The sequence below is a fragment of the Elgaria multicarinata genome, chromosome 9 (genome assembly GCF_023053635.1).
Source record: "Elgaria multicarinata webbii isolate HBS135686 ecotype San Diego chromosome 9, rElgMul1.1.pri, whole genome shotgun sequence".
Lineage (NCBI taxonomy): Eukaryota > Metazoa > Chordata > Lepidosauria > Squamata > Anguidae > Elgaria > Elgaria multicarinata.
Window position 1 is genome coordinate 12,892,453 of NC_086179.1, and position 72,089 is coordinate 12,964,541.

At 41.0% G+C, this 72,089-nt stretch overlaps 1 protein-coding gene across 2 annotated transcripts; it reads left to right on the plus strand.

Annotated features, from left to right (window-relative positions):
* Window positions 1–1,199: 1,199 nt before the first annotated feature.
* On the plus strand, window positions 1,200–35,268 carry ETNK1 (ethanolamine kinase 1). 2 transcript variants are annotated; one of them, XR_010025850.1, is made up of 9 exons: window positions 1,200–1,524; window positions 16,292–16,551; window positions 17,552–17,692; window positions 17,989–18,131; window positions 26,086–26,169; window positions 27,430–27,590; window positions 30,968–31,041; window positions 32,218–32,834; window positions 32,937–35,268. XR_010025850.1 is itself a non-coding variant. In XM_063134725.1 (8 exons), exons 1-8 carry the CDS (start codon window positions 1,345–1,347, stop codon window positions 32,288–32,290), a joined length of 1,116 nt encoding a protein of 371 aa, XP_062990795.1. In that variant the 5' UTR covers window positions 1,200–1,344; the 3' UTR covers window positions 32,291–35,268. The 2 variants fall into 2 exon arrangements, 1 of the variants encoding a protein (XP_062990795.1); XM_063134725.1 differs by having other exon boundaries at window positions 32,218–35,268.
* Window positions 35,269–72,089: the final 36,821 nt, after the last annotated feature.

Sequence of the window (72,089 nt, forward strand, 5' to 3'; positions counted from 1 at the left end):
AAGCAATGATAGGGCCCGGCAAATCCCCAATCACAGCTCATTCTAGAGGTGTGGGGCCACTGTAGAAAAGGCCATTTCTCATATACTTGCCCACTTGATCAACATTTGAAGAATACTCCTCCCCCCTCCCCATCTCATGGTAATAAATTTATTTATTTATTTATTACATTTCTATACTGCCCAATAGCCAGAGCTCTCTGGGCAGTTCACAAAAATTAAAAACATTCAAAGTATAAAACAGTATAAAACCATAATATAAAATACAATATAAAAGCTCAACCAGATAAAAAACAGCAGCAATGCAAAATTACAAATTTAAAACCAGAGGATTGGGATAAATCAAACTGTGATGAGGCAACTCTTATTTTGGATGTTTAAGCCACAGTGGGGCCTTTTCTATTGGCCTTCCTAGTGCAACCCCACCTGCCCGCTTCCCTCTCCGACTCTGGTGGCAGCCTGCCACTCCACAGGAGGGTGGAGAGCAATGACCTTCCATTATCCTGGTTTGACCCATTTCTATTTGATATTTCTTTTCTTTCTTTTTTCAAATCACCTTAATTTTTCTTTTGAAAAAGAAAAGAGACATGCAAATAAATAAATTTACATTTCTAATCAACTTTTCCCAATTGGCTGAATAACATCTGTTCTCTTGAAATTGTGTTACTCCTCCACCAAATTTGTTTTGGCCCAATGAATACAGCTAGATGCCTACAGGTAATGAGTTGGCTCTTTGTTTATTTTTCCCCTTTTCAGATCAATATGTGAACTTAAGCCTTTTTCACTGATGTAATTCCAGGTCATGTGTGTTTCTTCTTTCTGCCCATTCTCTCCCAGTTTTCCTTCATCTCTCCAAACTGTTGCCCCTGGGAAGGGAAGGGAAGGGAAGGGAAGGCGGGGCCGAACGAGTGAGCGTTCCATTAGCCCCTCCCCTGCGCTCCCAACCAGACAGCCCCGCCCTCTCATTCTCCCAGGCTGCCGTGCGCGAGAGAGGTTTAAAAAAAAAAAAAAAGTGCCTTGTGGGAAAAAGGACGGTGTGGGTGTGGCTTGTTTTTTTTTAAAGGTTAGTGGGCGGAGCTTCCTTCCATCCGAGGAAAGGAAGGGGAAAAAAAACCCACCACACCACACACACACGCCTCCCTCCCTCCCTCAGCCCTGGCGCCTCCCTCCTCCCAGTTGGTCTCGCGCCTTTCAGTTGCCGGCTGCGTTGCTCGCGTGACGACGCCGTTGCTGCTCCTGCCGCCGCCGCCTCCTGCTCTCCGGCTTCTCTTCCTCTCGCGCCTGCTGAGATTCCGCGCCCGCTCGCCGACGCCTCCTCCTTTTCCTTCTCCTCTTCTCGCCGCCTTCATGGCCAACTACATCCACGTGCCGCCGGGCTCGCCTGAGGTGCCCAAGCTGGACATCGTCGTCAGCGAGCGGGACCCTTCGGGCGGCGGCGACGGCGGAGGGTCGGGCTACCACCGGGGAGCCCTGCAGCTGCTCAGCCGGCTGCGGCCTGACTGGAAGGCCGACGAGGTGACGCTCAAGGTAACGAAGGCAGGCAGGCAGGCCCGGCGGCTGAGGGGAAGGGAAGCGGAGCTGCGGCTGAGGAGGGAGGCGGCGGCGGCGGCGGCGGCTGTGAGAGGCCGGTGATGAGGGTGGAGAGGGAGAGTTTGGTGGGGAGGGGGAGACATGACGAGCAGCCATTGTGGCGAGGCGAGCGAAGGGAGGAGCTGCGGCGTTTCTCCTTTCTCTCCGCTCTTCCCCTCAGCCTGAGGGGAGAAACGGCTCGGGGGAGCCTGGAGCTCGCGATGTTGGGCAGCAAGAGGGCCGCGAGCGGGGTGTCTGTTTGTGTGGTGTGTGTGTGTGTGTGTGTGTGCGTAGTACAGAAGCAGCGGCGTGTCTGAGGGAGGATGAATAAGCTGGAGGGAACGGCCCATCTCTCTCCCTCTCCCTACCCCCCCTTCGCCTCCCTACCCTCTCCGCCTTTCCCAGAAAGCACCTCTTCTCAACCCCCCCCCCTCCCTGGCCGCGCACACCCACCCGCCCCTCCGCAGGGAAAAGGGATGCAACGTCGTGCCTTCTTCACCTTAACGTGATGGCTTGCAAAGTTGCATGGGAGGCGGCTTGCACCTTCGGGCTTCTTTTCCTTACCCCCGAGAAAAGGGCACGTCCGTCCGTCTGTCTGTCTGTCCGTCTGCCTCCCTCCCACTCACCCTTTCTCTTCCCTCCTCCATTTTATAGGATCGTGATGTTTGAAAGTTGGGACCCGCTCCCCGCCTGTTCTCCAGAAATACGTCCAGTGCAATGGTTGGCAGGAAGGGGAAGTTGGTGTGTGTGTGTGTGAGAGAGAGACAGAGAGAGACAGAGAGAGAGGAGAGTTTCTCTGTGGAGAGTGTTTGGGGAGATGAGGTATGTATGTCTGGTGGAGAGGAATGGGCTATATGATACAGCCCATCCCCCCCTCCACAATACACACACACACACATTGTAAGCTTTGGGGGCCCGGCGGGAGAGGCACTGTAGGCCAGTATACACACACTGTAGGCTGTGAAGGGGGGAAGAAACACACACACACCCCAGTTACAGACAGTCTTCCCTTTAACACACACACACACACACACACACACACACACAAAACCCCAAACTTTTAAACATTTCTTTGTCTTGTCCAAAGAAAAGTGAGTATTGAGTGCTGGGAGGGAGAATACCAGCTGTACCCTTTCCCCAAGTTACTTTTCTTTCTAGAGCTATCTCAGCATTATAGTAATGAAGTCATAGGAAGTTGGATGATGGGAGCAGCTCTCTTTTTCTCCTGAAAAAACTGTTAGCCCTTTCAGCTGCAGCTCACCCCACCCTACACAAACACAAGAATTGAGCACTTGGATGGATTTAGGTCATTACCTAAATGGTATTTGAGAAGGAACTCCTAAACAGATATGACCCATAGGGGGTAAGGCTGAATCTTAGGCTGTCACAGTCTGAATGGGAGTATACATAGAGACATAACCTCCTTTTCTCTCTTCCTCAGTCCTCTTTTCAGGCAACCTCCTACTTCTCATGCTTCAAAATGGGTGTTTACCAAGTCTTGGATTCAAAGAGAAGGTTGTAGAGTGTAGTTAAAAAACTTGACATGACATGTCGGTTTTTGTTCTGCAGGTGTTTGATGGACTGAAAGATGTGATTGCCAGTTAAATAGTAATATTTTAGGTTCTAAGTGTACGATTGCATTACTTTAAATAATTGGGAAAAGGTTCTGTATGTAATACAGCTAATGTAAAACAACATATAAAATGTAACTTCTCCACATTGGCCACAGAACTTTTCGAGATGCTTTGTTGCTAAGCTGTTTTGATGAAACTCATTTACAGTCTTCTTTTTTAACTATTTTGCATTTATTATCTCCCTGAGCCTCCAGGATAAGGTAGGCCATACCTTTATTTGTAGAGTTGCTGAGCTCATTGTGCTTCTTGGATGGGGATTGATATTTATTTAATTTAGGAGAGTTATAAACTGCCTCATACAAGAAGTAATAAAATAAAAACCCAAAACATTAAAAAATAGAAGTAGCAAGGACAATAATAAATAAAAAGAGCAGCACAGAAGAAATAAAATTGTTTCAATTTAGTCAGCCATTATACCATAAAATTTAAAAACAGTAACAGGAACAACATAATAAAATCATAAACTTACACTCATAATTAAAAGTAGTCAATAACAAAAACATGTTCACGGTCTGCCTAAAAGAAAATGAGAGCGCTAACTAAACATACCTCCCAAACAACTGAAGATCTCCAGTTATGCCTGTAGAAATTTGTGTTTCTTTTTACACCGCAAGCATATCCTAGGAGCTTCCTGAATTTCTGTTTTACTGTGTTTTGGTTTGTTATTTCATCATAATTTTAGATGCATCCAAAATAACATTCCAGTATTAATGAAAAGTTTTCAGATCAGAAATCACAGAACCTCTTTGAGGTTAATAGTTAACATGAAATACTCTTGTTAATATAACACTGATCTCTAACAATTTTTCTAGAATTCTGTCTGGTGAGTTTTTTTTTTTTTTTAATAATCTGAAGGTCTTATTAAAAACAGTAACTTGGTTAAACTCTGTTTGGGCTTTGAAACTATTAGCACAGATATTTTATGACTTGTGATCCAACTATAACTTTCCAGAACAAGTATGCTCATCTTGTTCTAGGTAACACACTTAACAGATTTAATGGAGCACACATAAAGCTACTGTTGAATAATGTTACAATCTTATTTAGTAAGCACATAATTTAAGACCATTCCAAAGATTGATTTAGAGTAGGGTTAGGCAACATGTAGCCCATGGGCAGCATTTGCCCTTCTGTCCTCTAGTATACCCTCCTCCCATTTAGCGGCATGGTGGCAGCGCTGGCATAAAAACAACACACAGTGGCAAAGCACAACTGAGGTTTAAAAGGGACAAATTTGGCTTGAAACCAAGCTAAAGTTGTCGCTTTTCAGCCTCCAATATGGTTTTCTGCTAGTACAGTGGTGGCAGCAGAATGCAGCCTTTGGAGAGGTTGGTGTGCGTGCGTGTGTGTGTGTGTGTGTGTGTGTGTGTGTGAAAAGTTGTATCCAAGCCCCCAAAGTTGCTCACACCTAATTTAGAAGGTAACGGAGTTGTGGGCCGAAGACAGCTTCCTGTGCAATGTACTCAGGGCAGAATTGATGAAAATTTGTGTTTTTAAAAAATAAATAATAATTTAAAAAATCAGATTTGTTTTATTTAGATCAATTTAGAAATTTTCTTAAAACAACTAGTAAAAAGCATAGGTCAAAGATAGCATTGTGTATGCTAATTATACAACTTCTAATTATCTTTTGTGGATCTGTTAACAGCAGTTTATGGAGATGAGAGATCCATGTGCCTGTTTTGTTAATTTTGATTGTTGAAGAAGAAAACTAACCAAAAGAATAAATGATGTTATTAATACAATTTAAAAACCTGCATGATAGTAGTGATTCTGGCACATCATGACAAGATTAGCAAAGACTCTTCGTTGTGCCTATAATGCTGCATTGAGGATGGCAAAAATCTTATTAGGCCTCCTCAATTTTATCTTCAAAATGCCACCCAGCAGAACTCTTCTGAGTGGTGAAGAGCCTATTGGGAAGAAGCTCAGGCTCAGAGAAACCAGAATTGAACGCTCCGTCATCTGCTCTTATAAATTTGCTAGGCACTTCGAGGAGAAAGTTACTTGTATTAGCTCAGAACTTGATGCCACAGTTATCGCAGAGCATAGGGAGGTGTACAGTGCCCTGTCTGGTCATGTTTCCTGGGGTCAGTTCCAGTTGTTGCAGCCTGATGATGTGGACAAGACGCTTGAATCAGTCCATCCCACCACATGTAAGCGTGACCCTTGCCTATCTTGGCTAATTCGATCTAGCAGAGGTGGATTGATTGGGTGGGTCCAGGGGGTGGTAAATGCCTCCCTCTGTCAGGGAGTGGTGCCTGCTGCCTTGAAAGAGGCTGCAGTGCACCCTCTCATGTACATCGCCCTGAGATCCTAATGATATAGGGCGGGATACAAACGTTTAAATAAATAAACAAATAAATGACATCTTGACAAAAATATAATGATTAATTGAACAGTTGGACCTGGTTCATTTCCTGAATGACCTCACAAGTTCATTCTGTTTTGTTACTAAAATGACCGAATTATCACCTCATTTTTTTAATGAAAATTAATCTAAAAAATATTCAGAATAATTGCGAAGTGTGTATCTACCTTCTAATGAAACCTACATCTCTGAATATGCATCATGATTATATTAAACAATAATGTTTTCTGAACAGGGACATTCTCATCCGAACCATGGTTTGGAGGATCAGGAACATACTATGGTCCCATATGCTCTCTCATGAAGATTACATCTTCCTTTTGCATCATAAGTTGTTGCTATGACATCCAAATCAGGCAAAGACTGGGTTTGGACAACACGATGGGAGATTTTTTAATCCATGGTGATTTATTTGGCCAAAATAACCCACTCTGATAATCCGTGATCTCCAGAGTGGGTTATTTAGACCATCATGGGTTATTGTGTCTTGTGGTGGCCACAGTGGGTTATTTTGGCTGGCTACAGAGCTGTGCAGCAAAAGCAGTCAAAACAGGTGCTGCTTTGCTGTTTGCTGACTTACTGATTAGGACACATTAAAGGGACCAAACCAGCAGTGCAGAGGAGGCAGGCTTAGTCCCAATCCTGCAAACTTCCAAAATATTGCAGGCATCTTCTGGTTTTTGGTGCACTTTGGATTTTTGTTGCTTTCACAGTTAGCGCTAAGTTTTCATAGTGCATCTGGTGCCTCCTTAGTACAGGAAGCTGGCTATGAGGTTTGATCCTGCTCCTGCAGACCCTTGAGGTTTTCAAGGCATCTTCCCTTTTTGGGCAATTGGGATTTTTGCTCCCCTGGAGTAAATGTTCAGGGGCTTGATGGTGGATCAGGTTCCTCCCAGATAGGAGAGGCTGTGTGTGGATTTTGATTCCGAACCTGCAAACGCCAGAAGTTTTCTAGCTATTTCCCCTTTTTGAGGCACTTAGGATTTTTCTTCATTGGTGTGTTATTGGGGTTTGATGGTGGATCAGGTGCCTCCTGATTGGGGGAGGGCTGTGTATGAAGTTTTGTCCCAATCCTGCACATCTCCAGTGCTTCAGAGGTGGAACAGTGCCACTGCTCAGGTGGGAGGACTGCAGCAGGAAGGGGGTGGGGTTGAGTCAAATTACAGACAGTGGCTTAATAAAATACAGTAGCTTATTTGATCGTTTGGGGGATGATAGTAGCTTATTTTCAGAATAAGCTACTGTGAGTAGCTTATTAACCCATCATGGCTTAAAGTGAATGCAGTTAAAGTACATTAGCCAAAGTGCTAATCCTCAATCTGTGTTTTTAAGAGGGTTTTCATACTATTGTTGGAGCGGTAAAGCAGCAGTTTTTGCAGCCATAACTCTACCCACGGCCTGAGTTCGATCCCAGCGGAAGCTGGTTTCAGGCAGCTGGCTCAGGTCGACTCAGCCTTCCATCCTCCCGAGGTCGGTAAAATGAGTACCCAGTTAGCTGGGGGAAAGGTAATAATGGCCGGGGAAGGCAATGGCAAACCACCCCGCTATAAGGCCTGCCAAGAAAATGTCAGCGAAAGCTGGCATCCCTCCAAGAGTTAGTAATGACTCAGTGCTTGCACGAGAGGTTCCTTTCCTTTTCCCCAATTCAGATGTTACTGCAAGCTATGATTATAGAGAACCTTGAAATGAAGGCAGAAATCAGTGTTTGGGGGTAAGGGAAGCAAAGTTTAGGAGCAAGTGCATGAGTCCATGATGGCCTCAGGTCTCAAAATCAGGATTATCTGAATTTAAGGCATAGTGAAATAAATATCATTATCCACTTTTCATGTTGCAGGAAGTATTGAGGTTCTTATGCACTGAAAAAAACAGTATTAAAATGAAAGTAAAACATGATTCTTAATAGGCCACAGCTTTTATGTAAATTGTTAATAGGCCACCACTTTTATGTAAATGTGGGTGGTGGCTTTCTATCTTCTGCACCACTGGTCCAGACAGGAACACTTCATGTCTGTTTACTGAAACTTCTACACAGCATGAGCTGTGTGATTCAGTAGGTTGTAAATTCATACAGCGATTGATTCTCCAGAATACTAAAGAAAATCATGCCAATTTTTAAAATTTCAAATACTTAGTCCTAAAATAGATTTCTTTCCATCTGGTGCTGGTAAACAATATAAAATCATTATTAAACAGGTGGTTCTTATTCACACTTCCAGTCCATTTCTAAATATGTAAGCTTGGATATGTAATCTGAAATGGCTGCATTTGCACTTTTACAAATAGAAGTAGTGAGCTCTGCCACTAATGAACTGCTCGAAGTTGGAAGTTAATTGATTATTCCTTTTTGACTGCCTTCCCATTGATCAGTTCTTATGAAACACACATCATTAGAAAGCTCTTGACATGCAGATTCCACAAATAACAGTTTTCACTGTAATTCAAAGTTGGGAGTTTATTTATGTCCATAAAGCCTTTTAAAAAAGAATTAAGCTGTCTTCTATAACAATATACTATGAAGTTTTATTTTTAATATCAAAAAGTCAAGTATAATTAAACATAATTAATTGAAAATTGCAGCAAACTGAAATATGAACACAAAATTTCTGTACACCTTCATTAACAGGTGCTGGAGAAGTACGATATGCCAGTAATTTACAGCCTGTAAACAAATCATGGAGAGATTAAGAGACACCTACAGCTAAAAGTAACCCAATCAAAGTTTAGTTTATACCAAGAACACTTAGAAAGTTTCAGTAAATAGTTAGATCATTTAAACCTTTCATTAGGTTTGGTTTTTTTTTCTGTGAACAGTGTTCATAGGGAACCAACTGCTTGTTCGTTTATGTTTGGTTCACTTTGCTTTTTAAGAGAGGATTGCTCCTGGTCTTCATTGCAGATGTTGAGAAGAGGATACTAAGTAGTGATTATCTCATATTCCTCTGTATTTCATACGGGATAATTGCTGTTGTCTTTGAGAAGGATACTTTTGTTGAAGAAGGTAGAAATAGTTTCTCTGAACTCTAGAACCATCTACCCTTTCTCTTGTTTCGCCTAGGAGTTTGAAACTACTGCTGGACAAGCATAAATGCTGTCATGGTAGGGTAGCTGCTGTTTTGTTTTTATCTGGTTGAGCTTTTATATTGTATTTTATATTATGGTTTTATACTGTTGTTTTATATTTTGAATGGTTTTAATTTTTGTGAACCGCCCAGAGAGCTCCGGCTATTGGGCGGTATAGAAATGTAATAAATAAATAAATAAATAGTGGTTCTAGCTGTGACCTGCTGGAAAAACACGTCGTGTTCATAGGTGATTTGGTTGGCGCAATCAACAAAACAAAAAATGGAGTTGGATAATCTGGGTAATGCACTATAGTAAGCTTTAGTGGGCCAGGATTGTAGTTCTAAGTAATAATATTGATCTGTTTGTAGTAGGTTAAATGCTTATATAGCTGATTAAAATGATGCTACTATATAATAGCTGAACTTGATATACTGACAGATTGCCCAGTGCTGGGGGAAATTCCACAAAGTCTAAACTAATAGACACTTTTTAAGCTCGTTTCACATAAAGATGTTAGCATAGGCCAGGATTCCCCAACTTTTTCTGGCATATTTGAAATGTTGAGAGAGATGTCATGGGCATCTCTATCACAAATAGCTGCCGTAGGGTGTGGCTAATCACAACTTAATTCCTGCAACAAATTACACAGAAGGCAAACGGTTGAGGTTAAAATAAAAGTATCTTGCAGGAACCTGAATACCAGGCATAGGTGAGGCCCAAGTTCACAGTTTTCTACTCCCACAAAATATCCACTTTCCAATCTTTCTCTTCTTCTCTTTCTCCCCTGATCAACCAGTTGTACCAGTTTTACCTTTATCTTCCTGGATCACCTACAAAACTCTCTCTCTGGATCACCTCAACTCTTTTTCTCATGTATGAATTCCACACACCCCATCTGTCCATCCATTTTCTTTCTTTCACACACATGTTCTTTGCTGCCCAGTCGCTCAATTCATACTTCTTTCTGACCCTCCCCCCTTCCTTCCTCCTTCCAACCACTGACAGGTTTGGTACTTCTCAGCCACTGTCACCTGTGCCTCCTATGCCTCTCTTCAGAGCAAATCAAAGGCCTTCTGTCATCCAATCAGAATGGAGGGGGCATGAACACAGAGAGGAGCAACAAAGGGAGAATGTTAAAAACAACAACCCTATACCAATTTGATCTGGCACAGGCACAGATAACCTGGTGCATTGCATGCACTGTGAAAAAGGACTTTTATCTGTCCTGAATCTCTTGCCAATCAATTTCATGGGATGACCCTGGGTTTTAGTATTATGAGAGAGGGAGAAAATTATCTCTGTATCCACTCTTCTCCCCGTCATGCAGAATTTTGTACCACCATTGTAGTGGTTTTTATCAACTATAGTGAGCCATGACTTTTTTGGGAAGAATTTCAGGATATGGGAATTGTTATGACAGGCTGCAGCAGTTTAGGATATTACCTCCGTTGCAGAAAGAACCTTTTTGTATTTGACAGCAAGTACTTATAGAATAGCTTCAAATTTGATTTAGTCAGTGTACCTATCTCAGGTTGGGATTTATGTTAAGCTTTGGTAATACTTTCAACTGTTGTCATTTTTTAAAATGTCTTTCCATTATTGGATTATTGGATTACTAGTAATTATAGCCTTTACTACTTATTCAGAATTATGGTTGATCTTTTTTACACACCAGTTTTTCTAAGGCTGCAATTCTATACACATTTATGTATAGAACTTACAGCACAATCCTATACATCTTTACTTAGAAGTAAGCGTTCATTCTCTAGTACTACTGCTGAAACTCAACAAATGCTATAAATGTAATTAAAATTAAAGCTCTTCCACCATTGATACTACATATTCTGATACCAGTATTTATTTTTGAAGATTCCAATTCTACTTAACCTGCATTGTGTACAGTTTGAAGCCAGGGAAGATTAGTAGGCTGAGAAACAGTTAATATGGCTTCTCCCTCCCCTCTACTATGGGGCAGCTCCCCATTCAGGGTAATGGAGTGGACAGTTCCCTCTCTCAGGGAGCTATAGAGGTGCATCATGGCAAGGGCTGTGTCTAGGGATGCCAACAGGATGGCTTCACTCAGACAGGTTGAGCACAGGGAGTTCAGTTCTGACAGCTTAACTTTGCTGGAAGGTTTTGCTGTAATCTAGATTAGAATCTTCTGGTCATGTGCCATATTGATGTGGAGCAGCTACGTTATAAGCAACACATGAGGCAACTAAAGCATGTGCTTTGCTACCTTTATTAAGCAAAAGGCTATGTCAGTGTATGTGGTTTGTGTGTATCCAAGGACTAGTGATAGTAATTTTACTCTAGTTTTTGCTGTTTATAACAGTGGATCATAACAGCTTCTGTTTCTAAAATTGCTCAACTTGAGGAAGAAAGATCATCAGGCACTTGTTGACAGGTGTTGAGGAGTAACTAATAGTTTTGGAGGGGTGAATGGCCTTTAACTCAGCAATAAAATATTTGGGTACGAATGAATTAGAATATAGCTAATCCTGTTTTCAAGTATTGTTGGTGGATGCCTTTAAGAGAACTAAAAATACTAATAAGCTAAAGTCCATTGATTATTAAAATGTTTATGGTGAGCTAGCTATTGTGTTTTCCTGATCTGACTTGATGCTGTTGTTTCAAAAACTAATATAGTAAGAGATTGCCAACATTTGTTTGGGCCACAGTGACAAAGAAGCGGATTTCTACATGATATGCAAATTTTGCTCAACACTGACAACATCGATCAGTTATCATGGAGCAAGTGGAAAAATAGAATTGCAAATTTAGGGCATAATCTTATACATGTTTAGATGGAAATAAGTCCTACAACTCACAGCATCTTTCAGACAGCCATGGAATGTTGGGAGTTGTAGGATTTATTTTTGTCTAAACATGCAAAGGATTGTGCCCTTAGTTCTTTAGCTTTTGATGGTTAATGTATATATTGATTGGTGGAACCATCATGGCATTGGGAAGGCATGAGTTACCTTCCTCGTACGCAGAAATTATGATTTCTTCATGTACAGTTACCAGCTTCACTTTCACCTCAGACTGGGATTGTGAAGAGCTCCAAGTAATGTGCACAAGTAATGGCTATTTGTTTTGCCAAAGGCAAAGAGGTTTGGATTCAGAAGCAATAACCACACAAGTTAATAGAAGCTTAAAGATTTTATTAACTAGCAGGCAAAATATTACAACTAATGTGATATTATCAAATGAAGCTGAGCAAGATAGCTTACATCCCCATTCTGTTGTTGGGAGCCCCAGGAAGACGACAGTGGAGAGACTCCATTTGGCCAATCGTACAGCACCTCCGTTGCCCAGGTCTGCACTGAAGTTCAGCCCAAGTAGCACATTGGAGGGACTTTTATACTTGAGTTCTTCTGTGACTAAGTGCTGTTGTTCACACCTGTTGTGATGGTCAAAATCTCAGTCTCATGATGAGTATGCATTCTTTATCTCACTCAAAAGATAAGCTAAAGCGAGTGGACAGCAGCCAACCTAATGAATCAAGAGACCCTCCCGCGCTCTGAAGTCATGCCATCCTGGGTTGAAAGCTAACCTTGAAAAACAGAAGATCAAGCCAAGAAGCTTGAAGGCCCTTAACCCTTAGAGAGACCTTGTTACAAAGGTCCAGACATGAAAGAAGCAGTTGTAGCATGTCACATCTACCTCTTCCATGTATAATAGTGTTCCGGTAAATTTCCTCTACACTATTGTACTTGACTTACTTAGACCAGTGTTTAATTCCTTGATATAATATTCATTGGACGACCATGGGTCAGTCTCTCATAGTTTAATGAACCTCACAGGGCTGTTGTAAAGGTGGGGAGGAGGGTAGATTGGAAGAGACCGGAGTTCCTTGTAGAGGAAGGGTTATAACATGAGTTATAATATAAAATTTTATTTAGATGCACCAGCAGTTACCATGAACTGTTACTTGGGCAGAAGTTATAAGTAGTTCAAGCTTGGCTGTGATTATATGGCATGGAATAGAGTGGCACATCTCAGCTTTGATCAGAAATCCTACCCCCAAACCTGAGAACATGTAGAGTATTTTGTGGAGGGGAAGGGCAACAAAAAATAGAACACTTTTCCCCTCCCTATTTTGAAAACAAAGTAGTTTCTGTACTCATTCTATCCATTATAGCTACCAATAAAGCAGCTGGGAAATAACACTTGTTGCATAGTAATTACTGTAATTATTTTATGAACTGACTTGGATCTGAAATTGCCTGGATTGCTTTATTGGGCAGGCTTGTCAAATGCAGAATGTAGATGGCTCTGTAACCAGATTTGAGGTGATGAGACTTGATGGTTCAGTGAATTACTACTTTTGCTTCCCTCCCCCTTTATCTCTCTTTCTGTCCCTTTATCTCCCAGACATTAGTATTTTGGAAGGCCTTTGTTACCTCCTGGCAACCGCTTCTTGAAGTCCTAGTACTGTATATAATGGAATCAATAGAAGATTCTAGTGAATAAGTAAAGTACGAGAGCAGCCTCTGCTGTCTAATATATGTAAGTTCAGGGAAGCAAACACTGAATTACACAAAGATAAACTGTGCTGGTCTATGAGGAAAACTATGCACAATTGCTCCAACCAGAATGCCACAAGCTTCCAGATTCTTCAGAACTCTCAGGATAGGTGTTAAAAACAGCAAAGGATGGGTGAGGAAGCAGAAAAGCCCAAAGGTTAGGCTTGTTGTGCCCATGAAGTCTGAAGTTTAGACTTGGTTTCAAGATGGAGATTGTAGACTGAATGAATTAGTTATTTGTAGGTGCTGCAGGTGTCAGATTACACCTAGTATTCTGGAACTAAAAAGCAATGTCTGATCTGTAAGTCTCAAAACATAAAGGCCAGCTGTAACAGATGTTTTTCTTGCCTTGGGCGAAACACGCTGATTCCTATTTAGGTGGAGAGCAGAAGTAACGAGAAACATGACAGTATTTATCTTAGAAAAGGCAGATAAAACTTTAGCTGGTGCACTAGGTTAAAGGGGGGGGGGGAATGTTAATAGATTCCACATTGTGTAACATTAAATAGTGGCTGGAGAGAATGGAATGCTGAAACATGCACAGTCCCTCTTTAGGGTGCTAGAAGCTCTTTTTCCTCTGGTGGTAGATCTTGCTCTGAACAACTAAATACAGTATTCTCAAGGTTACTTAGTTATAATGTGCCTTCAAGTCAGGTTTGACTTATGGTGACCCTGTGAATCACAAGGCACATAAACATAGCTACGCTGCTGGTCCACGAGAACACCCCCTCCCTCAAATCTAGTAGTTGGGCAATATTTTCATGAGCACCAACCAAAATGAGGCTAAATCCAAACTGTAGGCCTCGTGGCCACAATACTTAGTCTAATTTTTGGACTTAACTGTTTTCTCTCCCATACCCTGTTTTTTGTACCATTCCACCTGATTAAGAGTTTCATTGAATTTGCACCGGGGGTGGGGGTGGTGTCTCATGGGCCAACATGGCTATCTTTTATTTATTTTTTAATATCTCTTATATACACTTTTAGTACACATGAAAGTAGATAACTCTGCCCCAATATCATAAATGCATTAAAAGCTTCACCTGATAACGGACTCAAGTACATTTCGGAGCCTATTTTATAGCAATGATTTTTTTTTAACTCTGTCATGTCAGTACAAAAGCATCCTGCATTGCTATTCAAAGTGGAGATCTTTGCCATTTGACCCCTCGATGGAACACTCTGACTTTTTGGAAGCAAGTTCACATAAATCACCTCTACTCTTGACTTGGATCTAGTGATATGTGTTTTCTGGAAAATTTTGAATTGGAAAACTATTTTTCCCCCCAGAAAAATATCCTTGAAAGTTAGGGTAATTTGCATAGGAATTTTTTTAGTTTGGACTGAAAAGTTTTCTGATGCCCTGGAGAATGATCTAATTTAGCATATTTATTTTTCTTGTATTTAGTAAACAACAAAGCTTAAGTACCTCATGTGTATTGAGATGAAAAAGTAACAAGTACTTGACCTGAAATATTTGAAATTAAAGCACACTTTGAACCTGTTCAGATGTCACACTAAGCCACAGTGGTTAAGCATTTTGAGCTAAACATGGCTTAGTGTGTCTGAACCATGACTTAGACACCAGGTGAAGACCTTTTTATTTTCCTCAGTATTTTAACAGTTTATCAACTTAATTTTTAACTTTGTTTTAAATTTTTATTTTAAATCTGTATTAATTTCTGCCTTGCTCCTCGGTTTTATCCTGGTTGTGTTTTTACTGTTTATTTTATATTTTGAATGGTTTTAATGGTTTTAATTTTTGTAAACCGCCCAGAGAGCTTCGGCTATTGGGCGGTATAGAAATGCAATAAATAAATAAAAGTGTGTTGTGTGAACCATTCCTAACCATGGTAGCTACACAACCACAGTTTAAACTCACTCAGTAATCATTTGCTGCAAAAGGGTTAGCGGCCTAACCATGGCTTAGCATGTCATCTGAACAGGCCCTTACACTAGGTTCAGATGTCACAATAATCCACAATGGGTTAACTAAGCTACAGTGGTTTAGTTAACGATTGTGGATTATCATGTTGTCTGTCGGTTTGTTTGTTTTTAAGATGGCTCTCATTGGGATATTGTAGAAGGGAAAAACAGGCTGCTGTGATATTTGTCAGTGGGTGAAACAGCACCACTGCTGGGCTGGGCAGATTGCAGCGGTACAGGGAGCTAGGGATGGCTCAGATTATGCACAATAGCTTATTTGTCTGATCATGTGAGGGATAAAAGTCGCTTATTTTCAAAATGTTACTGTGTGTAGCTTATTAACCCATCATGGCTTAAAGTGAGTCTGAGTGCAGCCTTAATGTGATCTAGATGTAGACATTTGTATTAGAATATTGCTACAAATTTAAAGACAATTGCATACACTTTGTTTTATTTTAAGAACAAAACAAAAGTACTGAAAACTGCTGATTCATTTAATAAATGTTAGCAACCCAAACATCTGTGCATGATATGCTGACAACTTTATCAATTGTTGCAGCCTGTGTAGGCTTACTTCAACCAGTATTCAATCCTTGTCCATCCTTACTACCTCTTGCCGGGGTGCAAATACCCAGTTGGGTCTAAAAGACAGTAAATGGTTCAAAGGAAGTGGTCTTGACCACCTTGAAACCTCCAGGATCTAGTAGAGTCGGTATCTATGGTCTGGCTGCAAATATTCCCGGGTTGGGCAAGGTATTTTGAGTGGGTTGTGCCATTTAAATTTGAGACATTCCGTGGTGAAGATTATTTAGATGCATTTTAGTCTCATTTCTGACTTTGTTTGTGGGGGCTGAAATTGCCTTGGTCTCCTGGTGGATGCAAAAGACATGGAATGCAGCTTCTGGACCTTTCCTTTCTTCAGTACCACCGAACATGATACCCTTCTAGACCAGCTGGCTGGGAAGGGATTGGGATCTCTTCCTCCATTGATTTTGTTCCTACCTTGATGTTGGAGTTCTGCAGGGTTCCATCTTGTCTGTGCTATTTTACACTTACATGAAGCTACTGGCAGAGATAATCTGGGGATGTGGAGTGACGTGCCCTTAGTATGCTTTTAGTACTCTTAAGTCAGAAGATGGGGTAGAAGCATTAATCATACAAATGTTTTAAAACAAATCTGTATTATTCTTCCTTTGCAGGTGTTTACAGATGGAATAACCAATAAGCTTATTGGCTGTTACATGGGGGAAGAGATGGATGATGTTGTCCTTGTTAGAATTTATGGCAATAAGACAGAGCTGTTAGTTGATCGAGAGGAAGAAGTGAAGAGCTTCCGTGTGTTGCAGGCCCATGGCTGTGCACCACAGCTTTACTGTACTTTCAGTAATGGCCTGTGCTATGAGTTCATGCAAGGAGAAGCACTGGATCCAGAACATGTTTGCAATCCAGAGATCTTTCGGTAAGCCCTTTGGTACAGTTGATTTTTTAAAAAAAATCGTTTGCAGCTTCCCTTTCCTCTGAGGAGTTCAAGTGTGATGATCTCAACATCACTACCTCTACCCCATAGTGTTCTGTGATAAATGATGCTTGATTCCAGAGAAAACAGAGCGTTTTGTGAATGAATAGACACTTAGAGAAAGGTTTATCCTTAAATATAGTCAGTAGTTTCAGTGCTATTCTTTTGTAGATAAACCATATTATTGCAACCCATCTGTAACCCTTGGATAAAACACTGACTCATGCTCTGGACATCTACCCTTTATAATACTGTATTATTTTAATTTCCTGTTCTCTTGCATTATTTTGTCACTTAGCTGTTCAAAACTCTTCTGCAAAAACCATTCGCTTCTCTTCAGACCATTGGATAATGCTCTTCAAGTTCTTCACAAGTTTTCCATTGCTTCTCTATCTTAGCTGTCTTTAGTCAGTCTTCCAGCATGTTCTTGCCAGTAACTTGTTCCTCTAACTTGGCCACATCACTGTAAACCCAAAGGTCTCCAAAAACTCTGTTAGCATACCTACCTACCTCCCATGTGCCTTGAACCCTCCCAGAATATCTGTGGAGCCACCACTCTTTCAAGTATGATTTTGTGGAACATTATATGCACCAATATGTGTATAGAGAACAATAACTTCCAATCTGTTTGTCTACTTTAAAGCCAGTCTGTCTTGCACACTCCCATGCAGTTAAGACAGTTTTATTTACAGTTAATAAATTCCCAAATTCAGCTTCATTCCACGATCCCAGGTTTTGCTATTAGATGAGGAGAAAGTTTTCTCTCCATCCACTTTCTCCATGCCTTGCATAATTTTATACACCTCTATTTTGTCCCCCTCACTTGCTTTTATAAAAAAACAAATGTTGTAAGATTTCCTCTTATGGAAATTAGGATAAAGACAATGTATTTACAATTATAGTGAACCTTTTTATATATATATAATAATTCATCTTCTTGCAGGCTCATAGCCAGACAACTTGCTAAAATACATGCTATTCATGCTCACAATGGATGGATCCCCAAGTCTAACCTGTGGCTGAAGATGGGAAAATACTTCTCTCTCATACCAACAGAATTTGTAGATGAGGAGTTACACAAAAGGTAAGGGTCTATTTCCATGACTGTATTATTCTAAAATTCATGAATCAGTATGGAGAAATATGCCCAGAGGTAGGGATAAACTTATTCATTATCCATCTTCAGCACAGAAATGTAAAATAGACCTGATGTTCCATGTAGCTTAGATGGATTTAATATATTGTGTAAAGCAGCTTAATAAATGACGAGGGGCAAATAAAAGAATGGAGAAAACCATGTTTCTGTATAAAGTATTGAGAATAATTTCCGTGTTTATGCTGTGCGTTTTGATTTTTTTTTTCTGTTTTCAAACTCAAAAGGTTTGTTACTGATGTCCCAAGTCCTCAAGTACTTCAGGAGGAGATGGCATGGATGAAGGAGAGACTATCCAACCTGGGCTCCCCAGTGGTACTTTGTCACAATGACCTGTTGTGTAAAAATATAATCTACAATGGAAAACAAGGTAGGTATTGAACACGGCTGTAAGTAACCTTTAAGGATTGTTTTGTATTGTCTGAGACACAGCAGTAGCTTGTGGGGGGTGGATAATTGCAATTGAACTTTGTTTTAAATAACTTCTAACTATTCATACCTAGTTATACCATTTGTTGCTTGATGTATTCAGCTGTTGTGTAGAAATACTGTTTTTATAGCTATAACTGATACTTTAATATGTAAGGGGTTGCAGAAAAGGATTAATACCTCCACAGTAACAATATTATTCTACTGTGTTGACAGCAGAAATTTCAGGGTGAATTGTTGTCTTAATTATCCTTGATTCAAACTTATTGTTTCCAACAGCCTTGGGAGCAAATGTCTCCAGGTTACTGTGTGTTATCTCTGTATTCTGATTTGTCAGATATATTGATGCCACCGAGGAATTCTACATGGTGAAGTATCTGGAAAGATACTTTCCAAGGCTCTGTTTATACCTGCTGATGAGGTACATAGGTTAAAGTTGAAGATTTGTTTGCAAATATATTTTGAGGTGAGGTATTCTGGAAAATGGCTAATTGGATTTATTTTCACTAGCAATGCCTCCTGTATTTGAACTTCTGAAAATAATGCTTATGTTCTAAGAATTGAATCACTTATAACTTATTTAAAAAATCTGAAATTTATTGCTGATTTTGGCAATACAATAAAGTTTAGTTATTAAATGATACTTTAATTAGGACAAGGTGAAAGCCAGCCTTGGGGAATGCATACTTCCTGTCCTCTCTTCCATTTGTTCTTCATGATTTTGCGTTGCACATGCATCAGTCTGGTTTGAACTTTGAAAACTATGTTTAGAAGAAAACATTGTTTGCATGTATCGCAAACCATGGTTAAGATTTGGAAGGGAGAGGAAAGTATTTTGGGGGTGAAAGGAGGGAATGTGGATTCCTAAGATTGGTTTCTGATTATTAAACCATGGCTTGCACGGAACCAGCAGTGCCTCTGCACCAAGCCTGTATCTGAGCTGAATCAAATTGGGATGTTCATATTGAAGAGAAAGTAACATTTAGGAACTGGATGGAAAAAAAATGTTTTCAAAGAATGTTGTGTCTTGAAACTGATGCTTGCTTTATCAGGAGGTAAAATACATATAAATTATTTGTAGGGAAACCACACATGCCCCTAAAGTTTTTTTCTTTTCTTTTGGTATGTTCTCTACAACAGTTGTCTTGTTTTACTGATTATATGTAGGTTGCTCTGGGAGCCCTTTTAACTGATGGGCAGGATAAAAATACTTTAAATAATAATAATGAACAGTTCCCAACTGCTGATGAAGCAAGCCACTCCTTAAACTGAACTAGACAAGCATTTTAAATTCCTAGGAGATTATGTGCCTTAGATTTTCTTAGCCCAAATAATATTACTTGGTTGTGGTAAATATTAGTTAATCTAAGCAGGTTGTGCAAAAACAAATACCTTGTATGCATGTCATACTATTCAATCTGTTTTACGCTGTTTAAAGCTCTCAGTTGTTTTGCAACTTTTCCATTTCAATCAACCAAATACCTCCCAAAGCTTTTTATTAAGGGGACACCAGTGGCATTATGGCTGTTCCTATGGAACCGTCTGTGAAGTTCCAACCACTGACCAGAGGTTAATACCCTGTAGTTCTTCTGCAGACTACTGCCCCAATGGTCCTCTGACCTACTGATGAGTCATGAGACCCTTTGGGAATCTGTCTAAAGAATCATATTCCTTAGATTTGACTTGGAAGTCCAAAAATATGATTGAAGAGGGAGATGTAAACTTGATTGATACAAATGCAAATTGTTTCATCAGATTTGAGGAAAGTGACTTCTCTGCAAAGACGTTTCTCTTGGTGGAACCTTTTTTTGCTGAGTGTCAAGACAAAAAGTTCAGAATTGAACATTGTCAGAATTTCTAGGCTTGACATTCCCACTTTTGAAACAAATCTGCTGTCATTTTCTTTTGTAAACAGAGTGGAGAATAAATCAGTGAGAGCAGTACATCATTTAAGAGCATTTCTACAAAAACCAGTGTGTGAGTGTTTAGCGTTTTGGAACAGGGAGGGGGAGAGGGAGAATTCTCAATATGGAAAATTGCTTGCGACTTTTTAAAGGTGGGGAAACTACTAAGCGTATGTAGTAGCTAGATGTATCCATTAAAGATGAAGTGTTTAAATATTGCACAACACATACACAGTAAGGCCGGATCTGAAGTTACTGTTTCCCATCTGATAGTTGCAGTTACCAAATGATAGGCATGCCTATCATTTGCTAACTGCCACTTAAGAGGTCTTGTGAATTACCTCTAGCGATGCTTAAGACTTCTGCAGTGCTGAAATGTTGAGCATTGTTTTATTCTTCGAGTAAGTAAGCCATGTATAAAATACTAAAGCTGTGTATTGTCTTGTACTGGGCAACAATGTTTATGAAACTGGTACATGATATTATTAAGAGGAAACATTTACTTTTGCAGTGGAAACTCAGCTTTAACTTTAACTTAAGCTGGTCATGCAGTAGAACAAAAATTCTTAAAGAATGCAGTTAAAATATCTGCGTGCTAAAAATGTTTTGCAAGTTACTTGAATAAAACAGATTCAAAGATGCAGTTTGCTCTTGGTTTTCCATCCTTTTTTTCCTATCTTTTTTTCCACTTAAGGCTTTTTATTCCAAAATTTTAATCTTTGGAAACATGACACCAATGTGCCATTTTAACTGCATCTCTATTGAAAGTTGGCTTCTGGCAACAAATGTCCATTATATAACTTTAACCACTAAAAGTGGTTCCCACATATATCATAATACCTGTATGTGGGCATTGCTTGAGATGTCAATGACATCAACTAACTGGAACTCCTGAGAGAAGAGGAAAGGTAGTAATGTTTTAAAATAAATAAAATGGACCCTTTCCCTTGCCTCTACTTGGAGATATTTTATGTTTTGAGAGAACAGTTCATTAGTATTAAATCGGTTGTACTAAATGTTACTTTGATAACTTAAAGAAACTTCACTTTTGTAATCACTTTGCCTCACAATACCTTTTGCTTTAGCTTATCAGATGATTGGCTATGTTTGTGTTACATTAATTTCCTTCAGTTAATATACTTGTTCTCATCATTTTCTCTCTTGCAGTGCTATCCTATGTATGTTCACTTGGAAGTAAGTCCCACTGTGTTCAGTGGGACTTACTCTCTTGTAAGTGTTTAGGATTGCTGCTGTAGTAGTTTACATTTTGCAACTTTGGATTCCAGAAAACTTGCATATATTTTTGCTGTAAATAGCGACTGAAATGCAATGTAACAGTCATATGTATTCTAGCTAGCTTTGTTTAGTGCTGGATACAGGGTCAGTGGTAAACTCTTAAGCTTGATCATCACCCATTATCTTGAAATAACACGAGCCTCAGTTACATGTCCTTATTAGCTTAGTCTATCCTTCCCGAAGCAGTCTTAAAGCCCAGTTTATTTACTAATGCTGTTCTATACTACTACAACAAACATCACTCAGTATAAATCAGTGATTGCTTAACTTATGTGTTAAGAATCTTTCTGTCTGCATTCCTGTAATCTTCTTGAAATTCTGCTTTCTCGTTCAGACACAGAATTTGACTCTCTATTTTAGTAATTCAGCTGTAGATATTAAAATTAAGTAACCTTTCATCTCTTAAATTGTCTAACCATAATCTTAATATGCTTCATATTTAATAAAGATTCTAAGTGTTTAGTACTGTAGGAAAAATATGACATTACTTCCCTACTTATTTATTTTTTTGCATTTCTTTCCATTTGAGAAAACTGTACCTACTTCTCACAATGTACTATTCCCTTATAGAGTTTATAACCCTGCTTTTGAAAGCTGTAACATCTGGAAGAGAATAGTACTACTAAATTAAATAACTTTGAGTTTTCAGTTATTTCAATCTTCATCTGTGTTGTCCAGTTAATATTCCAAGTGTCCCCTAAAATTCTAACCTTTCTCTCTTCTAGTTTTTGCTACCATGATGCTTAACACTCATCAGGTGGCAAATGCTAAGAAACATTTCATCATAAATCATTGTGATTAACTTATAGAATATCATAAATTGAGTATGCCGCTGGTGCAAGGTTTCACCTTGGGCTGCTTCCTACCTTCTTCCAGGCAAGAAGCCACTTGCAAATTGGCAGCGGCTCACGGAGGTCCCCATGAATATCAGCAGTGGTGACCGGGAAGCTACTGCCCAACCTGGAACTCATCTGGCTGAACAACAGAGAGAAGCTGAAGAGACAGAGTCAGCTGACACAGTGTTGCCCTTTGGGCAGCAGCTGGAGCAGCATAGGGAAAGACAGAGGGAGATAGATAGATGGAGACGGCTGGGAAAGGGTGTGGGACCTTGGGAAGCAGGCTCAATGGGCATGCCAGGAACATCCAGAAGAAGCCTTATTGTCCCTCAGTCTCTACCTCTCTTAAGCCAGAACGGTCGCCCAGAGATGAGGAGTCAAGACAATTGTTTTCACACCAGAAAAACATCAAAAGGAGTGGGAAATAAAAGGAATTGACTAATTTGTCATTTCTACTTAACTGGCTCAGCTTCAGTGCAAGGTTATAGCCCATTCTCACAGATAGAACCACCATCCAATAGACTGATCTCTGCCATATTATCCCTTAGTTATTTACTTACCTTTGGTGCTTTGATCCCTGGATTATTATATAGCTTAAGAAACAGCTAAAGTAAACCACATTTATTTTGTGGAGTTGTATGCTTTAATTATGAGACCCATGGAGGCAGCAGGGCTTTGAGGTATCACTCCCATCCCCACCAAACAGGGACAGAGTAGTATAAAATAGCTTTCCTATAATGATTTTTGTATAAAGCTGGAAGTCATCTCTAAAGATAGCACATTAGTCTGTTTCTAGCCGCTCATTTAAAATTAGGGTTCCAAAATGACTTATTCCAAACATGGAGTCAATTAGAACTTTACAAATGTCCTGCTTCCAAATTGGTCTGACTTCAAATTGTATGTAAAATAATATGGATCTAAAAATTAGTTCATATAACTTTTTCCCTTGAAATGTGACAGTTTTTGATGGGCTCCAAAGCTGGGCTTATTTACACAATGCCCAGCTGAAGCTGCCTCTTGCTGATTTATTAATTCACTCTACTTACCATTCAGGATATTAAATGCTAAATTTGTATTGCCTTACGTAACACATTTATAATTGCTCCTATCATATCTGAAGAAACACCTTGCAGAATTAGCACTTAAAAGTCTAAATAAGGTAGCATTGAGTTTGGAAGCAACAATGTAAGTCCAGTTCTTGCATTCATATTTAATTCTTCCGGAAAGAATGCAGTGTATTGCTGCACTATTCTCTGTATTGACTGCAAATCCAAGTGCGCTTCTCTATATTTTCTGTGTCTTTTCCTCCTCTTGCTTTTCCTTCTTCATACGTAGGTCTCTCTTCCTGACAAAGTATTCATCACTTAAAAGCCACAGTTGTGATGGAATGGTTACAGTGAGCTAGATGTCCTTGAAATCATTGGTTGTATCAAATACAGTGTTGAGCAGAAAGCAAATTCCCTACCCTGCCCCTCAATCCTGTCCTTAGGTTCCAGGGACTCACAGAAATTGCCTGGGATGTGGGGTGGAGAGCTGCAGTGGGAGGGGGGAATTCGGCTGAGGCAACTTGTGTAACCTGCCTCCATCTGATTGCTTTTCCCACTGCAGCCCCCCTGCCCCCCTCCAGATATTACGTCCTCGTGTCGCAATGACTTTTAACTCAATTGGCCACGAAATGGGTATTCAAAAAGTAGCATTTCAGTTAGGTTTTTCAAAAGTTTTTTTTTTCCACTTTAAATTGGCGATGAGATTCCATTGATAGAATACAAGCTGACGCAGGTTTGCGTTAACTAGTTTTAAAGTAAATGTTGCAAATCAAGCCTCGGAAAGAATGACTGCCTGTCATGAACTAGCCTTTACTTATTCTGCCATGTAAACCACCCAGAGAGCTTCAGCTATGGGGGCGGTACACAAATGCAACAATAATAAATAATAATAACAACAATAGCAATGTTTCATAATGAGAAGTTTCTCCTAGACATAAATAAAAAACCGGTGTAGAACATTAGGCTTAGAAATTGATAAAATTATGCCTGCCTACAGCCATGTTTCCTTGAAGTTCAAAATCAAAGGGAGCTGTGCATCTTGAACATTTGTATTTCTTGCAAAACTTAAATTTAAGGCTGAGTTCCACTGTAATACCCGTCTGGAAGAGGAAGGGCAGTGAAATGCAGAACTTTTCTCTTTAAAGTTTTGTGTCTTATCAAATATGAGTTTGCCAAATTTTCTTCATCTGCTACAGATTAGGTATGCCATTGTTGCTGCCAAGTGGCGGCGTGCACCGTGCTACTTAAAGGCACTGACTGGAGGTTTATCGCATCACTTGTTCGCATGCACCTCCCCCCTAGGAGAGCACGGAGCCTGGTAACAGCCTCATCTGTATCTTAGCTTCATTTTCTTATTTTGTAATGCTGTTAATTATAACTGGAAATTAGCATTTGAATAAAAGCAAGAGTTAGCTGGTGGTGATAACGGCACTGCAGACATATATCGCAAAGTATAACTTGAATGCAAAAAATGTTTATTTTAAATAACTGCCTAATACTTTGTACATGCAGGCCTTTCACCTGCCATCTTTATTGTGTTTTAAATGCAAACATTTGAATAAATATATAAACGGGCTTCTCTTAAACGTTAGCTCCATTGTATGACAAAATAATAAAGTTGGGCTGTGCATCTTTACTGGTACATAAGTTGAACTGAATGGTTTAGGAAAAAGAGATTTAGAGGCTTCAAGCATTAGTTTCATGATTTGCCTGTAGGGTGTAAATTACTCTCTGGCTTGCTATAACATCATTGGTATGGAAGTCTCTATAGAACTTACAGAAAATTCAGATGTTTTAAATATATTCTGAAAACTTATTTACTGAGCTCTAAAAGCATGCCAGTGCTACATTGTTTTTTATTAGTTAACTGTCATTATATTCCACCAAAGAATTGCAGAAACCTGTAGTTGTGTTGAGAGTGCAGAAAACTGTTAGAGATCCCTGGCCTCTCACAGAACTATTATTGCCAGGTTTTCCTAGAAAGAGGGGATGACTGATTAAACCTCTTTAAGTTATATGGCATAGATAAGGATTGCTGGCAAGATGTTCTAGCAGTGGGAAAACTTAATTCTGACACTCACTGCACCATGTTTAAATAAAATTATGTTTACTATCACAGTGTAACATATTTTCCCTTGATCAGTCATACTAGTAATCTCTCCCACTCAAAGGTCTAGAAAAGCAGACAGTTGAGAGTTTTGAAACATAATGGTGCTTCTGGGTTTTTAGTTAAAATCTGAGAAACATTAAAATCACTGAGGAAAGGTTAATTGAAAAATAACATAATTTGTCTGATAATTTTATTATAATGGATTATGTAGCTTTTTTTGTTTGTTCTGATATTGGATAAATATTTGCCTGGGGAATATGTGCCACAATGTAGGCAGGGTAGAGTCCAATCCTGTGTGAAATAGAAAATAGAACAGTGACACAGGACACATATTAGGTCATGCAAAACTACTAGTATTGCATTAAGAAATGTCTATATGGATGGTATGGATGAGCATTATATATTCAGAGGCCAAGTAATTCTCATTATTGGAGTTTAAGATAACTGATGCCTCTTGTGATAGGAAAGCATATATGCTTAGATTTAACTGTCAAATAATTAAGAACATATGTATTTAATAAAGAAGCTCATTCTGTTTGTTAAAACAAACAAAATCACAGCCTTATCCTGGAATGTCTTAGGAGTGCATGTAACTGAGTGCAACAGGCTGGAACACACTGGCATCTGTTAAAAAGTACAGTGAAGTTTCAGGGTATTGTCCCATACTTACTCTTACAAATTTTATTTTTTGTGTCTCGTGTAGGTGATGTTCAGTTCATTGACTACGAGTACGCCGGATATAATTACCTGGCTTATGACATTGGGAACCACTTCAATGAATTTGCAGGTAGTTTAGTGACATGGTTTTTCTGTAGTAAGTTAATATGAACTTGATTAATTGCTAACCCTGGAGTCAATATAGGCCTGATTCAATCTTCTTTCTCTCTTTTCCCTACCCACCTCCATTGTGAGCAGGACTAGTCCTTGGACTTGCTTAATCCCCCCACCCTTCAGTGCACACACACTGGCAGGTGGGGGAGAATCCCACTGTGGCTGAACACAGAAGTTAAACCCTCCTCTATGCACAGTGACAGAAGTTGGTGTATGTATGTAAGTCCAGGACTGTCCTGATTCCACTGTGCTGAGGAAATGTCTGAACAAGTCATATGTTCTTGACGATAGTGTTCAGCCTCCTGTGCCCTTTGTTCCTGCTTTTAATCTACATGTTTCTCCAAAGGATGCATGCTATCATGTTCCAAAAAGCAATCTTCAACAGCAAATCTAGAGAGGAGACAGTGTGGGAGGGGGTGTCATTATTGATGAAATTATATTGTTTTTGAAGCTCTTAAATGCAACTCAAGTGTGAATTATATTCTAACTAAGGTTCCTTTAGGACTATTTCACATAAGAGGGTTTCGTACACAGGTATTGCTTCAATGTAGGAAAATCACAACAGCAACATAATGTGTGACCAATGTACATGCAATAGGAATCTTCAGTACTTTGTGATTTCTGCTGCATGTATACACAGGAAAGCATGCTCGTTTCTTATAGGTTACAACTCAGGCTACCCACCAGTTAAAGTGTTTTAGTGTATTAATCATCTGCCTTTTAACTTACAATTAAATATGTTGTCTTATTACCAAAAGCTACATACAGAGCACTGTTTTAGATACTGAAGAAATTGTAAAAGATGCCCCACTACGGAAAAGTGGCCACCAGTGAGTGGTTAGTCAACTAAAGTTTTAGTTGGTTGATTTGTTGCTAATTAAACAGATTTTAGCTTTTAGCCATATCTACAACATATACTTAGTATTACTACACAGGAATAATATCCATTAAGCTACTTGCTTTTGTGGAGGAACAAGCATGCATGTTTCAGAGTAGCACATAGTTGGTTAATAGTGTACAAAAATAAGCATGTCTTGATTTTTTCCTAGGTCTGTGTACTTTGCTAGGTCAATGTTCCATATGATGACTGCTGACTACCACAAATGTAATCTTGTTATGCATGTTGGCTAATGAGCAAGGTATAAATGGCAATGCAGAAATTTGTAAAATTTCTGGAAATGTCAAGCTTTCTTTTTAAAAAGATACTGTCTCTTAGGAGTGAGTGAGGTAGACTATAGCCTCTATCCAAGCAGAAAACTGCAAGAACAGTGGCTGAGAGCTTACCTGGAAGCATACAAGGAGTATAAAGGATTTGGAACTGATGTCACTGAGAAAGAGGTTGAACTGCTTTATGTCCAAGTCAACCAGTTTGCCCTGGTAAGTTTTAAGATTTCTTTGGCTTATACACTTAAAATATCCCCTTTGCATATGTTCTCTACAACAGAACACGTATCCTAAATAGTATCCTAAATAGTATCCTAAATATTAGGCAGCATTGAAAAGAAAGTGTTCCTATGCCTTTTGCTTTCAGGTTGCCACTTGAGAGCAGATCTATGCAATCCAGAATACAGTATCTGAGAAAGGTTAACAATATTATAATATGAGATGGTGAGAGTGGATTCCACCTAATCTTCTATTGAAATACATATTATAGACAGTGTTTTCTGTCACTTCCTTTCCATTCTCCCCACCCCCTTAGAAATAGTAATTAGTACTTATTTATTTCATTTCTGTACCACCCAGTAGCCCAAGCTCTCTGGGCGATTCACAAAAATTGCAAACCATAAAATACAAGCTAATAAAACGTATCAGTTTTTTAATATACAAATTTAAAACAAAACAGCTAAACAGTTTTAATAAGAGACTAGACCTGATAAAGACAGCTGACATAAGTGCCTGAGAATAAAGGTCCCTGGTACTGAGAAGGTGCTAGTGTTGGCACGAGGTGGGCCTCAGTGAGGAGGCCACCACTGAGAAGGCCCCCTCTCCCTTCTTGTCTCCCTTAGCACTTGAAGGAAGATCTCTGATCATGGTAGTACATAGCTAAAAAATTCCATTGGTCTGAGCACAAAAGGCTCACTAGAAGTTAAAGGTGTCTGACTTGTATAATAGTAGGGATGTCTGCCACTGGGAAATCTGTTCCATTCAAGCCCGACAGATTTCAGTAGCATGTCCTATCTGGTAAGATGGGCAAGCTAAATCGGATTTGTGGTTTTTTGGACTCCCAAGAAAATTTTGCACATTTTAATTTTTTTATGGGTCTTGAAATATGCGCAGATATTGTTGTAATTTATTTTAAAAATTTATTGCTGCTCTGCTGCACAGCATCGCAAGTCTACCTGTGTGTCCACTATGTAGCCCTGCAAGCGTGTTCCACACTTGTCAATATCCTTGTCACATTACAAGGGTATCCACATTACTTCATTTAGCCCAGCAGAGCCATATTCCCTTCTTTTCAAACAACTTGTCAATTCCCCCCACCCCCGGGCTTCCATTGGTTAATTTGACAAGTGTGCGCAAATTACTCACTGATAGCTCGGGAAAAGGGTAGCAGATCGCCACTTTAGCAAGGTGATCCTGACATGAACCTACCCGTACACTACGCTCAACATCTAAGGTCCTCTTCCAAGTGCCTACTCCAAGGAAAGCTCAGAGGACAGCAACAAGGGAGAGAGCCTTCTCTGTAGTGGCCCCCCAATTGTGGAACGATCTCCCTGACCAGGCCTGCCTGGCGCCAACATTGCTATCTTTTTGGCGCCAGGTCAAGACTTTTCTCCCAGGCATTTAGCAATATGTAATTAGCCTGGGTCTGGTTTTTTAAAAGTTGTTACAGTTTTTAAATGTACGTGTATTGAATGTTTTTGTGGTTTTTAATTTTTGTATATTGTTTTAAAGTGTTTTTATCTTAGGTAAACCTCCCAGAGAGCTTCGGCTATGGGGCAGTATACAAATGCAATAAATAATAAATAATAATAATAAAGTTTGAAGTTTTGAACTGACGCTTGGGGATCCCCCACTTCTATTGTGCACACATCCCCAAGTTTCCAGAAAGTCGTTTTAAGACAGCTCTGGGGTCCACCCCGTTTTCGTGGCTTCCATTCACAGTCATTTAAAGAAATACAACAATATTTGCACACATTTCAAAACCCACCCACCCCAAATTGTGCAATTTACACAAATGGTAGAACTTGCGGGGGGGGAGGGATGTGCAAATTGGTGCCATTAAAAGAAAAGAAAATCCACATACTGGCTTGACTTGCTACAAGAGTGAGTTGGCGCCAGCAGAAGGAAGTGGAACAAAAGCTGTGGGGCAGAACTGGAAAACATCCATTGAGCTTCAGCCTCCAAATGGAATCCTCTGACATCCCCAGATGAAAGGATATTGTGTGCCCTGTAGGAATGAGGCCATCATTGTATTCATGGTAGTCCTCTTGCATCGCATCCGTCCCAAAACTCTTTTGAAAAGCTGTGTTAGTGTTATATTGGCAAACCATGTGCTACCCACACCAATAGTGATATCTGACCCTAGTACAATATTGTTGGGAAAGTTCTTCCCTATACAAGAGTGCTTACTGGCTACATGTAGCTAACACAACTCATTTGCCCCGCTTCAATTGTTGTTCAGGCTTTTTGGTCTGAGGTTATCTGAGCATAAGTGGTTGTTTCTGCTTTTTGGGAAAAGGCTCATGAATTCATTTTCTTGAAAAACGAAACTGCAAGTTTTTATTTTAGAATACACTCTAACTTCAGAGTAAAATTATTGTGGTGGGAGAAGATTTCAGATTATATGCTGTATTTATCTGTTCTCTTAACTTAAAATCCTAGCTTTAGGATGTGGTTGGCTGTTTTACTGTAGCAATGTCCTTAATATTTCTCATGTTAGTACTTTGGGGGATTGAATTTACCAAACAGTCAAAGATTACATGTTTCTAATTTGCAGAGCACACATGAACATGCTGCCAGAAACAAAGACCCCTTCAATGTTTTCTAAACATTATGTAGGATTTTGTTAGAAAAAATAGAAACCATACTAAGTACAAGTACTAGATAAAATGGTAAAAAAAACAGAAGTGCATCATTGTGTAGATAAGGAAGATGATGTTGGTATGATCTTGTTTTGATAGGTTTCCAGGCATATAGTTGAGTGCTAATATGGCAAGTTTAGTTTTTATACACATGCTTCAGGATGCAATTTGCTTCTTAGGTGTGAGGTTTTCTTAAAGAAAACTTAATAGTACTTGCAGCTTGGCTGCTGCCCCAAAGCCAAAGTACCAAAGATGCGTCAGCAATACCTTAGCAACAGTATATGTTAAACCTTTGTTTCGACATTGCGTAAAGTAGAGATGGACTTGGAATATTTTTCCAAGTTTGCATTACATCATATGTTTTCGCTTTGTACTACTGCATGTATTATTTCAGCGGACATTTACCATAAACATCTGAAGTCTTTAATTCCATTTGAAGAAGGGCAGTGTTCAGTGGAATACACTTTGAACACTTCAAAATCTGTGATTAGATCTTCTCCTCCGAAGATCTTCTAGGGCCTTCCATTGAGCACATTGCAAGAGAAGCTAGTTTGGTTAAAATTACCAAATACTATAAAATCCAATGGTAAGGCAAGACTATACACATTCAGGATTCTTGTATTGCTGTTTGGAAGTAGTTAATGAGCACCAAGTCAGTTATTACAGTACTAATCAGATGCTGGACATACATTTTTTATCAGTCTTCACTGATAATGTGTTTTTCTGCAGGCCTCTCATTTCTTCTGGGGATTGTGGGCCCTAATTCAAGCCAAATACTCCACCATTGACTTTGATTTTCTAGGGTAAGTAACAGTGCACTCTTCAGGTGTATACTCAGAAGTACTCAACCCCACCTACATTTAGAGGTCTCTAGCTTACTGTGTTCTGTACACCAGTAGCACTATCCTAGTGATAATTTAGAAATACTGGTGTGTAAGTGCTAACAACTTAGTAAACAAGCTATTTTTTAATATTTTCACTTTCATCTGTTACAGAACCACAACATAATCAAAATTTAATTAGTGAAGGCCAGTTTTAGTAAACTAAAATTAAATGAATCTCAGGAGAACCTGAGCTATGAATACGAAAGTCTTTGGTTTGAATCTTGCCTCTGTTATGAAATCACTAAGTATTAGTCACATAGGCCACAGCTAGACCTAAGGTTTATCCTGGGATCATCCAGGGTTCGCCCCTGTCTGAACACTGGATCCCCTGTGTGTCACCTCAATGAACAGGTTTGACCCCTGGATGATCCAGGGATAAACCTTAGGTCTAGCTATGGCCTCAGTGTCATGTCTGCAATATGGGGATAATAATACGCTCCTCCTTCCTATGGCAGGGGTGGGTACCTTACAGTCCTCCAGATGTTTTGGCCTATAACTCCCATCATCCATCACCATTGGCTATGCCTCCTAAGGCTGATGGGAGTTCTGGCCAAAACAGCTGGTGGGTCACAAATTGCCCACCTCTGTTCCACGGGATGGCAAGGATTACAAGGATATAATGTAGGTGGAAGTGCTTTAAATGCTGAGACTGCACTCCTGTGGGCCTTGCTTCTAAATAAACTTAATGGACCTTGCTTCTAAGTAAACATATTTAGGGTTGCATTGTGAGAACTTCTATAAATGCCAATTATAAGCATTGATTATCCTGATATTTTGGCATTAAGTAGAAACCAAGGTGCTAATTGGGCTAGATTTACTAGGGTAATTGGCCTTTGACTGGATAAAATGCCTGCATCCACCAATCCATAACTGATCCGTCATCTGTTTTGTGATGTGAAAATCCTTTACCTATTTACCTGTCTACCACAACTAAACTGGTCTGATGTTTCTCAAATATGTGCAAGGCATTAAATAACCACTAGATGGCAGGAAAAACTAAAATTAATTGCACAATACTTACATAAGGTTAAATATGGATAAATTGTGCCACAAAGGCATTAAGACTTCATTTCACATTTTTATTTCCTCAAATAGGTACGCAATTGTTCGCTTCAATCAGTATTTCAAAATGAAGAATGAAGTCATGACATTAAAACTTCCTGAGTAACAACTGAGAACTTCAGCTATCTACATCTGGATAAGATTCCTTACAGTTTTTTTATCCTGAGTACAGATAATGGAAAAAGCTAAACGTTTGTTAATTTTGTAATGTTCCTATGGTGGTTTTTGCTTTTCATTGCCTCTAAACAAACAATCTTTTAATGTTAAACCTAAAATAAAATCTTACTCATGTTGTAGAAGGAATAGAAACATTAGATTTATAAAACATAGGGAGAACAAACTTAATCCTTTTATCTCGTAATTTTTAACGTGATATGTGAATTATTTATTATGAATTTAACATTCCATTGCTGCTTTTCATCAATTCTCTTTAAGGGAGGGGGTGCAGACTGTAATACCATCATGTTACATTGACATTAATGTACGAGAAGTCGGTATAAAATTGTTGAACTGCAAACTGTACAAAATCTATACTGAACAGGAGCAGTTGCACTAAAGTACACAACTGATTGGTGCGGTCTAGAGAGCTAGGACAGGGTGGGAAAAAGTAATTTTCATACTGTAACTTCTAGAAAGTCTGCCTATGTATGGTGGAGGGAAAAACTGGACATCCTTTTTGTGTAACAGATGAAAAATTGCAGCAGCCTGATCGCTCCTTAATGAAAACATACCATCACACAGTCCCTCGATAGGCTTTTAAATTATAGGAGGCTTTTAACTTCAAACCTAAGCTTTAAATGACCACTGTACCAGTACGTCATGTCATTTCCTCCCTTAAAAAGGATTTTCTTAAACTTCTGAACATTTTGGCATGTTAAGATACTACAGTAGAAGCCAGCAGGACAAGCTGTTGAACAGTCCTGTAGTGTTTGGGAGCAAAACTGTACCATTGAATTTTATTATCTGTTTAGTCTTTTTCGCTTTTATAATTTTTCTTCAGTGTTTAGATTTGTTAGTTACTAGATTGTCTAGTTTCTTTGCCAGATGGTGGCAAATTCATGGCTATCCCAAAGCCTCAAGGTTAAAAGATCATTCTTGAAATAGATGGCGTTTGAAGAGTGAGGATTTAATCATGAACACTTTTTTCTTTTCTTTTTTTGAAAGCTATCCTACCAAGAATGGTTTAAACTTCAAAAATGTGAAATGAAACACAAATGTTTACTTGGAGTGTGTGTGTGTGTGTGTGTGTTTGCATGTGTGTATGTGTGTGAAGAATGGGGAAAAGGCTTTAAACTTTGAAAGTCACTGCACCGAGTTGAGTCGTCATGCAGACAACTCTATTAGTCTGAAACTTTTCACTTTGGTCACTTAAGTGCCCATATGTACAAAGTCTGTGTTCATGCGCAGTATGTGTAAACCCAAATATACCTTAAGTAGAAATATGGGGAGCCTGTTTCCACAGACTCAGCAAGGATATTTATTCAGAATTATTTTATAGTGCTCTATAAAATAAACATTGGCTGAAATAATGAGCCTGGTTTGTTTCATGATACATACAACAATTAGCAAGGATGAAAAATACACCCCCAAAGACCACTGAATGGTCTTCTGTTTATTTGCAAAACTAATATCATGATTTTATATATATTTTGAGGTGTAATATTTCTAAAGCCACAACCTTCAAACGCCCTTCACTGGAGTAGTTCTATTAGAAAACAGAACTGTTCCATAGAAAGTAGGCTGCAATCTGAAACCTAGTCGCTCTTAAAACTTTAATACTAATGGACTGGTAACTATACTTTTAAGAAGCGTTTTTTTAGCACTTATCAGTATACTTTCTTAAATTGGGCAGTTTCTCTTGATGTTCAGTGTTGAGCTAACTAGTTAGAGGAAAAATTTAATTTATCAGGTAAAGGATGTCACTAGAGCTTTAGAAAATGTCAAAACAGCATAGATCTTGTGTCCTGAGAACTGAATTCCTTTATCAAAGTTTAATTCTCTCCGTGCGTTTAATATAGTCTTTAACACAATCTTATAAAATCATTAGTTCAGTGAGACATGTAAGTATTAGATGAATTTATGGAATTAGATTATTAAGGACTTGATTATCAAAAATCTCAAAATTGCTTTGTTAAAGACGGCATCTGAATTAAGTCCTTTTTAGAATGTTACGTTTGAAAAGTTCTGTACACTTGTGTTTTTCAAACAAGTTTGCACATTGAAATACTGGAACTAGTTCTTGCCAATGCGGGCAAGTTTAAGGAATGCTTTGATAATGGCTACTGTCTTATTAATTTATGTGAACATTTTTTTTGTCATTGGCTAGATAGAGGATGATATCTCATGCTGTTCTTCTCCCTGAAAGCTAGTTGCATGTGCTAGAAGACAGTTCAGCCCTTCCGTTTTCCTGGAAGGAGAAGTGGGCCAGGCTGTGTTTCTATGGCCACTGTATACCAGTGTTTGCAAATACTGTTGAGCCAGTGTGGTGTAGTGGCTAAAGTGTCAGACTGGGAGTCGGGAGATCCGGGTTCTAGTCCCCACATAGCCATGGAAACTACTGGGTTACTTTGGGCCAGTCACAGACTCCCAGCCCAACCCACCTCACAGGGTTGTTGTTGTGAGGATAAAATGGAGAGGAGGAGGATTATGTACGCCGCCTTGGATTCCTTGGAGGAAAAAAGGCGGGATATAAATGCAATAATAAAATAAATAAATAAATACCTGTACTGTACTCAGGCTGAGCGTAATCTGAATTATAGGGACAAAAAATGACTTGGGATTGATGAACTAATACAGTAATTTTGGCTTAATCTCTTACCGGATGGATTTCAATCTTGCATTGCTATATTTGCCAAACTTATTATGGCTGTTGCAGAGCTTGAACTTTGATCAAGCAATTAATACTGCTTTAAGTCATGTTAAGCAAGGATGCCACATTACTTTGAAGAGTAGTGTATGCAGCTTAGAAATGGAGTTCTACCTTGGTTCTTTCCAAACTGTCTTATTTCCCCTTCTTTCGGTTGAGCCTGTTTTCTCCCTATTTTAAGCTAAGTTCCTGAGGTAGCCTTGTCATAATTAAATATATAGATATATATCCCCAGCCTGTTCATATTTTTAAGTACTCGAACTTTTTCCCAGAGCTCTAGAAACAACCTCATGTAATTCTGTCTGTGACTTGCCAACAAACCTATTCTGTTGCCTTTACTTTTAAGCTAAAGGTTGTGAATGCCATCCCCAAAGACACTGTAACAAACATATACTGAAAGTGATAAAGAGGGTTATTAGCAACGGCATTCAACCCTGCATAACATCAGCCTACAGATCATAGTGGCCTAGTAGCTTTCGTAAAGCAGAATTGCGTGAATTTTTCATCACACCGGCAATCAGACCAGGTTAATCATTATACCTGATTAATCCAGACACCAAAGCTTTCTAGGTAATGGTGGTGGATTAAAAAAAAAAATATTTTTTTGGTATCGTTTTGAACTCTGGCCTGGGGTTCTCAATGTGAATTTTGTAGAAGGCTTAGCTAACTGATTTATGGTAACCGGGTCTGACTGTGTATATAAAATAGTGTAAATAACCATTTGTAAATTAGTGTGAATTGTATGGTACCTTGCATTTATGAACTTAAGTATTTCATTGTACTCTCCTTTTGTAGAAATTTTGATGTAAAGAAAAATCAATTCTTCATATGTGCTGACCTCTTATTGTTAAATTGATCACATTCAAGGGGGAACTCCATTGGGGAACCATAGGATACAGTACCTGGAAGTACACATTAGCTTTCATGATGCATCTTTTTCATTGTGCCTGTAGTGTCTGCTTTCATATTTGCACCTATACTTCAGAAGGAAGTAATCATTCTGAAAATGAATAGGTTAATACAATAATTGATTTTTAGTGACAATGCCTACTATTCCAGTAGGGATCAGATTGGCTAAATTAGAGGGAAAAGGGACTTTCTCATTTGACATAAATAATGAAGTTCCACTCTGAGGCCAACTTAACACTGTGGTTTGTCAGTGGGTGGATAGGTGGCCTTTGCTGAAGAAAAACCTTATGCGGGTACCTTTCCTGACTGTATAGGCTCCTGTGAAGTCATCAGCAGGATCATCAAAGCAGGCAGGCAGTGGTAATGCAACAAGACATAACTATATATAAATCGATCTGTGCTACTGTGGCATGTCACTGCAGCATAGTCAAGTGCTAGAAGCAAAGGAGGCCTGTCTTTCCATAACATGAGTCTATAAGAACTCCAGTTTGCAGTTAGGCCTGCTAATAAACGTTTGGCTCTTCAGAACTTATCTGGTTTGGGGCCCACTGTACAACATTGACTTTCTTGGGGAAAAAATCTTGTCCTACACATGGAAGGAGAGCTTTTTATTGGATGTCCTTGAAGGTTATTAACGTTGCATGCATTCAGGGCTAGTTTTTCTTTCTACCACAGCAAATTCTGTAGAATCACAAATCTCTTTAAACGGATCCCATTTCTTTCATAAAATCTTCATCCTAGTTAGAACCTAGTCGTTGTCTTTCCTGGTATGTGTTTTTGGGAACTTGTATTGAGCCTAACTTTAAAATTCATTTAATGATACTTTTATCATTTTTATTCCCGCTCCTTACCTGACCCCTCCAAGCTTGGCCTGAGCAGTCAATCTGTAGTCCCAACTCTTCAACATAGCTTGCTACTTTCCACAACTCAATTGTGAGCTGTTCTATTTCCATTTAGTTTCAGCCTCCCCCAACACACATATTTTGGTATTTTATCTAATCTTGTCATTGGGAAATTATGGACAAATTGTCTTGTATGGATGGATTGAACAAGTAAGTGTTGGTGTGGGAATATGCCATTTTGACATCCTTTAGGAAAGCCCATCAATATTAGTCTAGAGTTAACTCTAGTCTTGGGCAAATTCTTTTTTGCAGATTTGGCTGTCCATATAAATGCAATGCTAATTCGCAAGCTGGATGTGAAGATGTCTAGTAAAGCAGTTAAATGAGTTGTAAACACTGCAAACTAAAAATGCTGTAGAAATTATAAGTGCAGTTTTTAGATTATGAGGGGAAATATTGATGAAGATGCAGCATCTCAACTAGAAAAATGAAGATAAGGAAAAGACAGTCCTAAGGTGCAGTAAGTTTACTGCTTGGGGCCTTTTTAATTTCTATGAGGTCTAAGTATAAAACGGTTCCTCATGCTTTCTGGAATGCCCTTAGTATGCAGCTGTCCATTTTCAAAGGTAGGCTATAATTGTGTATGGCTGTTTAATACTTGATTGTCTCAGCACTGAAAATATTCTGGTACCTCAGGTAATTAAACTTCGCATTTAGGTTTTATTAATTTCATCTTGAAGGCCTACTGTCCATATCTCTCTGACGACAACACATCAAGAGCAGTTCCTGTAACTTCCAATTGTTCCATTACATTTTAAGCCTGTCTGTTGAGTCCAATCTTGTCCTGTGAAGGGTTTGCCTGTCTAAGGGAAGGAAAAAAGTAACCTCATATGTATGTTATGAATGGAATTAAATTGTGCATTCTGTTCATTGGCTTGTACTGGAGTGAAATGTTTTACTTTTTAAGCTAAGCATTGTTGAAGCTATGTAACAAGGCCTTTTACCATTGATTTCAATGAAGGAATGTATCTTGCAAAGAGATTTATATTATGTAAATAATTCAAAATTGGTTGTAACAATAAAGCTGGTTTCTAACTGCAGGAATGGTCTTTATTCAGATTAATTTGTGTTGCATCTACTCATAAAACCCATGGTAAGTATCTTTTGAAACTACGGGTTTCTCAGAAATAGCTATTTCCTGTTATTAAAGGTGCACTCATGCATGTTTTGGCAGGAAAAAGTCATAGAAGTTTTTTTTGTGTCTAACCATAAGATTGCGCACTAAGTCAACAAACTCTTTCAAGATTAACATTTAGCTTCTGAAGTATTTTGACACTATTATATTCTACCCAACCCCTATTCTGGGTTGGTAGCAGCATTAAACATTTTTAAGTACTCAAAATACCCAACAAAACAAGTATGTCCTTAATTTTGGCTGTTACACACTGAAGTTTTACTTTTTCTCAGTGATGTGTGAACTTAAAAGAACTGAACAATCAGTCTAGAATATTTATAGTGACCTCACTCTTCATCATCTCGCTCAGTCAGATGATTAGGAACTGGTAAGATTCACAGACGGCATGGCTTGAGAGTTCGTCATAAACGGCTCTTCCTGTTCATCTTCCTGCATCACAAGTTTTCCTTTGCTTACCTAAACAGTGTGACATCCTTACCACTGTTGCACTCTTCCCCTGCAATGTCACAGCCTGTTTTATGGGCAAGAGACATAAACCTCAGAAACACTGCACATGCCCTGCATGCAGACTATTCAGCCCCTGGTACATAGTTCAGATCTCACGGAGTGCTGGCCTGTGATGTTACAGTATTGTTTCAGCTCAGGTTGTACCTTCTGGCAGTTTGCCATTGGGATATTAAACCATGTTCCTCATGCTGTGGTATGAGACCTAGGCTGAAATGGAGAAGAAAGAACTCACCCAAATAGCCCATAAAAGTAAGGCATGACTAAAAAAGCATAAGCCCAGTTGTGTTTATGGCCTTGTTAAGACAGGTGATTCCTGGGTGGAAGACCTTGCCCTAAGATTCACAAGTTCTTGTGAGGGTGATTCTGAAAGGAAGCTGCTCTGTCCAAAGGGGATATTGCAAAGCATCTTGGTTTCTAGAAAGGACAGTGCTAATTGCATTTGCCAGCTCCTTAGATGTGTTGAGGTACTTTCCTACACAAAAGTAGGTCTATTGATCTAGGATTAAATGTCCAAGGATGTAATCCTGTTCTAGCTAGGGAGATGGACGTGGTCCTCTCTGCTGGCTTTTAGAAGATCTTTTCTTCGTTCCAGCTTGCTTTGGGATGTTTTTATTGCACTGTTTTAATAATATCTGCTACTGTTCTAACATGATGTAATGTTGCATTGTTTTAACAGCTTATAATTTTATTGTGATTTTATCAATTGATTAGTAAGCTGTGTTTGGAAAATAAATTACGCTAAACGGGGGGATATAAATATTTAAAATAAAATTAAAGAAACGTCCACGGGACTCCTTGACATCATAAAGAATCACAAGGGCAATCTTAACCAAGATAGAAGAGGGAAGCTCAATGCAGCATGCTATAGTAGCATATCAGAGTCAGACTGGACTGATGCAGGTTCCCAGCAATGACATAAATGTTGGCCTTAAAAAGCATGTGATAATTGTGCATATCAATGTGCTTTTAAATTATATTCCTCTGATGTGGGGATTAATGGGTAAACATGGAGAGCCCTTACATCACAGAGACTTGTACTTCAAAACTGGAAAGATAAACACCCATCACCTATCATTCTGTGGTCTGAAGATCTTACTGCTCATGTTACATTTGGATGTATCTCCTATAGCCACCAATTCCATATGGATGTTAATTTAGATCTATTGACTGCTTCTATTAATGTATATATTTGAAATAGAAGTGTTAAATCCTCCTCCTTTGTCTTTACTTTTATTAAGCATTAATAATATATTGTCTTTTATATTATGTTTTTATACTGTTTGTTTTATACTTTGTAAGGTTTTAATTTTTGTGAACCGCCCAGGGAGCTTTGGCTATTGGGTGGTATAAAAAATCAATCAATTATTATTATTATTATTATTATTATTATTGATGTAAATGATTACTTGTGTATCAATATGTTGCGTATCAATATTATGATACGTTCTTCCTCACCTTTTGTGATTCTTTCTTTGTTATGTTTGCAAATAATAATTTAAAAAGCCATGATGTAAACTGGATGAACTAGGACTGCAGCCTAGCCTACCTCACAGGCTTGTTAGGTTAAAATGCTGCCTTGACCTCTGTGAAAGAACAGCTGGGATACGAAGGGAATAAAATAATGGTTAGGGTTTGTGTATTGTACCATCCCTGAGTTAGGGTCACACCTTGTAACCTCCAGAAACCACTCCCAGGTGGGACTAGAGCTATAGTGCAGCTCCTACCACCTGCTCCTTCCAGTTGCTATCAAGAAAACCTGAAGGTTGTACACCAAGCTACCCAGGAAAAGGTATCACATGCCTACCCACTCCCTTATCTCCTGATGAGTTGCAGCCAAGATCTGTAATTGCCTTGTTCTTAATGTTGCGTAACTGTTAGCAAGACTCAAGCCAAGCATTAATGAATTTTACCAGAACTTCATTTTTTAATGAGCATCATTAATCGTTAGTCAGGCAAGCTGCAACCCACACTTTGCTAAAGTGAAGGATTGCCAACTGTGTTGTGCTACAAAAAAACCCAGCATATTTTCCTCCAGATTTTTGAATAAAACAAAATGACTTTTTTTTAAAAAAAACTACCTTAGGAGAAGTATGCAAGTGAGTGACTTTTCTAAATGTTTAAGAGGATGCCATACAGCTTGGCTCATTTCTGCATCTCTTTGCAATAGCTCTAGAATAATGCCTTTAGGCTCAAATATGTGATCATTTTCTAACTACCAGTATCAATATGTTTAACTGGAGCTAGGAGCTGATATTCTGCCAGCCTTATAGTAGAGTTTTCTTTTGTGTCTGTGCATGGGGCAGCATATATGAAAATAGGCAGAATTGCCCAACTACTGCAGAATCCTGAGATAATTAGCTTTCCTTTTAAAAGCAAACAAGTGCTAATTTGTTTATTGGCAAGTTTATAGCCTGGTTGCCAAGAATTTTCAAAGGGTATCATGAGTTCTAGGCATCACGCTTGTGCAGATATTTAAAAGCATACAGGCAGCAATTGGACAAGCCTAAAGTAATGATGTGCAGGAATATTTAGGATGGATGATCGATAGCCGCTGAGATTTGCAGGAGAGAAGCTAAGAACAGTGAATTTGAGAATTCAAAGCAATTTGGAAATTATCCTAGTGGTGACGGCTGCTAGCTTAGATTAGGGTGACCATATTTTGGAAACCAAAAAGGAGGACAACATGGTCGCCCCCAAGGGGGCGTGCCCACCCGAACATAGCCTTGATCACATGTCTGATTTTACAGCACACATTTAAGACAAATCTGTTCTTCATAACATCTTAATGTTAAAATCACTGAAATAAAGAACAAATGAGAGATTCAATGTATCTGAAATTAACTTCACTCACTCCTACTTTTGTAGGTTTTGCTGTACTTTGAAGCTTTTGCTATACTCTGTGTGTTACATTCCCCCCTTCCCTCAAATATCTTTTCTGACTGTATCTTCACTCATTGCAAGCTGCTGTTGTTGTTAACAGGGTTTGCTACTGGCCCCAGATCTGTTTCAAATTTGGTATGGCTAAAGCTCTACCTAAAAGCTATCATGGTACCAACTTTCAGCTCTTTATCTTTAAAAATGACAGTTTAAAAATAATAATTTTAAAATCTTTTTTTTAAAAAAAATCCTAAAAAATCAATGGATGAACAGATCTATTTCAAATTTGGTGTGGCTAAAGCTCTACCTAAATCCTATCATGGTACAAAGTTTCATCTCTTTAACTTTAAAAATGATGATTTTAAAAATAATAATTTTAAAACCTCAATTTTAAAAAAAATTCCTAAAAAATCAATGGATGAACGGATATGTTTCAAATTTGGTGTGGCTAAAGCTCTACCTAAATCCTTTCATGGTACAAAGTTTCATCTCTTTATCTTTAAAAATGACAATTTAAAAAATAATAATTTTAAAACCTCAATTTTTAAAAAATTCCTTAAAAATCAATGGATGAATGGATCTGTTTCAAATTTGGCATGACTAAAGCCCTTCCTAAGAGCTACCATTGTGCCAAGTTTCATGTCTTTTATCTTAAAAAATGATAGGGTTATAAGCATTTTTGTTAATTCCCATTAGAGCTGCTCTTTGGAAAAAATCCGGATTTCCCCTCCCCTCCCGGATTTGCCATCAAAAACCCGGACAAATCCGGGCAAAACTGGCCATATGGTCACCCTAGCTTAGATGGTTTTAAGATCACAAGTTTGTGGGGAGAGTTTGCAGGGCAGGAAATACTTCCTGGTTAAAAAAGAAAACCTGTATTAGCTGGGTCTATTCTATAGTGAGCCAAGGGGAGTTTGACCATCATTAGCCATCAACAAGGATTGCCAGATGTCCTCTATTTAAAAGTTTTCTCACGTTCTTACTACATGGGATATCAATTTCTGCTATACAAAAGGGGGAATTTTATAGCTGAAGGAGCAAGAAATTGTGCACCCTCCATAGCTTGGAGGAGTGACACTTTGGAGGAATTATTATTATTATTATTATTATTATTATTATTATTATTATTATTAATTATTTACATTTATGTACTGCCCCATAGCCAAAGCTCTCTGGGCAGTTTACAAAAGTTAAAAACAGTGAACATTAAAAAGAAATAAACAACATTTGAAACCATTAAAAAAAATACAAACAAAAACAGACAATATCCATTAAAAATCAACTATTCTGGGGTCAGTTAAAAAACTCAGCATATGCTGTTAAATGCCTGGGAGAAGAGAAAAGTCTTGACTGAAAAGATAACAATGTTGGTGCCAGGCGAGCCTCATTGGGGAGATCATTCCATAATTGGGGGGCCACCACTGAAAAGGCCTTCTCCCTTGTTGCCATCCTTCAAGCTTCCCTCGGAGTAGGCACTCGGAGGAGGACCTTAGATGTTGAGCGTAGTGTACGGGTAGGTTCATGATGGGGAAGGCATTCCATCAGGTATTGTGGTCCCAAGCCGTGTAAGGCTTTATAGGTTAAAAAAAGCACCTTGAATCAGGCTCAGAAACACACAGGCAGCCAATGCAAGCAGGCCAGAATTGGCCTTATATGTCCGAACCTTCTGGTTCCAGTTATCAGTCTCACCACTGCATTTTGCACAAGCTGCAGCTTCCAAACCGTCTTCAAAGGCAGCCCCATGTAGAGCGCATTGCAGTAATCTAATTTGGAGGTTACCAGAGCATAGACAACTGAAGCAAGGTTATCCCTGTCCAGATAGGGGCGTAGCTGGGCCACCAACCAAAGCCGGTAGAAGGCACTCCGTGCCACCAAGGCCACCTTATCCTCATGTAGAATTAAAATGGCTTTTGGCATGCTTCCCCTGCCCCCCCACCCCTTCCTGGCCCTATAGCATAGATTGTAAAGACTTGGGCTGTTTCTACACCTGCGTTTTTCCCGGGAATTGTCCCGGGATCATCCCTGCGCATCCAAATGACACACAAGGGATCCAGAGAACAGGCAGGGATGATCCCTCCATTTCCATGGGATAATCCTTATGTGTAGAAAGGGCCTTGGACATCATACTGTTTCTGTCCTCGACATGGTGATATCCATGCAAGGTTTGTTTGAGATCCTGGTGAGGGAATCTATAATCTTTTAAACTGCTCATTCAAAAATGATTGGTTAGGCATTCATTACATTCTGTTTCTTCCTGTATTTTTACTTTAGTGCTAGACTAGTTCCATAAGGGGAAAGTCAGCTTGGCAGAGGTTGCATTTCCTCCCAGTAATGGTCTGAAATACTTGATAGCCATGAGAAAAACAAATGCCCCTGCTCACTTGGTCTTGACCACATGTTAGCAGATGGATGGAGTGAGTGGCGGCCTGCCAGGAGCAGCTGTGCAGAGACAAATTCTGAAAGCAACCTGTGTCTGGTGAGGAATGAGCAATGGGATTATCAGGTTTCCATTTTGGAGTGAGTGGGGTGGTGGGCGGGGAGCCACGCTGCTCGTAGGAGAAAAGCAGGCAGGTTAAAATAAAGGCTTCTTTGGAAAGAACAAAAAGAAATGCTTGCAAACAGTATAGATCTAAGATGGCTAAAGTTGTGGGTCTGAGCTGATTTAACTTAAAGTGCTTAAGATACAGAAAAGGGTACACAATGTAGAATGAACGTATAGAGTTCCCTGCGGTGTGGTGAAGGCCGTTGGCTTAGACTGCTAAAAACCAAAAATTATTATAAACCAGTGACAGTTTTGCTGTGTTTCATAGTGTACTGCCCCTGCTCAAAATGTGGCTTTTTCAACTTTGGCTTGTGCCAACTGAAGCACAGTGGCTGAGAGATCAAGGGTTCAAGCAATGTTGTTCTTGATGGACATCACTCCTGCAACCAGCCCCATAAATCCTCTAGGTGGCCCTGCAATATTGATGCCCCCCCTCCACCAAAAACACTCCTTGCCTAGGGCTGGCCCTCTGGGGTGGGGGTGTCAAATGAAAGTGTGTGTGTGTGTGTGTGATGACCTCATGTCCTACCCTAATCTTCCCAAAGTGGTGCTCTGCAGATGTGTTGGCACTACAACTGCCCTCATCCCCACCAGGTGGAAAAGGAAGCTGCGTTCTATTGAATGAGGCCGTTGGGACATCTTGTCCAGTATCGTCTCCACCTGCAAGGCGGAAACTGTGTCAGGGCACACTGGTGAACTCTCGGATATCTGCTTATATGCGGTGAGATCAAAGCAAAACCAAACCAGCAGTTAACGTCTTCTGTGATCAGTGGTGCAGCTAGTTAATTTGAAACCCTGGACTGGATGATCTTATTAGGGACCCCTTTACACAGCCATGTATGAAGCACACAACCAACATTGATCTCCCCATGTGAAGTACCATGTTTTGCAATTGCTTCTATTATTATATCCTACTTCTGCTTATGCTAAGAACGTAAGAAGAGACGTGCTGGATCAGACCAAGGGTCCATCTAGTCCAGCATTCTGTTCACACAGGGGCCAACCAGCTGCCATGGGAAGCCACAAGCAGGACATGAATGCAACAGCACCCTTTCACCCATATTCCCCAGCAACTGATGTACATAGGCATAGTGCATCTGATACTGGATTAGTAGCCAGAGGAGATTCGTGCAATAAAATAATAATAATAAAATGCAATAAATAATAATAATAATAATAATAATAATAATAATAATAATAATAATAATAATCTTCTCCTCCATGAATTTGTCCAATCCTCTTTTAAAGCCATCCAAAAATGGTGGCCGTCACTACGACTTGTGGTAGTGAGTTCCATAGGATTCTGTTAATCTTTAAAGCAGCCTTTCCCAAGGAGCCCTCCAGATATTTCAAACTGCAGTTTCCAGCCAGCTCTGCCAGTGGTTGGAGATAATGGAAGTTTTCATCCAAAGCATCTGGAGCACAACCTCATGGGGAAGGCTGTTCTAAAGCACCATATAGATTGATGTTGTTGTATTAATAATATGGGCATCAAGGCTCGTTTATTTATTTATTAAATTTATATGCTGCCCCATAGCCAAAGCTCTCTGGGCGATTTACAGAAGTTAAAAACAGTGAACATTAAAAAGTATACAAAATTTTAAACCATCAAAAATATAAAAAACAACACTATAAAACAACAGTATCCATTTAACAACAACAGTTCTGGGGTCCATTAAAAAACAGACAAACTTAGCATATGTTGTTATATGCTGTTAAATGCCTGGGAGAAGAGAAAAGTCTTGACCTGGCACCGAAAAGATAACAATGTTGGCGCCAGGCGAGCCTCATTGGGGAGATCATTCCATAATTGGGGGGCCACCACTGAAAAGGCCCTCTCCCTTGTTGCCATCCTCTGAGCTTCCCTCGGAGTAGGCACTCGGAGGAGGACCTTAGCAGTTGAACGTAGTGTACGGGAAGGTTCATGTCGGGAGAGGCGTTCCGTCAGGTATTGTGGTCTCAAGCCATGTAAGATTTTATAGGTTAAAACCAGCACCTTGAATTGGGCTCAGAAACGTTCAGGCAGCCAATGCAAGCGGGCCAGAATTGGTCTTATATGTTCGAACCTTCTGGTTCCAGTTATCTATCAGGCTGCTGCATTTTGCACAAGCTGCAGCTTCCGAACCGTCTTCAAAAGCTGCCCCACGTAGGATCAAAATGAAAGAGACTCCTTGCTGGCTTAATTCAAAACACTGAAAGGTTGTCGTGACCTGTCTGCTTTTATTATTTATTTATTTATTTATTTATTGTATTTTTATACCGCCCAATATCTGAAGCTCCCTGGGCGGTTTTATCAACCAGATCTTTTTATTAGGTATAATTACTACACTCCCTGAGTAAACGGAAACACACAGCAGTTTTAATTCTTCTCTGATTTAATTAGGTGGCACCCTGTAGCATTGTGTACCACTGGAATACTTTAATGGAAGGGCTTGAGATTCACCATGTATTGTTATTGGATTTCTATTTTTGCATGGTGACTCAAATGTCAGCAGGGATTAAAGAAGACAGGGGTGGGTGGAGCAATGACTTTGATCCTTTTCACCTAATTATAGGAATGGCTGTCCTTGATATGTAGAATCATAGAATAGTAGAGTTGGACATCGAGTCCAACCCTGCTCAATGCAGGAATCCACCCTAAAGCATACTTGACAGAGGGTTGTCCAGCTACCTCTTAAATGCCTCTAGTGTGGGAGAGCCCACCACCTCCCTAGGTAACTGGTTCCATTGTCTTACTGCTCTAACAGTCAGGAAGTTTTTCCTGATGTCCAGATGGAATCTGGCTTCCTGTAACTTGAGCCCATTATTCCGTGTCCTGCACTCTGGGAGGATCGAGAAGAGATCCTGGCCCTCCTCTGTGTGAGAACCTTTTAAGTATTTGAAGAGTGCTATCATGTCTCCCCTCAATCTTCTCTTCTCTAGGCTAAACATACCCAGTTGTTTCAGTCTCTCTTCATAGGGCTTTGTTTCCAGACCCCTGATCATCCTGGTTGCCCTTCTCTGTACATGCTCCAGCTTGTCTGTGTCCTTCTTGAATTGTGGAGCCCAGAACTGGACACACAATCCAGTATGGCGTGGTATATAGAAATCCATCGATACCACAAGTAATCTTCCCTTCTCTTGCCTTCCTTTCATTTTTTTAAAATACCTAAATGCTGAAGAAGCAGAAGTAGATCAGTTCTATGAGGATCTGCAGCACCTACTGGATAATACACCAAAAAGAGATGTTATTTTCGTTACAGGAGACTGGAATGCTAAGGTGGGTAGTCAAATGACATCTGGAATTACAGGTAAGCATGGTCTAGGAGAACAAAATGAAGCAGGACATAGGCTGATAGAATTTTGCTGGGACAACTCTCTGTGCATAACAAACACTCTCTTCCAACAACCTAAAAGACGGCTTTATACATGGACTTCACCAGATGGCCGACACCGAAATCAGATTGACTACATCCTTTGCAGCCAAAGGTGGCGGACATCTATACAGACGGTAAAAACAAGACCTGGAGCTGACTGTAGTTCAGATCACGAACTTCTTATTGCACAATTTAGAATCAAACTAAAGAGAATAGAAAAGACCCACAGATCCGTTAGATATGAGCTCACTAATATTCCTAAAGAATATGCAGTGGAAGTGAAGAATAGATTTAAGGGACTAGATTTAGTAGATAGGGTCCCGGAAGAACTATGGACAGAAGTTCGCAACATTGTCCAAGAGGTGGCAACAAAAAATGTCCCAAAGAAAAAGAAAACCAAGAAGGAAAGATGGCTGTCTGCTGAGACACTGGAAGTAGCCCAAGAAAGAAGGAAAGCAAAAGGCAACAGTGATAGGGGGAGATATGCCCAATTAAATGCAAAATTCCAGAGGTTAGCCAGAAGAGATAAGGAATTATTTTTAAACAAGCAATGTGCGAAAGTGGAAGAAGAATAGGAATAGGAAGAATAGGAAGGACAAGAGACCTCTTCCAGAAAATTAGAAACATCGGAGGTAAATTCCAGGCAAAAATGGGTATGATCAAAAACAAAGATGGCAAGGACCTAACAGAAACAGAAGAGATCAAGAAAAGGTGGCAAGAATATACGGAAGATCTGTATAGGAAGGATAATAATATTGGGGATAGCTCAGACAGTGTGGTCAGTGAGTTAGAGCCAGACATCCTGAAGAGTGAGGTTGAATGGGCCTTAAGAAGCATTGCTAATAACAAGGCAGCAGGAGACGACGGTATCCCAGCTGAACTGTTTAAAATATTGCAAGATAATGCTGTCAAGGTGATGCATGCCATATGCCAGCAAATTTGCAAAACACAAGAATGGCCATCAGACTGGAAAAAATCAACTTATATCCCCATACCAAAAAAGGGAAACACTAAAGAATGTTCCAACTATCGTACAGTGGCACTTATTTCACATGCCAGCAAGGTAATGCTCAAGATCCTGCAAGGTAGACTCCAGCAATTCATGGAGCGAGAATCACCAGATGTACAAGCTGGGTTTAGAAAAGGCAGAGGAACTAGAGACCAAATTGCCAATATCCGCTGGATAATGGAGAAAGCCAGGGAGTTCCAGAAAAACATCTATTTCTGTTTTATCGACTATTCTAAAGCCTTTGACTGTGTGGACCATAACAAACTGTGGCAAGTTCTTGGTGGTATGGGGATACCAAGTCATCTTGTCTGCCTCCTTAGGAATCTGTATAACGAACAAGTAGCAACGGTAAGAACAGACCACGGAACAACGGACTGGTTTAAGATTGGGAAAGGAGTGCGGCAGGGTTGTATACTCTCGCCTTACCTATTCAACTTGTATGCGGAACACATCATGCGACGTGCTGGGCTTGACGAATCCAAAACTGGAGTTAAAATCGCAGGAAGAAACATTAACACTCTCAGATATGCAGATGACACCACTTTGATGGCTGAAAGCGAGGAGGAGCTGAGGAGCCTTATGACGAAGGTGAAAGAAGAAAGTGCAAAAGCCGGGTTGCAGTTAAACCTCAAAAAAACCAAGATTATGGCAACCAGCTTGATTGATAACTGGCAAATAGAGGGAGAAAACGTGGAGGCAGTGACAGACTTTGTATTTCTGGGCACAAAGATTACTGCAGATGCTGACTGCAGCCAGGAAATCAGAAGACGTTTACTTCTTGGGAGGAGAGCAATGACAAATCTTGATAAAATAGTTAAGAGCAGAGACACCACACTGACATCAAAGGTCCGCATAGTTAAAGCAATGGTATTCCCCGTAGTAACCTATGGCTGCGAGAGCTGGACCATAAGGAAAGCTGAGCGAAGGAAGATAGACGCTTTTGAACTGTGGTGTTGGAGGAAAATTCTGAGAGTGCCTTGGACTGCAAGAAGATCAAACCAGTCCATACTCCAGGAAATAAAGCCAGACTGCTCACTTGAGGGAATGGTAGTAAAGGCAAAACTGAAGTACTTTGGCCACATAATGAGAAGACAGGATACCCTGGAGAAGAGGCTGATGCTAGGGAAAGTGGAAGGCAAAAGGAAGAGGGGCCGACCAAGGGCAAGATGGATGGATGATATTCTGGAGGTGACAGACTTGATCTTGGGGGAGCTAGGGGTGGCAACGGCCGACAGAAAGCTCTGGCGTGGGCTGGTCCATGAAGTCACGAAGAGTCGGAAGCGACTGAACGAATAAACAACAACAAAATTGGAAAAACAAAACATGGATTAAATTATTTTGCTCATGACAAGGTTTAGATTTGTCAATGAGGTGCAATGCTGTTTAGAGAAAGGGAAATACTCTGTTGTGGATTTTCAAATGCGTACTTAAAAAAAGAAGAAGCTGATGGTACTTCTGGGTAACAGATTCCCCCCTTGAGGAAATCATATACCCTAGAAATCTGAAGAGATGAAAGTGGAAAACCAGGCTTTGGATTCGTGAAAGACTTTTGTGACATGATGGTCTTTACCTAAGGGTTAGTTTTCACAAGGGGAGTCAATTACAAGGCACAGAGGTTAGCCTTCTTTAGAGTAGACCCATTAAAACGAATGCTACTTGTTAGACAAACATTGAATAGAATCAGAACATAAGAAGAGCAATGCTGGGTCACACCAAGGGGCCATCCCCACCAGCTGTCCAGGGGAAATCCACAAGCAAGACTGGAGAGCAACATAAACCTCCCACCTATGTGACCCATTTATCTCTCCTTTCCTATTATTCTCTAATTTTAAATATGACTTCGACTTAATAGCTATTTAGGCCTTAGCTAGACCTACCTGTTAGTTCGTGATGGAGGGGTGAACATTTCACGATGGTTTTATCGAGAGATCCCCCCTCTGTTTGCATGCGGTGCACGTCGACCTCAGAGGGAGAGGCGTTGCACCTGCCATTTTAAAAAAATTCTCAAAGAGGCAGCAGCGCACGAATGGTCATGCGCAAAAGGTAAGTGTTTTTTTTAAATATATATATATATATATATTTATATTCCCCGTTCCCCCACCACCACACCCCCAATGGGCACAGGTCCTGGCTCCTTGCGAGGAATCGCGAGGAGCCGGGACAAACCGCAACCCTGGCCATACGTTCTGGGGTCTCAGGTTCAGAAAAGCCGGGCCTAAAGGGGAGGGCAAGATCCCAGGACAAGGGAGGGATCATCCCTCCCTGATCTCAGGATCCCCTGTGCATCATGTGGACACACAGGGACGATCCCGGGGATCACCCTGGGATTTCGCCCCTTCTAGCTATGGCCTTAGATGGAGGGTTGTCCGCAGGCAGGAAAATGTCTTGAGCCAGTCCTGATCCCTGGTTGCTGCTGCTGCTGCTGCTTCCGTCATCTTACATTAGCTACGTGGGTGAGTCCATCCAATTAGGAATCCTATAGTGAACACTATGTGACCCTCTGTCAAAATTGGAGCCCGAATTTGCTTTAGAAACAAAACAAAAAACACTTCCCTGCCCTGCCCCCTTTCCCCCTTTTGTGTTGTGTATTTTGTACAACGTTGTTTTAAATTGTAGCCCCTGCAGAGTGCATTGGCGGAGGGCCAGTGACAGAAATGTAATTAGCTAAATAAATAAGTGACTCATGTTTCAATGAATAAGTGGCCATTTTTTATAGGGAGAACCAAATATTATTCTCCCCCCCCCCTCCCCAAAGAGAGACATTTTTCAGCACTGCTGAAAATATTAAGGGAAAGCAGAGAAGTCATTAGAATTCTGTGGTAGCAATGCTGCACTGGCCTAGTGGCGATCCCTTTCTACATTTGAAGCAGGAAGACATGCGGGGAAGTCGCGTGACACAGTGTCGCTGTGCAGGTCCTGCTTTTGGGGCAACGACGATATGCCGTTGGCCCAAATGAGGACAAGTCTGCGATGAGAGGGAGAAAGCATCAACTAAGGCAAAGAAAGGCAGAGAGACGTTCTCTGGTGCTATGAAAAGCGTATCTGACAAGTCAGAGCCTCCACGCTGCCTTGTAGAAATTGAGGAGGAACTCGGAGATTTCATTACACGTAGCACAAACAGAGGGATGAGGGGATTGGATTTTTGGTGCTCATGGATAAGAGTAGATGAAACCATTTACAGTCGTGTGAAAAAGAAAGTACACCCTCTTGGAATTGTATGATTTTACATATCAGGACATAATAACAATCATCTGTTCCTTAGCAGATCTAAAAATTAGGTAAATACAACCTCAGATGAACAACAACACATGACATATTACACCGTGTCATGATTTCTTTAACAGAAATAAAGTCAAAATGGAGAAGCCATGTGTGAAAAAGTAAGTACACCTTATGATTCAATAGCTTGTAGAACCACCTTTAGCAGCAATAACTTGAAGTAATCGTTTTCTGTATGACTTTATCAGTCTCTCACATCGTTGTGGAGGGATTTTGGCCCACTCTTCTTTACAACGTTGCTTCAGTTCATTGAGGTTTGAGGGAATATGTTTATGCACAGCTCTCTTAAGGTCCCGCCACAGCATTTCTACCAGGTTGAGGTCTGGACTTTGACTGGGCCATTGCAACACCTTGATTCTTTTCTTTTTTCAGCCATTCTGTTGTAGATTTGCTGGTGTGCTTGGGATCATTGTCCTGTTGCATGACCCAATTTCGGCCAAGCTTTAGCTGTCGGACAGATGGCCTCACATTTGACTCTAGAATACTTTGGTATGCAGAGGAGTTCATGGTCGACTCAATGACTGCAAGGTTCCCAGGTCCTGTGGTTGCAAAACAAGCCCAAATCATCACCCCTCCACCACCGTGCTTGACAGTTGGTATGAGGTGTTTGTGCTGATATGCTGTGTTTGGTTTTCGCCAAACGTGGCGCTGTGCATTATGGCCAAACATCTCCACTTTGGTCTCGTCTGTCCAAAGGACATTGTTCCAGAAGTCTTGTGGTTTGTTCAGACGCTGCTTTGCAAACCTAAGCCATGCTGCCACGTTCTCTTTAGAGAGAAGAGGCTTTCTCCTGGCAACCCTTCCAAACAAACCATACTTGTTCAGTCTTTGTCTAATTGTACCGTCATGAACATGCTCACTGAGGCCTGTAGAGTCTGAGATGTAACTCTTGGTGGTTTTTTTTGCAATTTCTCTGAGCTTTGCACGGTCTGACCTTGGGGTGATTTTGCTGGGACGTCCTCTCCTGGGAAGATTGGCAACAGTCTTGAATGTTTTCCACTTTTGAATCATCTTTCTCACTGTAGAATGATGGACTTTAAATTGTTTGGAAATGGCCTTATAACCCTTCCCAGATTGATGGGCAGCAGCAATTGCTTCTCTAAGATCATTGCTGATGTCTTTCCTCCTTTGCATTGTGTTAACACACACCTGGATGCTCCAGACCAGCAAACTGAAAAAACTTTGGCTTTTATAGAGGTGGTCATACTTGCTGATGATCAATTAATCACGGGCATTTGATTAGCAGCACTTGTCTGCTACTTAGCATCTTAATTCCTATGGAATCAGTAAGGGTGTACTTACTTTTTCACACATGGCTTCTCCATTTTGGCTTTATTTCTGTTAAATAAATCATGACACGCTGTAATATGTCATGTGTTATTGTTCATCTGAGGTTGTATTTACCTAATTTTTAGACCTGCTAAGGAACAGATGATTGTTATTATGTCCTGGTGTGTAAAATCATACAATTCCAAGAGGGTGTACTTTCTTTTTCACACAACTGTAGCTGGCTTGGCTTCTGATGGATCATTTGAAATTTGCGCTTCACAAGAGGGTAGCCCTCTGTGAGGGAGGGATAGATGAGCAGGTTAGGAGGATAGAAAACTGGAAGTTTCGGAAATAGAGGAGATGGGACAAAGGAATGGAGGAGGCAGAACAGAAGTTGTGGAAAGAAATAGGGAAAACCTAGAAGCAACTGGCAAGGAAGGCAGCCAGTTTACAATTGGTTAGGTCCTGCAAACGGAGGAATGATTTTCGAGGGCATTTTTTTAAAAATGAAAATATTTCATTACAGCCCCCAAATCTTCAATGCTAGGTCCTGCCAGCAGAGTTTGAGTTTGTAGTCGTTGTTGTTGTTGTTGTGGAGTACAGTCCAGTTTTCCAAGTTTTAAGAAGTATGAGAGGAAAATAAAACTACTGAAAATGGCTGCTAAGTCTTCATGTAGTGGTGTAGTAGCTAAAGTGTCAGACTGGGAGTCGGGAGATCCAGGTTCTAGTCCCCACTCGGCCATGGAAACCCACTGGGTGACTTTGGGCCAGTCACAGACTCGCAGCCCAGCCCACCTCACCGGGTTGTCGTTGTGAGGATAAAATGGAGAGGAGGATGAGGATTATGTACACCACCTTGGGTTCCTTGGAGGAAAAAAGACGGGATATAAATGCAATTAAATAAATAAATAACTGTAATCACATGCACATCTCATTATTGTTGCTAGACTATGATTGCACACTTGTCTACTATACATTTATTTATTTATTTATTTATTACATTTCTAATACATTTAGTAATTCATGTTCTCTGGGCGGATTACAAATTGGAAAGAACTAAAATGCCATATAAAAGTTAAATATGAAATACAATGCAAATATTTAAAAATAATAAAATTCAATACTTATTTATTCATAGCAGGCTTAGAAGCATTGCTAAGAGCAGTGGTTTTTGCTTTCTATCGACATGTCAAACCGGCAGACATGCAACAGTGCATTACTGCACCATGAAACTGTTGGGGTTAGGTTTTTACCCACAGAAGGAAAAGGACTCTAAAGAGTTAAAAAGATGTCCTTGGCCAGATTGTCTCTGCCAGGAGAAGTCCAGTATGAAGCAGATTCTTCCCTGGCCTACGTGCGGTACGAGAAGTACAAGATGAAGAGACTATTGGTTAATTGGGCCAAGGAGAAAAGTGTATTTAAGAAGTCCATGTTGTAAGGCTTCTTACTGCTATGACATTATCTTCACTGCTACGTTGTGTTGCTGTACTGTTGGTGAAAGGACTGTATATATGACCATTTATTCTGTAAGTAATTTATTTAGTGTCAGTAAAAGTTTCTTACTGACCAAAGACCGTGAGTGCTTCTTTTTTGTTCTTAACTCCAAGCTGAAACCATTTCCAGCTCCACGCTGCTGCTGCTATCCGCACTCTGCTATATTTTTGGGTAAGCAATTACCACGATAGAAACTCCATAGAGCTGCAGCTGGAGAGTGTTCTTCTCTGGCTCAGATTACAATCTATGCCGAAGAATCACTGTTGGTGATGAGGACATCCTGATCTGGAGCTTTGAGGGTGCAGCCATCTTGTTAGTCATTGTGAAGTTTGGCAATATAACTAGTCCTAGCCTGAACAAGAGGTTTGTGAAACACCAGAACTAGCCTTATTGAATATGTATGTTAAAAAAATAGAGAGCTAAAAGAAAAAAAATATGAATAGGGTTTATGTTAACAGCTGTGAGGCAAGTAATAGCAGGAAACTGGAAGGCAGTTTGGATGCTGACAAATATCGCTGTGGAAAAAGAAAATCTGGGACATAGCAATAAATGAAAAATTGACACAGAAGTGAAGAACACGTACACGGATAAAGAAAAGAGACAACTTCAGGACGGAGTTGCAAAAATATATACTCTATATGAAAATGGAACCAAATGGAATAACTATGGCAGAAGCCTATAGAAATCTGTGGGGCTCATAAAAACCAGACAACCAACAATCTCCTTGGAATATTTTGTTGGACTCATCACAATTAATGAGATAATTCCACTTTGCATGTTAAGTGCTGGGATTTGATGTGATTGACCAAGCGTGAGGAGGGAACGGCGAGGCTAACATAATAAGTATGGATGTTGTGTATTATAAAATAAATAAATATAAAAAAATAAAAGGGACTCCCCCCCCCAAAAAAAAAAAACTAGTCCCAGCCACTGATAGTGGTGTAGTGGTACACGTTGAAGAGCAGATTCTTATCAGGACAGCTCCCAGAGCCACACCTTCACAGCCCCCTGCCCCCCAAGACCCCATACCACACCCCCAAGGAGAGTTTAATTTCCCCCCTCTCTCATAGTACTAGAATCCAGGGTCATCCCATAAAGCCGATTGGTGGGAGATTCAGGATGAGTAAAAGGAAGGACCTCTTCCCACAGCACAGAGTTAAAGTATGGCATTCACTATCACAAGGTGTGGTGATGGTCACCAGTTTGGATGGCTTTAAAAGGGGATTGGATGAATTCCTGGAGGAGAAGGCTATCAATGGCTGCTAGTCCTGATGGCTCTGTGCTCCCTCCAGTATCAGAAGCAGTAAGACTGTATACACAGTTGCTGGGGAACATGAGCAGGAGGGTGCTGTTGCACCTGTGTCCTGCTTGTGGGTTCTTGGGCCAGATCTACACCTTGTGTCAAATCATTGTGAATGTGGAATAAAAGGACAGATATAACACTATGAAAGCAGTATATGGAATGTGGATTGTGCCCCAACAGTTATCAATGCACTTCAATACTGCTATAAAGCAGTAGTGTAGATCTCGTTGGTCATTGTGTGAAATGAATGCTGGACCAGATGGACCCTTGGTCTGATCCAGCATGATCTTAAAAACATACGCAGCTGTGTTAAAATATACACATGTGCACACACAGCAGCAGAAAATCACATTTTATTAGGATCAGCTGACAGTTGTAGACCAATGTGTTGGCAGAGGGTGGTACATTGGTCAGCATGTTGAATTTTGGCTGGGGAGGACCTTTCTTTGGGCCACTCGCTGTCTGAGCCTAGACCACCAAATGAAGACCTCATGCCATGTGCTAGGCAAGACCTGCCCCTCAACCCTGCCTCCCAGCTTACGCCACTGGCAATTACTGCTCCAGCAGATAACATTGTTCCTCTTGCTGTGAAAAAAGTACTGGGATGGTGTGCCCCTGTGTTCCCGCTGCTGGCCAGTGCTGAAGATACTATAGAAAGAAAATCATGATTTCTGGGCATTCAGTAACTTTGGGTTAAATCACGGGTGGCAAACTGTGGAGTGTCCGTGGGGGACAGGGATCTCCTGCAGCCCTGATCCCACTCGCAGACTATACTCTTGTTGCTGCCGTGCTGCCAGAATCAGCAGGGGGGAGGGGGGAATCAGCTGTTCATTGCCAAAGCTTGCAGGCAAACCACTGTGGAGGTTAAAAACAGTGGAGGCTGGAGGCTGGGGAGACGAATCCGCTCTGGGTTTCAGCCAGAACGCCAAAGGAGCTATCCAATGTGCTGAACCCAATTTGGGGATGGGCTTTGGCACTTTGGACAGCTCCCCTAGTGTTCTGACTCAAACCCAGAATGGATTTACTGCACCATTGAAATAGAAGCCAACAGCTTCCACTGGCTACAAAGGACAAATTGAACTTGTTTTCAAGTTAAATGTGTCCTTTTTCACCTGCTGTGGTGCTTGGCTGCCGAAATTCAGCATCAAACTGCCATTTTTTATTTTTTATTTAACTATCGCTGGGGTCAGCCAAAGCCGGACAGGGGGTCGCATGTTCCCAACCCTGGACTAAATACTCCCGAGATAACTTGTTTAATTAGCTGGGCAAGCTGGAACCAAAACGGTAAGGCATTTGATTTTTAAAAGACCGTTTTTCTTGAGGTAAGGAGGTTTTCTTTTCTTTCTTTTCTTTAATGAGGTGAGTTGAACTAAGGAAATCATGGCCTTGAATGCGGAGGAGAAGTTAAGGATTTCTTTAAATCAATAGTGAATAGATTACACAATGCTCCGTATACTATACAAAGTGTGAAAAGCTGCGGAGAAAGGTGTAGGAGTTAAATGAATGAATAAGAGCTTAAATAGATTGGCTGTGGTAGAAACAGCTACTTTCGTTTGATGCCCAGTGATTTATTTTTAAATAGAAGAACCCTATGCCATATTTCAAACCGCTTTTGAAATTCTCTTGAGTTTCCTGGGGTGGGTGGGAGTGGTTGGGGGAGGGGGTGCGGATAGCTGCTGTTCATGACATGGATTTCCAAAGCCCCGTTTTGGAGATTAAAGTAGGCCTCTCTCTGCACTCCCGGCTTGCTTCTTTAATAAATATATTGGATTGGAAACTGGAGTTGATTTGATAGTCTTGCCAAGCCTGGCATTGTCTGTTGTTAGTTTATACAAGGGTTGTTTAACCCTCATGCAACCCCTGCTGCTTGGGTTTGCATGACACAAGCCATGGGTGGCTTTTGAATGTGCAAAATGGCTGCCGTCACACACCGCAGCACACCATGGCTTAAATAAGCCGTGGTGGGTTATTCAATCTTGCAGACTGGCCCAGCCTCAGCTCACCATCTGCAATATTATGAGGAAAAGAACACCAATTTCTTTTGTATGCTTGTTGCAAGGATGACTGAGACAATGTATGTGAAGCACTTTGAATGCTCTGAACTGAAGTACATTATAAATGGAGACGATAACTGAGAGAACAGGATATAGGAGAGAGTGCCTTAGAATCATAGAATAGCAGAGTTGGAAGGGGCCTACAAGGCCTTCGAATCCAACCCCCTGCTCAGTGCAGGAATCCACCCTAAAGCATCCTGACAGATGGTTGTCCAGCTGCCTCTTGAAGGCCTCTAGTGTGGGAGAGCCCACCACCTCCCTAGGTAACTGATTCCATTGTCGTTCTGCTCTAACAGTCAGGAAGTTAGAGCAGTACCTTCTCCCTTCTCCTTCTCCGATACCAACCTGCCTGATCACTGAGATCATTAGAGAAGGACCGAGGGGACAGGAGCAGGCAGAAGTAACATCGGGGCCTGCTCCTGCTGGACTCTTCCCCCCCCCCCCCACAGGGCAAACTGCCATCTTGGCCCTGTGGGGAAGAAGAAGGACCGAGGGGACAGGAGCAGGCAGAAGTAACATCGGGGCCTGCTCCTGCTGGACTCTCTCTCTCTCTTTCTCTCTCCTCCCTCCCTCCCTCCTTGACTCCTTTTCCTTGTGTGTCATGTCTTTATTAGATTGTAAGCCTGAGGGCAGGGACTGTCTTTTTTGCTAAGTGTAAGCCGCTCTGAGAGCCATTTTTGGCTGAGGAGCGGGGTATAAGTATGATAAATAAATAAATAAATAAATAAATAAATAAATAGAGAGAATGGTCCTGGTGGTTCTACATGGACCTAGGGCCCGTCTGGAGTCTACCAAAAGAAGAGCCTTTAGTGTGGTGGCTCCTTTTCTTTGGAATTTCTTTTGGGAGGTCAGGCAAGCACCAACACTGTGCTGTTTCCGGCAGTTCCTTTCCAGGAAACATTCCTCAACTGACCAGCCACCATTTGTATTGGTATTCTATTTAAATTGAAGAATTTTAATATGCTGTTTTAATCTTTTTACAGTTTTATTCCTATGTTCATCACTCTGAAATCTATTTTAGATATGAGGTGGTATATAAATATAATAAAATAAATAAATAAATAAATATGCAGCTAGTTGTAACTGGGAGCTGCTGGGACTTGATCTGGCAGCCTTTAGCTTTGTGTGTTGCTACCTCTTCTGGTAAGTTACTGAACTGCACATTGTAGGCTCTGCTGGACCCTAGTGCCCTCCAGATATTTTGTACTACACCTTCCGTAATTCCGGACTATTGGCAATACTGACAGGGCATTGGGAGTTCATTTCAATCTGGTTCCAGGCCAGGGCACGGAACTGAAACAGCCTTGGTTGCTCTGACCGACAACCTACTCTAGGTGAAAGACATGGGGAGTTCTACCTTGTTGATGATCTACCTGGATCTCTCTCCGGCTTTTGATACCATTGATCATGGTATCTTACTGGATCGGCTCTGCGAGATGGGAGTGGGTGGCACGGTGTTACAGAGGTTCCACTCCTACTTGCAGGGCTGATTCCAGAGAGTGGTATTGAGGGATTCCTGTTCCATCCCATGGCTATTAAGCTGTGGGTGCTGCAGGGCTCTATTCTATCCTTCATGCTGTTCAACATCTATTTGAAGTTTCTGGGTGAAGTCAGAGAGCTTTGGCTATGGGGCGGTACATAAATGTAATAAATAGTAATAATAACAATATTTATTTATTTGTTGCGTTTTTATATCGCCCAATAGCCGAAGCTCCCTGGGCGGTTCAATAATAATAATAATAATAATAATAATAATAATAATAATATGTTTTTTGGGGTTAGGTGCCATCAGTATGCTGATGATACTCAGCTCTACTCCTCCTTGTCGTCGGAGTCAGCTGGGTGGTGAAGGTGCTGGTCCAGTGCCTGGAGGCTGTAACGGGCTGGATGAGGCATAATAAACTGAAGCTGAATCCTGATAAGATGGAAGCTCTGTGGATTGGTGGTTCCCGAGTCTGGGAATTGGATAAACAACCTGTTCTGGATGGGGTTGCACTCCCCCTGAAGGAGCAGGTGCATAGCTTGGGAGTACTCCTAGATCCATCCTTGTCATTAGAGGCCCAAGTGGACTCTGTGGCCTGGAGTACTTGGGTCAGTTTCAGCTGATCTGCCAGCTATGGCCTTTCCTGGACAGGCACAACCTAGCCACAGTAGTCCATGCACTGATAACTTCCTAATTAGACTACTGCAATGCACTCTACATGGGACTGCCCTTGAAGACGACTTGGAAGTTGCAGCTGGTGCAAAATGCAGCAGCTAGACTGCTCACCAGAACATCTTATTAAGACCATATAACTCCGGTCTTAAAAGAATTGCATTGGTTACCTATATGCTTCTGGTCAGAATTCAAGGTGTTGGCAATGATATTCAAAGCCCTAAATGGTTTGGGACCTCGGTACTTGAGGGAGCACCTCTCCTTATATATTTCTGCCCAAGATTTGAGATCTGTTGGCAGATCTCAAATCTGTTTGGGACACAGAGCCCTCCTCTGTGTCCCAAAACGTGAGACATACGCTATGGTGGGACATGGGAGAGGGCTTTCTCAGTGGTGGCCCCCCCGCTTGTGAAATACCCTTCCCTTGGAGGCTCGACTGGCGCCGACACTGGCTTCATTTCGGCGCCAAGTTAAAACATGGCTTTTTATCAAAGCTTCCGAGGGTTAAATTCTCCATGGTTACACATAGTTTTAATTGATTTTAATTGTTTTATTGCTTTTAAAAAAATTCTACCGGTTTTAATTTGTTAATGATTTAACAAATTAAAACATTAACAAATTGAATCCTGGTTACTGGCTTGTCCAATGCCTCTTGGCTCACCTCAGACTTCCACGCAGAGCAGCACTGGAAAAAATCCCATTATTTCAGCTCCTCGTAGGCAGAGACACATTAGGTAGTTCACGTTTTTCTGCTCGCATTTGTCATACATCATAGATTCTTGTTCTTCGATGGTTTTAACCGGAGGTTGAGATTTGTGATTTCTCCTCCAACTGCACCTGCTTGGTATTTCTTCTCGCTAGACTGAGGAGAGTAAAAATAGGATTTCCCACTTAATGACATTTCTATACTTACCACACATTGATTGACATGTTTGTGCACCTTGCCGCTTCCTCCCTCCCCCCATTACTCCATTCCCCCCCCCCTTTCGTTGATAGACAGCTAAAGTTTCATTGCTGTATCCTCACCTTTCGTTTAGGTCAAGGGTATTCCAGAATGTTTGCTTCTATCCATGAGGATGTTGGGTGTTTTCAGAACATTTGGGGTGCAGAGAGACATTTTGACCCTGTTCAGACGACACGCTCAGCCATGGTGGTTAAGCACTTTGAGATAAACATTATGGTGTAGCGTGTCGTGTCAACTATGGGCTCATTTACACCAAGCAGGATGTTCCACTCTGAAAGGGGTATATAAAAGGCAGGAGCCACACCAAGCAGGATATAGTGGTATGAAAGCGGTCTATAGTATGTGTCTTACGGGCCCCAACAGTTGTCAGTGCACTTCAATACAGCTATAAAGCATTGGTATGGCTCCTGCCTTTTATATACCGCTTTCAGAGTGGAATATCCTGCTTGGTGTAGATGAGCCCTATGACTAGGCCTCGTTCAGAAGACACCAACTAGGCCCCGTTCAGAAGACACCTTAAACCACGGCTTTAACCACAGTGGTTAAGCCAGAAAGCTGGGCCGTGTTCAGAAGATAACTTAAACCATGGCTTACACCACAGTGACTAAAGCAAAAAGCCAGCACTGCTGATGAGGAGAGATAATGTGAGTTCTAGGTCAAAACATCCAGAGAACTACAAGCTGTCCACTCCTGATCTAATGTATGAATCGACAATCCATAGTTTTGGCTACTACTTCACTTTTGGAGCCCCCTGCCCCATACAAACAGGAGTGCCAAACTGACGAAAACCAAAAGCAGACAAGTAGCAATAAACCACAGTTTTCTTGTGCTTTTGGAATCTGAAACCGTGGTTTGGGTTCTGGTTACTGCAAACCATGGTTTGATTTGACTACTGATGCAGGTGTAATTCAGACAAACATTAATGTGTCAAACAAATCAGCAAACAAAAAATGATAGATGGCCTAAACATCATCTCGCCTGATGATCATACTTCTTCAATATAAACATAAATGTGATGGGGTGTTTGCGTGTCTGAGCAAAGTGGAGCGAGGATCCAGCAGCAAGTGGCATCAGTGGGCATGTAGATACCAGGGGAGGGGAGGGGGATGATCTCATGATATAGTGATCGTGAGATCTCCCCCCTCAAGTCTACATGTGGTGCGCAACATCCCGGGAGGAAGAGGATGTCGCGCCCGCCATTTTGTTTTTTTTAATTTTTTATTGAAAATGAGCACATGAGTGCTCCATTGCTACCGTAAACATTTTTTTCAAAAAAAAAAAAAAAAAAAAGAGATCCCGTTCCTGTCGAGAAAATGTGTGAATGGGATATTTTATCTGTGCCTGTTTTGATGCAAGCCCCTTCTATAAGAAATTAAGTTCTATAGCAATTTGACCCAAACTAACTAAAAATATATTGAGTAACACTTGCTCAACCAACAAGAAGTGTTGACACATTAGTCAGAGTGTGAGCCTCCCGGCGAGGACAGGAGGAGTAGCAACCACAAAGGAACAGATGTTCCAGGATTGCAATGCCCATCTACGTATTGTTTTTCTAGTCTTAGAATTATCTGCACTCTGCACATGCATAAATGCCTTGTCTATCATTGGTTACTGTGTTGCAAAACTGTATTACGATTGGTTTATTATATGAGGAAGTTCTGTTGTTGCTTCTGAGGATGTTACCCTATAAGTATCTTAGCTTTGCCTGCAACTAGTGGGCAGTCCTTCAGATCCTCTAGGGTAGCCTTCCTCAACCTGGGGCGCTCCAGATGTGTTGCTGGGGCATTCTGGGAGATGCAGTCCAACACATCTGGAGCGCCCCAGGTTGAGGAAGGCTGCTCTAAGGTTTGCCACCTTGCAGCGCTGCAGCACTGCTCGTAATGAAACTTTTCCAAGATGAGAGAAATTGTGTCTTGAGAGTCTTTGACCGCCACTCAGCGAACCAAGGGAACAGCTCCCCACCATTCCCAATGGGGAATGGAGCTCCTCATGCCTGGTTCCCGGCTCCTTGCGGTTACTCGCGAGGAGCCAGAAAGAAACCGGGATGGCTGCCCACAAGTCAGGATGATCCTGAGACCACGGGAAAAGTCAGGATTAAAGCCATCCCGTCTATCCTGGGGAAAGGGAGGGATCATCCCTCCCTGCCCCTGGGATTCCCTGTGCATCGTGTGGACGCACAGAGATGATCCTGGGGTGATCCCCGGGATATTGCCTGGTCTAGACATGCCTAGTGGCTATCCTCCGAGGCTGAAGGTGCAGCACCACCATGAATCTTTCCTGCCTGAACTCTAGGGAATGCTGGGAGGAATAAAATGGCGGCTGCCTGCTGCTGAAACTTGGGGGAGGGGTGGGTGCCCCACCAGAAACTTGAAACAGGAAGAAAAGATAAGCTGGGGAAGGAGGGGAAAGAAAGCTTCCAAATTTCATCTGAAATTCACTGAAGAATTTTCAGCCCAGTCCTCCCTCCCCCACCCTAGGGAGGCTGTGCGTCCTCTTTTACGGAACAGTCCTCTATTTGAAAGACTGCCAGAGGATCATCCTCTACTTGAAGGCGTTTGAAAGGCTGTCTTGTTCAATTCCTGTTTAAAAATCAAGAGCCTTAAGAACTATTTCCCATCACGGTAGAGCAGTGGAGGCTGGTGGCTCTGGTTTCAGTGGGTCTGTCAAGCCGCTCTGGGTTTTCCGTCAGAACCAGTCAGAACTCTAAAGGTGCTGCACCTTGGAGAGCTCCTTTAGAGTTCTTACTGGTTCTTATGGAAACCCAGAGCAGATTCTCAGCCCCACTGATGTCAGAGCCACCAGCCTCCATTGCAGCCGGCTGAAAAGGCAGGCACTCAGGACAACGGGTCACAGTCCTCGACGCTATGCTGAGATACACTGTATTTTTTAAAATTTAAATTATAATAATTATTTCTAAATTTGCATCTATACATAGATATAGAACCGCCCAGGGAGCTTCGGCTATTGGACGGTATAAAAATGCAATATATAAATAAATAATACAAACTGCTGCACGCAAATTGTATGCAAATCACGGCCCTCTACAGTCCTCTTTTTTTGGTGCTGCATTTTCTCCTTTTGGTCTATTTGTGAGTGGCTGCCCTGTTCCCTCACCTCCTTACATTTCAATGCTGTGAGTATTACTGCCAGAGCCGTGTGCATCAGGAAAAACGCGTGGTGGCCGTGAACCCTTGGCGTTACAGTTTGCATAACTTTCTGCCCCGTTTCCAAATGTTAATTGACGAGATCGCATTAAAACCAGGCGCCCACTGGATTGTAGCAAAGCTGGAGGCAGGGGAAAGAGCTTTGATGAAACAAGAGCTGCTGAAAGAGAACCCGGACATAAATTCCGTAGCCGCTCTGCCTGGAAATCCACAGCAAAGCTGCAGGAACCTCTCTTGCAGATGGGCAAACCCGGTGACTTCTTCAGTTATCCCTTACTTAAAAGCTATCAATTTAGAGCTGTCGTGTGTATTGCCCCCGGAGTCGAATGAACCTTTTCAGTCTTTAATTAAGGGTGACAAACCCTTTGAACATCACAGCATTCATCTGTTCATGTGTGCAAAGCCGAGTGTAACAAAAGAATTTAATCAAACTACAAGCCTAATAAAGACTCCGTTGCCTGAACTAAATGATGTTATTGTGTCAGCCGCTCATAGTTTTACATTTAAAAAAGCGGGTCAGAGTGTTCATTCATCTTGATTAGCAATGCCAACCTAATTACTTCTGGAGGAAACAGTAATTAGCTGGAGTCTCACCTCATTAATCATGACATTCTTGTAGCAGACTATTTTTATCTGATAAATGGCTTGGATTGGAACAAGGTGTATATTTGAATTGTAGTTAATTGTACACAGCTTGCTACATTTCACATTTTTTATCATTTAACTGCTTCCTTCCTATCACACACCAAGGCAATTTGGGGTGTGGGTCCCTCCTGTGAAATGCTGGGTGGATGGTTAGAGCCTATAAAGCAGGGATCAGCAACTGCAGACCCTTGAATAAAATCTGGCCTCTCAAGCAGTATGACATGTTCTTCAATTGCCAAGCAACTGAGTCTGAAGGAAAATGGTGCAGCAACACTGATGAAGCTAAGCAGGTCTGGGCTAGGCCAATATCTGGATGGGAGACTGGCTAGGAACGCCATGTATGTCGCCATGCTTTCTGTCGTAGAAGAAAGATGAAGTGTACATTAGTAAATTCTAAGCATATCTAGCAGAAGAAGGATGTGGCAAAAGGACCAGCCAGCTAGGCAAAGACATCTAGGATCAAGGGAATGTGTGAACGTCAACGAGGCTGGCCACTTTTGCATCATCAGAAAAGAGGAAATCCATCACCAAATAGAGGACAAAAAAAGGACACTGATTTGCATGAAATTTGCATGAAAACTGCACTGGCTGCCTATTCGCTACCGGGCCAGGTTTAAGGTTCTTGTACTTGTGTACAAAGCCCTAAACAACTTGGGACCAGGATACCTGAGGGAGCGCCTTCTCCCCTACCAACCTGCCCAGTCACTGAGATCATCCGAAGGCCTGCTTCTGGTGGTTCCACATAGACCCATCCTCTGATTGGAGTCCACCAGGAGAAAAGCCTTCAGCATGGTGGCCTCCCTCCTATGGAATTCCCTGCCTCTGGAGGTCAGGCAGGCTCCAACTCTGTATTCCTTTTGGCGCCTCCTGAAAACATCATTATTTCAGGAAGCCTTTCCTTAATGACCCTCTACAGTTCACTGTACATTTTGCTTCTTTTAACATCTATTTTAAAGTGTTTCATTCTGTTTTTATTTTATTTTGTCTTGTACACCGCTCTGAAATTTTGAATGGGGAGCGGTATAGAAATAAATACTGTGAATAAAATAAAGGTGCTAATTTATATGTATAGATATAGAAAGAAATAAAATCTTATTTTATTTGTTTATTTATTTATTTATTTATTTATTTTCATGTCTATACCACCCAATAGCTGAAGCTCTCTGGGCAAGTCACAACTATCTTATCCACTAGAGAACATTAGTTTTTGGGCAGATTAGAAATGGATTAATTAACTAAATAAGTTATTATAGTGGAGAAGTCTGTGGCTAGGTGTCCTGTGTGACTGCTCAGTCTGCTGTCCAGGGCCATAGCTAGACAGGGCGATATCCTGGGGTGATCCCCGGGATCATCCCTGTGCATCCACATGACACACAGGGAATCTCAGGAGCAGGGAGGGATGATCCCTCCCTTTCCCCAAGATCTCGCCCTACCCTTTGAGCCCGCTTTTTCCATGATCTCGGGCTGATCCCGAGACTGCGGAATGTGTAGGCTGGCATTGCTGGGTTTGTCCTGCTCCTTGCGGTTACTCGCGAGGAGCTGGGACCCGCGCACGGGGTGCAGAGCTCCTCAGGAGCTCTGCGCCCATCAGAGCTGGGGTGGGAGGAGTGGGACAAATTATTTTAAATAAAAAACTTACCTTTTGCGCACGAGCGTTCGTGCACTCTGCTCCTTTAACAAACAAACAAAAAAAAAACCCACAAAATGGCAGGCACGATGTTGTCTCCCTCCAAAGTTGTTGCACGCCGCGTGTAGACAGAGGGGAAGATCTTGCGATTAAAATATTGCAAGATCCTCTCCCCTCCATTGCTCTAGACCCGGTAGGTCTAGCTGAGGCCAAGGTTTCTAACTGTTGATGGGCAACTTTTGAAGGAACTCTTTTCCCTTCATTCGGCCTTCAACTTTAAACTGGACACGGACAGCTCTTCAAATAGAGGATCTTCCTTTGTAAAGTAGGAGACATGCACATCCTACCTTGAACTGAGCCTTGGACATCTTATCCTCTTTGGATTTGTTATTGCAGAGAGCAGACCAGAGTCCAGTGCTGATGCATGTTTGTTTTTCTACTTGGAGGCAGGGTGGCCACTTGTGAATCTCCAAAAACAGAAGAAGAGAGAACCGAGGGTAGCAACTTGCATTAAATTTGCATATGCTGATTTGTATATGTATAGATGCAAATATAGAAATAATAATTATTACTCAAATCAAAGTACGCTACATTTCACCATAGTAAGATTGACCAGGCGACCGGTGGGCCTTGCTCCATCTGCTGTCCAGGCACTGTTGATGAGCAACTTCAAGCAACCATTCCTTTGGAGGGTTCTTTATCGGAAGACCTAAAGACGATAGTGCATGCGCTGGTAACTTTGAGGCTCGACTTCTGCAATGTGCTCTACATAGGGCTACCTTTGTGCCTAGTCTGGAAACTTCAACTAGTTCAAAATATAGCAGCCAGGCTGGTCACCGGTACACCTAGGAGTGACCATATTACACCAGTTTTAAAATCTCTTCAATTAGTTTCTGGGCAACGTATAAAGTGCTGGTTATCACCTTTAAAGCCCTACATGGTTTGGGTCCAGGCTACCTACAGGATCACCTTCTCCCGTACATTCAGGTTCTCTGGGAAGAGTCTACTTCAGTCAGTCAAATTTAGGCTGACGGGTATTACCCAGAGAACCTTCTCTTCTGCTGCTCCCAGACTGTGGAATGGCCTGCTGGAGGAGACTCGTCAGCTTGACAGTCTACTAGCATTCAAGAAAGCTATAAAGACTGATCTCTTTTGGCAGGCCTATCCAGTGGAATTTTAAGATGTTTTTAGAATGTTTTTAGGATGTTTTTTTTCTTTCTTTGTTATTTTCCCCCCCAAATTTTATTGTGAATATCAACAATCAAACAGAAAATACACATAGGCGGGTGCTGCACATTTCATTAGGTGGTTCGGCCAGGGATTTTTTTTAAAGGTAAACATTGATTGAATATACAGTAATAAAGGACTTTTTTTTCATTCATCAAACAAACAAAATAAACGAAAACTGAAGCAAACTGTATTTTTTTAATTAACAAATAATCTGTACTGTACTGTTGTAATTATTTGATTGGGACTGAAGTAGAGGAGCACTAATTTTACTGCACTTATTGTCTTTAAATATGGTTAAATATCCCACAGTTACGTTGCTATTCTATTTCTACAATTCTTTTTCTCCTGTCTTTTTTTCATCCTCTCTGTTTTCAGGTTGCATCCTATGCACATTTACCTCAGAGTAAGTTTGATTGATCTCAGTGGGGCTTACTTCTGAGTAGACGTACATAGGATTGTGCTGCAGCTCTGTTTTAAAGTGACACAAGATACACACATACCATGTTTACCAAAAGAACGGCTTGAAAAAAGGGGGTTGGACACCCTAAAATAAGCAAGGGCAGATAGGAATTGTTTTAGCAAGAATTCTGAAAAAGGTGCTGCTGAATGAACCCTCCTTAGCCAGGAGGTCCTGGGGGGAATTGCGGTTCTCCCCCCTTCCCCCTTTCTTTTCTCTTGCTGGAGGCCAGACTGGGGTGGGCAGTGGAGTGGGGCAGCGATGAGGAGAGAAGCCACGTAAACATACAGCTTCTCTCTCTCCCTCTTTCTCCCAAACATTACAGTACCTGCAGGGCTGATGACAAGAGGAGGGCAGCAGCTCTGAAGGGGGAGGGCCCCAATCCGCAGCTCTGGGTAATCTTACTCCTTCCAGAAACAGTCCCCTCCTTGGCTCCACCACGTGCTGCTTCCTGGCCCCAGTGTGGCTGCTGCTTCCACCTCGTTCAGCAACTATTGTGAGAGGTCAGGCAGAGCAGCTGAGTGAGTGAGTGAGTGAGTGAAAGAGCGAGCGAGTGAGCTGGGGAGGGGCAGCGGCTGCACCAGTGAAAAAAGCCTTCTGGAGGAGGGGCGGGGTGGGGAGCAGCTGAATTTGTTGCTCTTTCCTACAGCTAGCACTGGCCCTGCTACTGCAACATGGCTGTGGTGGCGAATTAGGATGTTCAACTGAACCCTTTGAACCTGTTGTCCGCACGCCAATGAAAATACATCATGTAAACGGGATAACACACACACCATTGATTATGTTTATAGAATTGTCATCATTTCCATCATATAAACTTTAAAAAGGGAGAGAGTTATACAAAGGTTTCAAGAAAAGCAGACCAAATATCCGTATATTTATCCTCCTGCAAGTTGCGTCTATATAACATTCGTTCAAAAGTTGATAATGTCCTTGATCCATTGCATTATAGGAAGTGTAAATTTGTCCTTCCAATGTGATAATGTAAGTCTTTTGGCTGTCATAAGGGCTCTGAAGGATCTATCTGCGCTGACCATGTGTTAACTTCTAGAAAACCGGTAGGTAATTTAGAAGGACATGCACGTTCTTCCATAGTATAGATTATTTCAGTACAAAGTTTATCCTTATAATAACCTCCTCCCAAAAGGAGGCAACTACATATGCTGGGCACTGCCAAAGCATATGACTTAAAGAAGCATTAGATGCATTACATCTCCAGCAATTATGCAAGTTAGACAAACCCTTATTGACAAGTTTTATGTATTTTATATTTACTGTTGTTCCCTGCCTCGATCAAAATGGAGAGATGGGTAAGAAATAAAGTTAATTATTGTTTATTATTATTTAAACCAGGCCTGGACTGGGCAGCCCAACAAATGGAGGATGCCTTTAAAACAGTCCTCTGACAGGCGCTTCAGATAGAAGTCTGTCCTCTGGAAAAGATGACTAATGGCCACACTACTTGATGGAAAGGAAAAGCCAACTGCACAGCCACCGGATCCTCCTTGTTCATCCTCAAGCACCAAGCCATGCCACTAAAAACAATGTATATAAAGTAACGGGCTGCATCCCCTTCACTGCGCATGGCAGAACCGATCACAATTCAAACAGTATAATCCCTGATCAATGTTTAGATATCTACGCTTTAGCATTGCCACTTGCTGTCGATTGTTTGAAATATAATTAAAAGATACAGTACGTCTCTATAAATTAGCATTCTCTCTAAATTGTGTTCAAGTCATTGTCCCAGAACAATCTATCTGTAGGTTAAGCAATTAAAACCATCTGTTTCTTGGTAGCGCTGTTAATAATGTAGCAACGCCTATGTTGAAATAATATATCTGGGAGTTTTATTCTCAAGCCATTATGTAATGAACATTCATACATATACAAATGGTTATGGTGCTGTGAAGATTAGAAGAAAAGAAGAAAAGTCAGTCTGGAAAATAAGGTCAGTCTTTAGCCACTGTGACTGGGAAAGAAAACGAAGTGTATGAGTATGAGTGATTATGGCAAAATTAACGAAATATATAAGAATGGACAAAGCAGTCCAAAGTCACAGATCCAGTGGCTGAGGGGCATTTGAATGGGGCAGAAGTGCCCTCTGCCTTGCCAGGAGATCTGCCCATGGCAGATCAGGGTGGTGGTGGACATCTGCTGTGAAAGTCCATGGAAAGCTCTATGGGTTAGAGCTGACAGTGTTTCTGCTCGTGATTCCTAGCTCAAATCCCACAAATTTCAATGGGTCTACTGTAGGTATGACAAGTCTGGGCCCGACTCAATGGCCAAAATAGTATTATTTGGAGCAAATGGCTGATGTTCCAGTAAGCCCAGTGGGAGGGGGTTGGCTTGGGGGAATGGTCCCATCTCTGAAGATTTGACGGCTGCAACTTTGGATGCCGCAAGGAAAGAAGATCAAAGTTTGTTTCTCGGGAAGAAAGGGACTTTATTAATACTACGAGGTTTTTCACGTCGGTATTTTTTGCTAAAATTTAGTGCTGTGCCAAAAACTTCTTCCATTTTTTTTTCCTGATCGTTGTCATTCAATTTGATAGAAAAAATTGCTCTCAAAATGAAATTCAAAGGAGAAGATAATTTCAGAGAAATTCTCATGAGTCGGTTTCTGGATTCTTGTGCTTGTCTTACTTAAGAGGTGTCCAAGAGTTGTATCCGAGTGTCCTGTCTTACAATCTTCTCTCTGGCAGCCTGTAGCCTCCTTGGCTTCCCACACTTCCATTAAAGTTAGGGGAGATATCATGAAGTAACTCCTCCTGTCAGGTGTTTTCAGATGAAGAAGCTCTGGCAGCCTGGGAGCAGTTAAAATAGTTAAAACAATGAAAAACTAAAACAAATACAGAGCTCATTCAGAGCAACTTCTTCCATCATCATCTCGGCCCACTGGAAACTACTACTACTACTACTACTACTACTACTAATAATAATAATAATAATAATTTTATTTCTTACCCACCTCTCCATCCTGATTGAGGCGGGGAACAACAATAAAATATTGATTAAAAACATAGTATACATTGCTAAAACTTCCTAAAAAACATACTAAAAGCATCCTAAAATTCCACTGGATAGGCGTGCCGGAAGTTATCAGTCTTTATAGCTTTCTTAAATGCTAAAAGACTGTTAAGTTGACGGATCTCCTCCGGCAGGCCATTCCACACTCTTGGAGCAGCAGAAGAGAAGGTCCTCTGGGTAAAACCTATCAGCCTGGCTTTGGCTGGCTGAAGGAAGTTCTTCCCAGAGGACCTGAGTGTGCAGGGCAGATTGTATGGGAGAAGGCTATCCTGCAGGTAGCCTGGACCCAAACCATGTAGGGCTTTAAAGTTGATAACCAACACTTTATGCTTTGCCCGGAAACTAATTGGCAGCCAGTGAAGAGATTTTAAAACTGGTGTAATGTGGTTACCCCTAGGTGTACCGGTGACCAGCCTGGCTGCCATATTTTGAACTAGTTGAAGTTTCCAGACTAGGCACAGTGGTAGCCCTATGTAGAGTGCATTGCAGAAGTCGCACCTCAAAGTTACAGTGCATGCACTACCATCTTTAGGTCTTCCGACTCCAGGAAGGGGCGCTGCTGGCGTATCAGCTGAAGCTGATAGTAGGCACTCCTGGCCGTCGCATCTATCTGGGCTGTCATTTGGAGCGATGGATCCAGAAGCACCCCCAAGCTGCGAACACAGTCTTTCATGGGGAGTGTAACCCCATCCAGAACTGGTTGACACACCTCCAAACCCAGGTTGCGGCCTTTGACAGCAAGCACCTCCATCTTGTCTGGATTCAGCTTCAGTTTGTTTTCCCTCATCCAGCCCTTTACCACCTCTAAGCATTCATTCAGAGGAGACACATGTATGAGTACAATACTTAGACATTCTTTTTTACCAACATTTCTATTTGAGCAATATTTAAGACAATTAAACGTCCTAATGGATAGCCTCTCGAAAGACTATCCTACGCCTTGCCCTCTGTTCCTCTCCTTGAGTCCTCCCAAGGGTACTATTGTAGCCTCAAAAGAGCAGCCACCATGGTGTTTTACATGGTGACTGTGAAGGGAAGGGGTGTGTGGTGGAGGAGGTATTCCCCCCTATCCTATGGTTCCTGGTACCATAGGTTTGCTCTGGAATGAATTTAAAATTATTATGACACCCG

Excerpts from the sequence above, each read along its gene's own strand:
- ETNK1 (XM_063134725.1), top strand. The coding sequence starts at position 1,345 with ATGGCCAACTACATCCACGTGCCGCCGGGCTCGCCTGAGGTGCCCAAG. Across the intron at positions 16,552-17,551 it reads TGCAATCCAGAGATCTTTCG|GCTCATAGCCAGACAACTTG; the intron begins GTAAGCCCTTTG and ends ATCTTCTTGCAG. Across the intron at positions 18,132-26,085 it reads AATCTACAATGGAAAACAAG|GTGATGTTCAGTTCATTGAC; the intron begins GTAGGTATTGAA and ends TGTCTCGTGTAG.